Genomic DNA, 72,089 nt, shown 5'->3' on the forward strand with positions numbered 1-72,089 from the left:
TGATCCTCCGTTTACTGCCTAGGGCAGTCAACCAGAGTCTCAAGGGCTACTATCTATATGGAGTACACCTATTGCGTGCCTCACACCCAAAGAAATAGTGCATTCTTCATTACGTACCTCAAAGCCTCTGAGCAGGCTTGTGAATGCTTCATTCAAACCGCTTGTGGCGGATGAAATCTTCGTGAGCACTGCGCTCATTAATGAGCGTTGCTCCTCCGAGAGCGCAGCTCGCTCTAGCAAGCCCGTCAGTACGTTCGGTCGGACATCAAACTCCGCCAGACTCTTTCCACCGCCCCTCGTTGTAGCCAAATGCTCCGGGTGCAGGGCGGCTGACGGATTGACTTCAGGATTCGGCAGATCCGGACTCCTCCGTGACGACACCTCGGCGTCGCCCGCTTCATGAGTCGGAGAAGGGGGTGGGGTCTCGCTCTCCATCATCTCCGGAGGAAGGTCCCCCGAAGACGAACCCCGTTGAGAGGAGCTGCTGGCCGGACTGAACCCTGGTTATTAATCTAGGAGAAACACAGTACCTTCGGATCATAAATTGACTTATAGCTCGGTGGAGGGCTGGCCCGTTGGAGGGCATGGTGCGGTGAGGGTGCCTGTCAAGGCAAGGCCCCTGGGGATGTTTTTTCCCCTAATTTGGGCATCTCCGCCTCCAAATCTTCAGAGGCGGCCCTCTTCTTCCCGCGCAGAGAGGAGGCCTTAGCCTCCCTTCCCCGAATATCCTCCTTGGGGGAGGTAACAATTCCCCCGGTTCAGATGCGTAGCATGTGGGGTTCGGATTCCTCGTCCCTCCCCTTGTCTTTCCCTGAGGGTATTCTGCTAAGTACCCGGTCGAGCATCTTGGCCATAGTTGGGGCGGGCGAGCCTTCGGGAAGCAGTGCCGGACACCTAATTCTCTCTGCCTTGCTGAGCCATTCCTAAATGCGGATGATTGTCAGAACAAACAGTCATGATAAATACAAAACAAGGTGTCCGATATCAAGGCTACTTACTTGGGTATCTAGGCGATTACAGCTTAGGCCCGCATACTCGGTGGTGTCCGGACATACTACTCTCTGTCCGAAGAATAATTTGCACATCTCTTCGGGCTTCAAGCCGAAGAAGTGCTTGATAGTCCGCGGACCCTCCGGATTGAACTCCCACATCCGGAGAGGCCGGCATTGGCACGACAACATCTGTCGGATTAACATCACTTGCATTATGCTGACAAGATTGATATCCCTCTCAAGAAGCTCCCGGATGCGGTTCTGTAGTACTGGTACATCACCTGCGGGCCCCCAATTCCATCCTACGTCTGTCCAGGACGCTAACTATGACAGAGGGCCCGAGCGGAACTCAGGGGCGGCTACCCATCTTGTGCCCCTTGGGGCCGTTGCATAAAACCACCTCCGCTGCCATACATCAGATGCTTCTGGGAAAGAACCCTCTGGCCATGGGGCGTCGGTGTTTCTGCTTATTACGGCACCTCCACACTCCACATGTAGCCCCCCGATCATATTCGGCTTCACATTGAAGGTCTTGAGCCATAAGCCGAAGTGCGAGGTGACGTGGAGAAAAGCCTCGCACACGATAATGAACAACGAGATATAGAGGATAGCGTCTGGAGCCAGAACATGAAAATCCAACCCATAATAGAACATGAGCCCCCTCACGAAAGGATCGAGGGTGAAGCACAAACCGCGGAGGAAGTGTGGGATGAAAACGACACACTCATTGGGCTCCGGCATGGGGATGACCTGGCCTAGAGCAGGAAGCCTGTGCTGGATATCTGCTGTCAGGTATCCGACCTCCCTAAGCTTTGCAATGTCCTTCTCTTCAATCGAGGAGGCCACCCACCGGCCTTGAGGGTCAGATCTGGACATATTGGAGGATTCCGGAGGGGTGGAGCTTAGGTTTTGGGTGCTAGAACTCGAGGTGCGAGAAGGTGCGATGAAGGTGAAAAAAGAGGCGTAGGTCTTGGCCCCTTTATAAAGAAGGTGAATATCAAGAGTCCTGGTGTGACCGTTTGAGGCTTATCTAAAAACACACGGGTTATACCAACAGCCGCCGTGGGGTCACGCGCGCTCATATTGATGGAAAATCCCGTAATAAGAGGAACATGATCTCTGCCTCGACGGGACGTGCCAATAAAACTGCCTCGTAACACGAGTCATTGTGGGGTAGGAAACGTCGGTCCACGTTGGACCAAGCCTTGATGCAAGGGCACGACGCATGAAGATTGCCAGCAAATCAGATCTATACCATGTGAAGATCATCTTGCAGATCCGGACACGATTTAAGTGTTCGATGACTACTTTGGAGTATTCAGAGAAGGAACCCGCCTTGCAATGTCGAAGACAATACTGCGCGCCGGACTCATCGTCATTGAAGCCTGGCTCAGGGGCTACTGAGGGAGTCCTGGATTAGGGGGTATCCGGACAGCCGGACTGTGTACAACGTCCGGACTATTGAAGCATGAAGATACAAGACTCAAGACTTCGGCCTGTGTCCGCATGGGACTCTCCTTTGCGTGGTAGGCAAGCTTGGCGATCCGGATATTGTGTTTCCTTTCTTGTAACCGACTCCATGTAAACCCTAGCCCTCTCTGGTGTCTATATAAACCGGAGAGGTTGGTCCTTAGAAGGCCGGTCACAATTACAATCATACCATCATAGGCTAGCTCTTAGGGTTTAGCCTCTCGATCTCGTGGTAGATTTACTCTTGTACTACCCATATCATCAATATTAATCAAGAAGGAAGTAGGGTTTTACCTCCATCGAGAGGGCCCGAACCTGGGTAAACATCTGTGTCCCTAGCTTCCTGTTAGCATCAGCCTTGACGCACAGATCGGGACCCCCTACCCGAGATCTGCCGGTTTTGACAATGATAGTGGGTCAGCAAACACCTAAACAACGGGTCGTTCTACCTTGGAGGAGGAGACCCGTCAGCCTTGTGATACGTCTTCGTCGTATCTACTTTTCCAAACACTTTTGCCCTTGTTTTGGACTCTAACTTGCATTTTTTGAATGGAACTAACCCAGACTGACGTTGTTTTCAGCAGAACTGCCGTGGTGTTTTTTTGTGCAGAAATAAAAGTTCTCGGAATGACCTGAAAATCCACGGAGCAACTTGTTGGAATTAATAAAAAATATTGGTGAAAGAATCAACGTCATGGGGCCCACACCCTATCCACGAGGGTGGGGGAGCCCCCCCTAGGGCGCGCCCCCTACCTCGTGGGCCCCCTGAAGCTCCACCGACCTCAACAACAACTACATATATTCACGTTCGCAGAGAAAAATCAGAGAGAAGGATTTGCCATGTTTTACGATACGGAGCCGCCGCCAAGCCCTAAACTCTCTCGGGAGGGCTGATCTGGAGTCCGTTCGGGGCTTTGGAGAAGGATTCGTCACTGTCGTCATCATCAACCATCCTCCATCACCAATTTCATGATGCTCACTGCCGTGCGTGAGTAATTCCATCGTAGGCTTGCTGGACGGTGATGGGTTGGATGAGATTTACCATGTAATCGAGTTAGTTTTGTTAGGGTTTGATCCCTAGTATCCAGTATGTTTTGAGATTGATATTGCTATGACTTTGCTATGCTTAATGCTTGTCACTAGGGCCCGAGTGCCATGATTTCAGATCTGGACCTATTAATGTTTTAATGAATATATGTGAGTTCTTGATCCTATCTTGCAATTCTATAGTCTCCTATTATGTGTTATGATCCGTTAACCCCGAAGTTACAATAATCGGGATACTTACTGGTGATGACCATAGTTTGAGGAGTTCATGTATTCACTAAGTGTTAATGCTTTGGTCTGGTACTCTATTAAAAGGAGGCCTTAATATCCCTTAGTTTCCAATAGGGCCCCGCTGCCACGGGAGGGTAGAACAAAAGATTTCATGCAAGTTCTTTTCCATAAGGACGTATAACTATATTCGGAATACATGCCTACATTACATTGATGAATTTGAGTTAGTTCTGTGTCACCCTATGTTATAACTATTACATGAGGAATCGCATCCGACATAATTATCCATCACTGATCCAATGCCTACGAGTTTTTCACATATTGCTCTTTGCTTATTTACTTTACCGCTGATGCTGTTACAATTACTACTAAACTGCTACTGTTACTTTTGCTAATGTTACCGTTACTTCCATACTACTTTGCTACTAAATACTTTGTTGCAGATACTAAGTTATCCAGGTGTGGTTGAATTGACAACTCAACTTCTAATACTTGAGAATATTCTTTGGCTCCCCTTGTGTCGAATCAATAAATTTGGGTTGAATCCTATACCCTTGAAAACTCTTGCGATCCCCTATGCTTGCGGGTTATCAAGACTATTTTCTGGCGCCGTTGCCGGGGAGCATAGCTCTATTCTTTGAGTCACTTGGGATTTATATCTGCTGATCACTATGAGGAACTTGAAAGACGAAAGAACTAAGATTTTTCCCTCAACTATGAGGGGAGGTAAGGAACTGCCATCTAGCTCTGCACTTGATTCTCCTTCTGCTATGAGTAAGCTTGCGACACTTAAACCTGCTTCTGTTATTAATTCTGATATGTCACATGTTATTGATGATGCCACTTCTACTATGCATGATACTTATGATGAAACTACTTCTATGCCCGATACTACTGTGCCATTAGGTGAATTTCTTGATGAACAACTTGCTAGGGCTAGAGAGAATGAAATAACTGAAAATGATATTATTGATGAAAGTGATGATGAAGATTCTCCCCCTAGATATGAATTGCCTGTTTTCCCGAGGGTTATGTTATGGACGAAGAAACTGCTAGAGATTTTCCTGCTTGCAATGATAGATCTGATCTTAAGAAGTTATTAGCTAAGCTGAAACAGAAATCTCTGAATGCTAGAATGAAATATGACCCTACTTTTGCTACTTCACCTATCTGTGTTACTGATAAGGATTATGATTTCTTTGTCGATCCTGAGATAATTACTTTGGTTGAATCTGATCCTTTTTATGGCTATGAATCTGAAACTGTTGTGGAACATCTTACTAAGTTAAATGATATAGCCACCCTATTCACTAATGATGAGAAATCTCGCTACTACTATATCCTTAAGATATTTCCGTTCTCATTAAAGGGTAATGCTAAAACTTGGTTTAATTCTCTTGATCCTGGTTGTGTGCGTAGTCCCCAGGATATGATTTATTACTTCTCTGCTAAGTATTTCCCTGCTCATAAGAAACAAGCTGCTTTAAGGGAAATATATAATTTTGTGCAAATTGAAGAAGAGAGTCTCCCACAAGCTTGGGGGAGGCTTCTCCAATTACTCAATGCTTTGCCTAATCATCCTCTTAAGAAAAATTAAATACTTGATATCTGTTATAATGGACTAACCGATGCTTCCAGAGACCACCTGGATAGTTGTGCCGGTTGTGTTTTCAGGGAAAGAGTTGTCAATCAAGCTGAATTACTATTGAATAATATGTTGACTAATGAAAACAATTGGACACTTCCTAAACCAACTCCTAAGCCAACTCCGAAGAAAAGAGGTGTTCTATTTCTTAGTCTAGAAGATATGCAAGAGGCAAAGAAATCTATGAAAGAGAAAGGTATTAAAGCTGAAGATGTTAAGAATTTACCTCCTATTGAAGAAATACATGGCCTTAATGTACCACCTATCAAAGTAATACATGGTCTTGATAACCCGACACGTGTAGTAAAGGTAAATTCTCTCTACAGATATGATAAAGTTGAAATCCCGTCTACTAAGTTTGCTAGCCAATGCCTGGATGAATTTGATGACTTTATGGCTAGACAAGAAAATTTCAATGCTTATGTTGGTAGACAATTAAAAAGTGATGCTTATATGATTGGACACTTGAGTGATTATATGTCTAGAGTTAAAAGTGAACTTAAACTCATTAGTGAACATGCTTCTATGGTTACCACTCAAGTAGAACAAGTGCTTAAGGCTCAAAATGATTTGCTTAATGAATTAAATAATAATAAACATGAATTTGCTGTTAGAGTAGCAACTAGAACGGGTAAATTGACTCAGGAACCTTTGTATCCTGAGGGCCATCCTAAGAGAACTGAGGAAGATTCTCAAAGAAAGAACGTTGATGCACCTAGTCCTTCTAAAAAGAAGAAAAAGAAAAATGATAAGACTTTGCATGCTTCTAGTGAACCTGTTGTAGACACACCTAAGAATCCCAATGATATTTCTATTTCTGATGTTGAGACACAATATGGTGATGAACATGAACCTGGTGATAATGTTAATGATAATGTTCATGTTGATGCCCAACCTAGCAATAATAATGATGTAGAGGTTCAACCTGTTGTTGATCTTGATAACCCACAATCAAAGAATCAACGTTATAATAAGAGGGACTTCGTTGCTAGGAAGCACGGTAAAGAAAGAGAACCATGGGTTCAGAAACCCATGCCTTTTCCTCCTAAGCCATCCAAGAAAAAGAATGATGAGGATTTTGAGCACTTTGCTGAAATGATTAGACCAATCTTTTTGCGTATGCGTTTAACTGATATGCTTAAAGTTAATCCTTATGCTAACTACATGAAAGATATTATTACAAATAAAAGAAAGATACCGGAAGCTGAAATTTCCACCATGCTTGCTAACTATACTTTTAAAGGTGGAATACCTAAGAAACCAGGAGATCCGGGAGTACCAACTATACCATGCTCCATTAAAAGAAACTATGTTAAAACTGCTTTATGTGATCTTGGAGACGGTGTTAGTGTTATGCCTCTCTCTTTAAATCATAGACTTGAATTGAATAAGTTGACACCTACTAAAATATCTTGGCAAATGGCTGATAAATCAACAACTATACCTGTTGGTATTTGTGAGGATGTGCCTGTTGTGGTTGCAAACGTTACTATCTTAACAGACTTTGTTATTCTTGATATTCCCGAGGACGATAGTATGTCGATTATCCTTGGTAGACCCCTATTGAATACTGCAGGGGCTGTTATTGATTGCAACAAAGGCAATGTCACTTTTCATGTTAATGGTAATGAGCATACGGTACACTTTCCGAGGAAACAACCTCAAGTTCATAGTATCAACTCTATTGGAAAAATTCCATCAATTATTATTGGAGGTTTTGAATTTCCTCTTCCTACTATCAAGAAGAAATATGATATTCTTATTGTTGGGGATATACATATCCCTGTTGAGGTAACCTAGTGTTATTTGAAATTTCTCTGGTTCCATGTTATTCGGAATGAGTTCGTTAACAAGACTTGATCAACCTTGTTAGTGGATTCCTTTTGATGATCATGAGATGGATGAAGTTAGAAGGCACAACCTTTTGCACCCTCTTTTAACTTTCTGTTACTTAGCTTAAATAAAGCAAAAATAGTAATTTTTATATGTTTTCTAAATTATCCATGCAATAAAAAATACCCTGAAAATAAAAGTTCTCCAAATGCCCTGCAAATTAAATATGATTTTTTTCTGGAATATTTTAGAATATCTGGCACTTAGAACACAGTAGGGGGAGCAAGCACCTGGCCACGAGGGTGAGGGGCGCGCCATACCCCCCTGGGCGCACCCCTGCCTCGTGGGCCCACTTATTCCTGCACCCACACTCTTCTTCTTCCTCCCAAAAAAATCACCAGCCAGCTCAAGCACGAGTTCTAGCTCATCTTGCTGCCATTTTCGATCTCCTTGCTCAAATCTCCATTTACAAAACTGCTTTGGGGGATTGTTCTTTGGTATGTGACTCCTCCAATGGTCCAATTAGTTTTTGTTCTAATGCTTTATTTATTGCAAATTTTTGCTGCCTAGGTGACCCTGTTCTTGAGCTTGCATGTCAAATTTATATGGTCCCAAGTAGTTCTAATGCATGATATAGTCTCTAGGCACTTGTGGGAGTAGTTGCTATCAATTTTCTTGAGTTTGATTCACTTTTATTATGAGTTACTAAAAATTTCAGAAAATGATGAAGAGATTTTTGAGGGGCTCTTCTAGCCAAAGCTCGAAGGATAAACAAAGTAAGGAGAATAAAAAGGCCAAGTATAATCTCCCTCACGTCGTGGAAGTTCGGCCGTGTGAATGGCCTTGTGATGATTTCTTGAGAGCGGTCGGGATTCATGATGATTTTTATTCCTTGGCTGATGATGCGGGCCTCAGCGACTTCCTCCACGACTAGCTCGAACAGTATCTCTTACTCACTAATACTTTCATGCAAAAATTTTACTTTCATCCTAAGAAATCACCTCCTTCAGTAGAGTTTCATTTATATGATGAGGATAGGGAGATGTCACTATTGAGTTTTGTGCGGTTTGCAAGATACCCTTCGAGGGCAGCTTAGAGGAACCACATCGTAGAGATGTGGATGGATTTATTGACATGATTACAGTAGGGGAAATGAGGAATGTTTCCGTTGCAAGAATTACTAGCATACATTTTCCTGTTTTACGCTACTTTGCAGTATTTGCTAGTAGATGCTTAATTGGTCATGGGAACTGTGGAAACCTTAGTGTTCCTGATATTATTATTCTGTGCCATGCTTTATTTCGTGATAACACTGTTAGTATGGGTGTCATTGTTGCTAAACGATTAAGTCTGAACTGTACAAAGGGCCCCATCTTTGGAGGTATCTATGCTTCACGCCTTGCTAAACACTTCAGGATACCTATTAGGCATTATGAGAAAGAGGAGAAGCTGCTGCCCCCTACCTTTCTAGATTATAAGAGTATGGTAGCACATGAGTTTATTGTTAAAAATGATGAGAAGATGCTTAAGTATAATTTGAGATTTCATAAAACTCAAAGTGAGACTATTATCTTGCCTGCACCATCTTTGTTTGACTTGACTGCAGGCACGTACCTCATCTTGCCAGAGGCTGTTCACACGCACCGGGGCCAGACGTCAACTTCAGAGCCTGAGCCGGAACCACCACTTGACCCTTATCGGACGTCCTTTTATCAGTGGGATCCGGAGGAGATCGCCAGCCATTGGTACCCGGATGACACTCCTCAGTACACCGGAGAGAGTAGCCGTGATCCATGGGCATAGACCAACTTACGCCAAAAGCCTAAGCTTGGGAGAGTACATGTTTCTCACCGACATTACATTTATGTTCACACACTCACTCTAGTTGTCGGTGCTCACACTTTTTCATTGAATTATCCATGCTAGTTTATGTTCTTTTGCTCGCTTTCTTCTTGTGTGTTTGATAAACCTTAAGAATAAACAAAAATAAATTAGTGATAGCATTTAGTTAGTTTACTTTCTATGTGTGTAGTAGTAATTAAAAGAAAACACAAAAAGATTTCTCGTTCTTCTATTGCTTGTTGGGAGCTTTCCCGTGTAAATAGTTTTATTTCTTTTCTTTTTTCTGCGGGTCGAGAGGAGAAGACCATTATGAAACATGTTGAGTGGCTCTCATATGCATTATTGTTGATTTAACCAAGAGCCCATATTACCTTGTCTTCTCCCTTGAATTGAATGTTTGCAGATTCCAGCTTAGTCCAATGCACGTGCACTATTATTATTATACACACCGTTCGGTCATGCAAGTGAAAGGAAATAATGACGATATATGATGGACTGGTTGAGATGAGGGAAGCTGGTATGAACTCGACCTATCTTGTTTTTGTAAATATGATTAGTTCATCATTCCTGATTCAGCCTATTATGAATAAACATGTTTGCAATGATAATTAGAGATTATAGTTGCTTATGCCATGCTTAAGTAGCTAGGAGTTTATAATGGTTTACCTTGCGTGCCAACATGCTATTAAAATGGTTGTGATGTGGTATGATAGGGTGGTATCCTCCTTTGAATGATTCGAGTGACTTGACTTGGCACATATTCACGCATGTAGTTGAAACAAAATCAACATAGCCTTCACGGTATTTATGTTCATGGTGGATTATATCCTACTCATGCTTGCACTCAGTGTTGATTAATTTTAATGCATGTTCATGACTGTTGTCGCTCTCTAGTTGTTCGCTTCCCAGTCTCTTTCTAGCCTTCACTTGTACTAAGTGGGAATTCTGCTTGTGCATCCAAACTCCATAAACCCCAAAGTTATTCCATATGAGTCCACCATACCTTCCTATATGTGGTATCTACCTGTCGTTCCAAATAAATTTGTATGTGCCAAACTCCAAACCTTCAACTGAAATTCTGTTTTGTATGCTCGAACATCTCATGTATCAACTAGGTTTGTCTGTATCTTCCATGCCAGGTGGGTTATTCTCAAGAGGAGTGGACTCCGCTCCTCAATCACGAGAAAATGGCTGGTCACCAGGATGCCCAGTCCCATGCTTAAATCAAATCAAAATAATTGCAAACAAAACTCCCCCAGGATTATTGTTAGTTGGAGGCACCCGTTGTTTTGGGCAAGCTATGGATTGATGCTTGTTGGTGGAGGGGGAGTATAAACTTTACCATTCTGTTTGTGAACCGCCTACAATGTGTGTAGCATGGAAGATATAGAGATCTCTTGGTTGTTATGTTGACAATGAAAGTATACCGCTCAAAATATTATTTATCTCTATTTCAAAATAGAGCTATGGCACCTCTACAAATCCCTGCTTCCCTCTTTAAAGGGCCTATCTATTTACTTTTATGTTGAGTCATCACCCTCTTATTAAAAAGCACCCGCTGGAGAGCATCGCTGTCATTTGCATGCATAACTATTAATTTATATTGGATATGACTATGACTGGATCTCTTTTACCATGAATTACAATGTTTATTCGGTCCTTGATCTTTCAAGGTGCTCTGCATTTATGTTTTGTGGTCTCAGAAAGGGCTAGCGAGATACCATCTTGTTATATCATATGATGATTGTTTTGAGAAAGTGTTGTCATCCGAGATTTATTATTATTGCTCGCTAGTTGATTATGTCATTGATATGAGTAAACATGAGACCTAAGTGTTATTGTGAATATGGTTAGCTCATAATCTTTGCTGAAAACTTGAATGCTGGCTTTACATATTTGCAACAACAAGAGCAAACAGAGTTTGTATAAGTTTTTCTTTATCACTTTCAGTTTGTCAAATGAATTGCTTGAGGACAAGCAAAGGTTTAAGCTTGCGGGAGTTGATACGTCTCCGTCGTATCTAATTTTCCAAACACTTTTGCCCTTGTTTTGGACTCTAACTTGCATGATTTGAATGGAACTAACCCAACTGGCACTATTTTCAGCAGAACAGCCATGGTGTTATTTTTGTGCAAAAATAAAAGTTCTCAGAATGACCTGAAAATCCACGGAGCAACTTTTTGGAATTAATAAGAAATATTGGCGAAAGAATCAACGTCAGGGGGCCCACACCTGTCCACGAGGGTGGGGGTGCCCCCCTAGGGTGCGCCACCTGCCTCGTAGGGCCCCTGAAGCTCCACCGCCTCAACTCCAACTCCATATATTCACATTCACGGAGAAAAAATCGGAGAGAAGGATTCATCGCGTTTTACAATACGGAGCCACCGCCAAGCCCTAAACTCTCTTGGGAGGGCTGATCTGGATTCCGTTCGGTGCTCTGGAGAAGGATTCGTCACCATCGTCATCATCAACCATCCCCCATCACCAATACCATGATGCTCACCCGCCGTCCGTGAGTAATTTCATCGTAGGCTTGCTGGACGGTGATGGGTTGGATGAGATTTACCATGTAATCGAGTTACTTTTGTTAGGGTTTGATCCCTAGTATCCACTATGTTCTAAGATTGATGTTGCTATGACTTTGCTATGCTTAATGCTTGTCACTAGGGCCCAAGTGCCATGATTTTAGATATGAACCTATTATGTTTTCATGAATATATGTGAGTTTTTGATCCTATCTTGCAAGTCTATAGTCACCTATTATGTGTTATGATTTGTTAACCCCGAAGTGACAATAATCGGGATACTTACCTTTGATGACCATAGTTTGAGGAGTTCATGTATCCATTAAGTGTTAATGCTTTGGTCCGGTACTCTATTAAAAGGAGGCCTTAATATCCCTTAGTTTCCAATAGGACCCCGCTGCCACGGGAGGGTAGGACAAAATATGTCATGCAAGTTCTTTTCCATAAGCACGTATGACTATATTCGGAATACATGCCTACATTACATTGATGAATTGGAGCTAGTTCTGTGTCACCCTATGTTATAATTATTACATGAGGAATCGCATCCGACATAATTATCCATCACTGATCCAATGCCTACGAGCTTTTCACATATTTCTCTTTGCTTATTTACTTTACCGATGCTGTTGTTACAATTACTACAAAACTGCTACTGTTACTTTTGCTACTGTTACCGTTACTTCCATACTACTTTGCTACTAAATACTTTGCTGCAGATACTAAGTTATCCAGGTGTGGTTGAATTGACAACTCAACTGCTAATACTTGAGAATATTCTTTGGCTTCCCTTGTGTCGAATCAATAAATTTGGGTTGAATACTCTACCCTCGAAAACTGTTGTGATCCCCTATACTTGTGGGTTATCACCTTGGAATATTGCTCATCTTTGGCCTTATTACACCTGAGTCACTGGCTCTTGTGTTGTACATATTTTCATCCATGTATATATATTATAATCAAGTATAATAAAGTCGGCATCCCTGATGATTCAGGGCCTCTATCATTTCATTTCAGAGTATCTGAGTCTTTATTGTCAATTCATAAGATCACTTGGGGGCTTCCTGCTCATTGAGCATAGCTGTGACTACCCTATTGATCCGGCTTGCATGCCTTGTTAAAAATTACTTGGGGGCTTCTTGCTCATTGAGCATAGCTATGACTACCGTATTGATCCGACTTATATGCCTTGTTACAAATCACTTGGGGGCTTATTGCCCAAGATCAAGGTTACCAAAGAGAACTTGTTGCAGTGCACAGTTAAACATAGGTTCCTGCCCTGAAGGCTCAATATAAGTAACTTGGGGGCTCCTTGTTCAATGAACATAGCTTTATTAACCCGTTTTCATTGGCTTGTACGCCACGTGTAAACCACTAAATTCCAGTTTATCCTGCCTTGTATGGCTGCCACTCCGCGCAGGTAATCCTGGAATGACCCGTCGTACTTTGGACAGTCAATCTTATAAAGACCCTGAACTTGTCCAAAGTTAAAACGATGGTTGGTCATGTGAGGCCCGTCTTACAGGTTTTGAATGAAGGATTAACTTAGTGGTTGTGCGGCCCATGAACAACACTTGATATTGAGGCTTGGCAGCCTATGAAAGCCTTGTTTTCTCTAATTTATTATTTTCTCTAAATATTGTTTCAAGCATATCTTTGTACCATATTGACATATGGTTTAAAACGATTCAGCCCAAGTATCCTTAATCATTATGGCTCATATTTGAGTATATCTTGTGTTTTGATAACCCGTTCTGGCTTTGGACATTAAGTCGCCAGTATGTTATATGATGATGCGCTCAGAATTATGTGCTCTAAGTCGTTGAACTATCATCCTCACCGGATATGGCGATGTAAGCCGGCAGTGAGAACCAATTTCACAGGTATGTTTTACTTGTTATATGAATATGCGAGGTTTTGATAACCCATCCTGGTTATAAGACTTTTCAGTCACCAGAACATATTATGTTCAATATTATAACCTGTTCTGGTGTGAACCGCTAGGGCACATGTTATTTATTTGTGCGTGTGCAGGCAGCACAACACTATTTGTTATGACCCGTCTGATGAATCAATGTGATCAAGCACAAAACTGTAGATCTTCAAACGTCAGAATGGTGGTTTAACATACTCAAACATAAAAACATGCATGATGGCATGGAAGATCATTGTTCAGCTAGCCTATTACAAGGCTACCATGTAGCCCAAATGATTAAGTGTTTTTCAAACAAATTGTGCCATGAGGTAGTATGTAAGTCGCCACAAGGGATCAGTTGTCTTGATCTAGGCGTGTTGAAGACTCCGGGTAATCTTGCACCGGTTCTTCTTCTTCTTCTTCTTCACCCATTGGCTAGAAGTCATATGTAGCCCAGTTGATCCCAGTGAAAGCTCTGAAGGCACCTTCATCATCTAGAATGCTTGACGGGTCAATATCAGGGGCGAAGGTATGCTTATGTGTTGGAGGGATGAGGTCCATTAAATCATGAACAGGCGCCACTATTCTTGAGTTTTCTTTTGTATAAGCCGCCTGGTATTTTGACAAGTCCATCTCCTCTGCTAGCTGGCTTGCCAAAGGGCGCATTTGGCGGATTTAGGGTTCCGGCAGACCCTTGAGGTTCGAACACTGGGGTGCGCACGAGGTCTCTCCCCTACCAGCTCACGTCTCAAAGTCTCGCAAGGATCTAAGCAAGAAAGATGAACACACAAGGGACACGAGATTTATACTGGTTCAGGCCACCATTATGGTGTAATACCCTACTCTAGTGTGTGGTGTGGTGGATTTCCTCAGGGGCTGATGGTGAACAGTACAAAGGGAGAACAGCCTCGCGAAGGGCTGTTCTAGAGCTGGTGCGATGAACTGCTTGGGTGAGTTCAGTCGCTTCTCTCTCTCTCTCTCTCTCTCTCTCTCTCTCTCTGAGCGATCTGTTTCTCGATGCCTCTACCCTATCATGGCTAGTCCTATTTATAGAGCGAGGCCCTGGGCCTCTTCCCAAATAACGAGCGAGAAGGGTGCCAACAATTGGCCATTTTGAAGGGGAACATCTGGTACACTTATCCTGACTAAAGTTGGTCTTCGGTTGCCAAAGGCTCTGACGATGACGCCACTCTGGGCTCCACGATGATGTCCATCCTGCCGTTCTGCTGGTCTTGGTCTTGTTGCACCGAAACGGTAACCTTTGCCTGATGCCTCGGCCTGTGCTTGCCCCCTTTGCACCGAAAGGGAAACAAGGACACTGCGTAGGCCGGTGCCTGCCTGGCCTCGATCGTCATGGCTTACGTCACGGGCCCCTCGGGAGGTGCCCTGCCTTGATCTCTCCGCCTCCTCGCGAGCCTGCCTGAGGAGGCTGCTCCTGAGGAAGCTTCTTGTCGTCCGCCCCACGAGGCTTGGCCCCTCGCGAGGGTCTTGAGCTTGAGCTGATGAAGCTGGGATGCATTGGGCCCCCACTTGAGCCACGCCGCAGGCCGCAGGCAGGCAAGTCTGCGGACCCCCGTTCCCAGAACACCGACAGTAGCCCGCGGGCCCAATGCGCGCACGGACTTGGCTTAGAAGAGAAGTGAAGGGGCAAGTGCAAAGCGCCATGGGCCCCATCAGCCTGCGGCCTTGGGTGTCGCGCGGCGATTGATTGACGTGGGCGTCTCCGCTTCGCCACGACGCCTCGATAACCGCCCATCTGACAAAAAGAGGTGCGCGGGCCAGACTGACCTGCTTTGTTCTCGCTTGCCTAGCTCCAGATCCCCTTTCTCGCCCTTCTCCTTCCTGCTTTCAAAGTCCACCAGATCTGCCTCAATCCTTCCCATCCGACGAGCCATGGCGCCCCGCAAGACTCCGACAGAGGCCTGGTACTCGCCGGCTCTGGATCCCCCGAATGTGTCGGAGAGGAATCTCGCCCTCATGTGCCTGAGGACCGTGGTCAGGCCAACGTGGGAGAGACCGTGTTCAAGGCTGGCTCCGACCAGCTTGAAGGCAAGGGGAGCACCTTCTACCCGCTCTTTGTGAGCACCATCATCGCCGGTCTGGTGCCTCCTTTTTCCGAGTTCTTCCTTGCTGTTCTTCGCCTGTACAACTTGCAAGCTCTGCACCTCCACCCCAACTTTGTTCTTCTCCTGGCGATTTTCGCCTACTATTGTGAGGCTCACGTTGGGATAAAGCCCTCGGTGGCCTTTCTGCGCCATTACTTTTATCTCCGGGTTTCTTGTGGCCCCATCTCCGCATGCGCGAGTTTTATCGCATACTCCGGCTCCAACGCCATCTCAAAGCCCGGGAAGAGGATCGAAGGCTTCCGGAGCAAGTGGGTCATGGTGGACGCCGGGCACATCCACCCCCGACTGGTGCTGCCTACGGGGCAGCCCAAGGCCGTTGACGCGTGGTCCCGCATGGAGCTTGTCGACCCCCGCGTGAGGGCGGTGCTGGAGAGGATGGATGCGGAACTGAGGCCAGGCAACCTGGGGGCGGCGAAGCTGACCGGGGCCACGCTCCTGAGGGAGTTTCTGGAGCACCGGGTGGCTCCACTCCGGGAGCACTCGCTCCCGTTGTGGAGGCTTGGGGAAGCGGACGCTGCCCTTCGCTTGAGCTCTGCAGCCCTGGCCGATGAAGATCTGGTCGCGGCCCTCCACTCCTTGGTCAGGGGAGATGTGGCGAGGCTGGACGTTGCTCCTGTCCCCTTGTTTCTTTGCGGCGACTGGGAGCAGGTGGTGAACGCCATGCCCACCTTCAACGGTGAGGGGCTGGTGCCCGCAGTGGCTCCCGGGGATCTGATGGTGTTGCCGATGGTGAATGTGTCCTCCAGCGACTCCAGTGGGAGGAAGAAGGAAGAAGAGGAGGAGGAGGAGGAAGAGTTTGACTCTGAGGTGATTGGCAGGGAGTCGGAGGAGTCCTTTCCCCGGCGCAGGTCTTGCACCCTCCGCTCCATGCCGGACGACGACGAGGCCAGCGCCAGGCAAGGAGTGGATTCTCCCCTGGTCCCGAGGAAAGACAGGTCGGGGCTGGTGCCCCCAGGATCCGCTCTGGCTCTGAGGCGGTCTGAGGCCAGCTCCGGCCTTCCCGACGTGTCCTCTGCTTCCGTACCTCCCAAGGCTGACCCCAGCTACAGGCTCTTGGGTTTCAAGTTTGGCCGGAGGCTGCTTGAACCCGCGAGCGATGACCAGTAAGTACCCGATCCGCGCTCTACTCTGTTTCTGCCGCCGAGACTTGACGTCTGCACTCTTTTGACCAGGCCAGCACCTGAAGCGAAGAGGTTGAAGGGGGCTTCTGCGGTCCTGCTTGAGGCGAGTTCGTCTGCCGGGTCAGCGCCTTCCTGTGCGGGGAAAGGAGGCATCGAGGCTCATGCCTCCCCTGCCCGGTCGTCCTCGCGAGACCAACAGGGACACTCTGGCTAGGAGTCAGCCCCCGTGGCCCCGCTGACCCGGGAGGTGCCTAGGCTTCATGCTGCTGCTGAGACGCCCAAGGCCTGGGAAGCTCCTTCTTCCCAAGCCGTGATCACACTGATGTGCTCTCCGCCTGCTCCATTAGCTCCCGTCTCTTCTGATCCCTCTGCTGTCTTGGACCAGGCCGCTAATGAACTGAGCCGGCTGCGGGAGGATCTCCAAAGCGCGGACCCCTGCCCGGTGGTCGGGCGCCTAGAGTTAGCTTCTGGCTGGGCCTACTCTGCCGCCTCTGTCCGAGCGGCGCTGAGGCAGGCTGCGTCTGCCTCCGACGAGGAGAAGCAAGCCGCCCGCCAGGCCAAGGCCGCTCGTGATGCTACCCAGGGCGACGCTGCGGATGCCCGGGGCCGCTACAAGGCGCTGGAGGTCAAGCTACAAGACCTGCGCGAGGAGCTCGCGAAGGAGGTCCATGTCCTCCAGGAGAAGGAGGAGGAGATGAAGGCTCGGGAGGCTGCCGTCAAAGACTGGGACGCCGAGCTTGTTGACCGCCACGGCCGGTTGGAGACGCTAGAGCAGGCGCTGCAGGTGGAGAGGACCGAGCTAGACTGCAAGGCGAAGGTCCTGGACGAGGATCGAGTGGCCTTCGCCAAGCTGGAGGAGAAGGCTCGCACCACGCTGAAGACGCTCTATGAGGGCGGCTTAGAGGACCCGTTGGCTGGCGAAGAAGACGGCCCTGCCTAGCTGCTTTCCTTCCTGGTCCGTGCGCTTGAAGATGCCGCGGACGGCCTTGGCCCTACGGCCGAGGCCGAGGCGCGGGCCCTGTCGTCTGTGGCGCTGACACGCGTCCTCAGCCACATCTACTTTCGCGACCCCAACGTCGACCTCGACATCCTGCTGGACCCTGTGAGCGGCGACCTTGCCGCCGCTGCTACTGAGGTCGTGAAGGGCCGAGCTGAGGATTTGCTGGGGAGGTTCCGTGCCTTCAACATCTTGCCTAGACGCGACGCCGCCAGTTCCGCGGCTTCAAGAGGCGGAGCCGCCCAGCGTGACCGCACCACAGGCGGCGGCGCCACTGGAAAGTGATCCCTTTGCGGCTTCTGTCCTATTTTTAATTCCTGTAACATGCACCATGCCTCGTGGAGGCGGTTAAACTTGTGTATGGTGTTGTGAAACACTCTATGGCTTGTAATATTTGCTTTTGAATTCCTTAGAATTTGCATTTTCCCTCCTATTTGCCTGCATTCTACGTCGGCAGGGCCTGGTGTGACGCACCCGATTCAATTGTACACTAATCATGCACGCAAATGTGTACGATCAAGATCAGGGACTCACGGGAAGATATCACAACACAACTCTAAAACATAAATAAGTCATACGAGCATCATAATACAAGCCAGGGGCCTCGAGGGCTCGAATACAAGTGCTCGATCATAGACGAGTCAGCGGAAGCAACAATATATGAGTACGGACATAAGTTAAACAAGTTTGCCTTAAGAAGGCTAGCACAAACTGGGATACAGTTCGAAAGAGGCGCAGGCCTCCTGCCTGGGATCCTCCTAAACTACTTCTGGTCGTCGTCAGCGGGCTGCACGTAGTAGTAGGCACCTCCGGTGTAGTAGGGGTCATCGTCGATGGTGGCGTCTGGCTCCTGGACTCCAGCATCTGGTTTCGACAACCAGAAAGAAAGGAAAGGGGGAAAAAGGGGGGAGAAAGCAACTGTGAGTACTCATCCAACGTACTCGCAAGCAAGGAACTACACTACATATGCATGGGTATATGTGTAAGGAGGCCATATCGGTGGACTGAACTGCAGAATGCCAGAATAAGAGGGGGATAGCTAGTCCTATCGAAGACTACGCTTCTGGCAGCCTCCGTCTCGCAGCATGTAGAAGAGAGTAGATTGAAGTCCTCCAAGTAGCATCTCTAGGTAGCATCTCCAAGTAGCATCTCCAGTAGCATCGCATAGCATAATCCTACCCGGCGATCCTCCCCTTGTCGCCCTATGGAAAAGCGATCACCGAGTTGTCTGTGGAACTTGGAAGGGTGTGTTTTATTAAGTATCCGGTTCTAGTTGTCATAAAGTCAAGGTACAACTCCAAGTCGTCCTGTTACCGAAGATCACGGCTATTCAAATAGATTAACTTCCCTGCAGGGGTGCACCACATAACCCAACACGCTCGATCCCATTTGGCCGGACACACTTTCCTGGGTCATGCCCGGCCTTGGAAGATCAACACGTCGCAGCCCCACCTAGGCACAACAGAGAGGTCAGCACGCCGGTCTAAATCCTATGCACGCAGGGGTCTGGGCCCATCGCCCATTGCACACCTGCATGTTGCGAGGACGGCCGGAAGCAGACCTAGCCTCCCTTATACAAGAGTAGGCGTTCCAGTCCAATCCGGCGTGCGCCGCTCCGTCGCTGACGTCAAGAAGGCTTCGGCTGATACCCCGATGTCGAGTGCCCATAACTGTTCCCGTGTAGTTGGTTAGTGCGTATAGGCCAGTGGCTAGACTCAGATCAAATACCAAGATCTCGTTAAGCATGTTATTATGAAATAACCACGGACGCCGACCAGGGCCAGGCCCACCTCTCTCCTAGGCGGTCTCAACCTGCCCTGTCGCTCCGCCACAAAGTAATAGTCGGGGGCCGTCGGGAACCCAGGCCCACCTCTACCGGGATGGAGCCACCTGTCCTTCCAGCCCCCACATCGGAATCACTTGCGGGTACTCAACGAGTTGACCCGACTTTAGTCATCATCTGTATAGTATGTATATATGAATAGTATATACCCGTGATCACCTCCCGAGTGATCACGGCCCAATAGTATAGCAAGGCAGACTGACAAGAATGTAGGGCCAATGATGATAAACTAGCATCCTATACTAAGCATTTAGGATTGCGGGTAAGCTATCAATGACTGTAGCAACAATGACAGGCTATGCATCAGAATAGGATTAACGGAAAGCAGTAACATGCTACACTACTCTAATGCAAGCAGTATAGAGGAGAATAGGCGATATCTGGTGATCAGTGGGAGGGGGGGGCTTGCCTGGTTACTCTAGCAAGAGAAGGGTTTGTCGTCGATGTAGTAGATCACAGGGGTACCGGCAGCGGTCTCGGGGTCTATCGGAAAGAAGTAACGGAGAGGGAACACAATAAATAATAGAGCAATCAAAGCATCACAAAGCGTAACATGGAAATACGCGGTGCTAGGTGTGCCCTAACGCGGTAGTAGGTGATACCGACGAAGGGGGGAAACATCCGGGAAAGTATCCCCAGTGTTCCGCGTTTTCGGACAAATGATCTGAAGGGAGAAAGTTGTGTGTTTGCTACGCTAGGGATGTGTGGCGGACGGACGGGTTGTGTATTCGGATTCGTCTCGTCGTTCTGAGCAACTTACATGTACAAAGATTTTTCGTCCAAGCTACAGTTTATTTTCTATTCATTTTTAAAGTTTTAAATCATTTTCTGAATTTCTAGAATTTACTAAATTCGAAATTATATTAAATACTAAATGTTGTGGGTACACAGAAGTGTACCAAGAAATGTGCAACAGAGGCTGACATGTGGACCCAGTTGACTGGGTCAACTTCCCAATCAGCAGAGGCTGACTGGTGGGGCCAGGGAGCTTAGTCAGCAAGCTGACTGGACACATCTTATCGGTTTGAACAGTAACAGGGGGCCCCACATGGCATTGCCTGTAGTTTATAAACCAGTTTTATTTATCTATGAACGTCCAGATTAATTAACCGTGGGCTCCATTAGTCATAGGCACAAGGGGGTAATTAGCAGTGTTATTAGTGGCTAACTAGTGGATTAGCCGGCAGCTAAAACGGCAACGGCCACCATGTGCAGCGGAGGCTCGCCGGAGCAGTGCTGGAGGCAGCAGTGGGACGAGCCAAGGGCACCAGAAGGTTGCCCTTGCTCGCTCGCATCTAGGGAAGCCCTTGGGGTCGTGGGGGGCCGGAGAAGATGGCCAAGACGATTCGTGAGGCGACGGTGAAAGTAGCAGCAGCTGGTGGGAGCCGGCCCAGGCAGCGGGCGCAGAGGGGCGAGGCGCGCGCTGGGCGCACGGGGGCGTGCGGGAGCCGCGACGCGGCGCCGCCACGCAGAGGCGGGCGCGGTGACGGGACGGTGTGGGGGCACAATGTTCGGAGGGGGGAGACGGACGGGGCCCGATGGGGAGCTCACCCCCGTTGACGAGAAGAGGGCGGCGATGCGCGGGGAGGACCGACGAAGGAGAGGCAGGGACGGGGCAGTCCGGCGCGACGGGGGCGAGGATGACGCAATCCGGCGGGGAGGCGGCGCCGGCAAGGTCGTGGGTGATCCGGCAATGGTGTCGGTGGCGAGCGGCGTGCGAGGTGATGGGGTCGGGGCGTCGTTTTCCCCGATCCAGATTGGGAGGGCAGAGAGGTCGTGGGGGGGAGTGGACCGAGAGGGGGGAAGTGGGGAAGGGATCGAGCTAGGGTTTCGGGTGTGTGTGGGGGTTTATACAGCGAGGATGGGCCGACTGGGTCACGTGGGTGGCCAGCTGGGCCTGCTAGCCCAGTTGGCTAGGGGGGTTCTCTTTGTTTTGTTTTTTTGTTTGCTCCTTTTTTTGTGCAATGTTTTCCTTTTCTAAATTTTCTTTTACTTCTGATCTTTTTTATTTTAGTTTCAACAAAATAGAAATGTGGCACCTAAAATAGTGTTACAATCTATGCCACTGCCACAAACAGTTTTAGCACTGAAATAAAATAGTTTTGAAATTGTTTATTATTTTAAAAGCATTTGAATAACTGTTTTGCCACTGTTTATTTATTATAGTGCATTTAAACACTTTCTAAAAGTGTGGTTTCTTCACCAATATTACATATGATTTATTTGTCACTTTTAGAACATTTTAGTTTTGACATATGAGAACTTTTATTGTTTGCTTGATTTTAAATTTGAATTCGAACCGGTTTCGAACTAACGCGAGATTATCAACAGTAACCGAGGTGACATGGCATCATTAGCAGGGAATTACTGTAGTCTAATTATCCGGGCGTCACAGTTCTCCTCCACTACAAGAAATCTCGTCCCGAGATTTAAGAGGTAGAGTAAGGGGGAAAGATCTGGTTACGAAATTCTAATGAATCTTCTCGGTCTTGATTGCTCTTCTCGAAGAGATCGATCCATTATGTTGATGTCTTCATTTCTCTGCTTCAGGTCATCATAATGAAGTCGGCATCCTTTCTTCGGGAACTCCATCGTACTTATGAAAGAATAAAGGGTAGGCATTCCGGGAGAACAGACCTCTGCAAGGTCGACTATCTGGTCGATAACATCGAGGAAGGTGGCGGAAGTAACTCTCGAATTTAAACTTAAGAAAATATCGAGAGCAAAGTAGGTAGGTATTAGGTGAAGTTTCGAGCGGGCAGGCAATCGTTCGATGCCTGAAACAGGGGGTGAAAGGGGTCGAAAGCAACGGGAGTAGTTATTGTGTTTGTTACCAGAATAAATCACTAGGACGGTGGTCCATGAATTACATACGAGGCCACGCGCAAGGAATAATTTTGGGAACAGGGAGTGCACAGGAGAGTCAGGTTTCGATCCTATGGAACTGTGGGTTATGGGCCCACCATGTGGTTAAAAGGAGGAAGGGCGTTGACACGGTCACGATAGCAAGACATGTCAGAGGGTAGCCTATCAGTTTTGTCGGCAACAATGTCGGTACCAAGGGCGAGGGACAAAGAGAACCATTTTCCTGCTCGTTGAACGAGGCGAACCAATAGGCAAAGTTCTCGTCCATCGGTGGTTACTGGAATGTCATCTACAATAGTAACAGGGTCTTACTGACTAGGTTGTACGACGATGTGTTTACATAAGCAGGAGAATATTACTGCTTAGATCATATAGACCACAAGAAAGGTTAAACAAGACAATGGAATGGAAAATGTGATTATCACTTTAAACAGAACAATGGAAAGGAAAATGTGTTTAAACACATATTTCAAGGGCATATCCTTACCAAGGACAAGCAGAGCATGATATCCATGACAGGATATAATGTAGAAAACCCTTTATGTAAGGGGAGAGAAATTCCATGACATTAACCATATAGCAGTGTTTGGATAATTGAGTAGGAAACATTTAGCATTGGGCTTCGAATGTTCTTGTTGAAAATCGGAGTACCACAGACATGTTTCGAGATAGCATTGACATAGTCACTGGGTAAAGATCAAACTTTGGATACACAAAGGATCCATCGGGAACAACTTATAGAATAAGTCTTACAATTTCCTCACGGAAGAATGACTAACCTTGCCAAAAGGAAACTATAACAATAGGTCCTCCGGCCAGGTGTGCTAGGAATGACATCATCTTACCGGGTCATATAAAGACCAATGTTATAACTCTTGGAAATATGTTCCAACCATCATATCTGACCGAGATTCAGATCCGATTGGTGTCAGGATACCTGAAGCTTAGGATTCCTGAGAAGAAGAGGTGCAACACAATTGACGAGACGACATTATATGATCCTCGGAAAATGAACTATGGAAGCGAGTTTCGAACAGGGGTTCACCATTAAATCAAGGAGAGGGTGAGGAGGTGACTGATGGACTCAGCGCCAATCCCTTGAGAATTCCAAAAAGATGGATTTCCACAATCATGTGAACAAGGAGATAGTGTTTGTCAAATCAAATGGTATAATGATGTATGCTCGAGGAAAATATACACAATTAAATAATGATAAAAAGGTGCACCCTGAAATCTGGACTAGGTAGCACGATCAATGTTTGAATGATGATTCGATAAGCAATAGACTTAGAGTGAAACTATAGACCAATAACTTCAAAGCAATAGGGTTGCTAGAAGTTTAGAATTTACACATCACAGACCAATTGTCGTTATTCCAGTTAAAAGCAACACGGGGACCAAGGAATGAACGGAGATGGCGAGAAGTGTTATTATATCAAGAATTCTTAAGAGGTAGTGAAATTCTCACCACATTCTTGACAAAAAGAGATGGTAATACTCCAAGGTAAAATAGAACATGAGCTAGATAGTGAGGCACTCAAGGTATAACACAAAATGCGAACAAGTTTGTGTTGAACGAAAGGCAATCAAGTGGTCGATGATAACACAAATCATCGAGGGCAAGGATGGTATTTCTCATCATGAATTCAATTGATATTCTGGAAGAGCTCATAAGGTTGATGATGATCGCGACAAATTTGTCGAGAGGTTACACGAAGATGTAATTGATCGACGATGACATCAAGTCAAACAAATGATGAAGCGAAAGGTTATTGGAACCACAATTAGGACACAAACTCCAAAGAAAGCTTGTTGTCCAAAGCGAAATGATATGATGAGGAAAGATCGACATAAGCTTAGCTCATCGTCAAAAATTATGCTCTGGGAAGAGGACCAGGTAGCACAGTTAAAATCGGCACGACAAGGATATAGCCAAGCAGGCTAGGAATGACGTGATTGAGTTCAAACTCGTAAGAAATGAAGGTTACCAAGAGTTGCTTAATCGCGATGCGGACTCGGTTCAGTTATCGGTGTCTTTGAGTGTTAAATAACTCAGAGCCTGTGAAAAATTGGAATCAATGAGAATGTAGTACTTGATGAAGAACTCATAAGGAGTTATGCAGTTCCAAGATAATCTCGAGATACCAGGGGGTAATACTCGATGACAGTCCAAAGTAGAGCTTGGACTGGGGTATTGCTATAAACAAGATAAGTGCTTAGACATGCACGAGAAATGGTATTTAAAGGAGATCATGGCCGGAACCACGATCGCAAAAGGCCAGATCCCAGATATAAGATGTACTTATACCAAGGGAATAATTAATTTAAGAGAAGCTTTAATGATAAGATCTACATCGTGTCCATGGGCATGAACACAAAGTTCAAGGTCGACTCCCACTTCCATCATGCATAACCTTCCATTCACTTCTCGTTCTCAAAGAAGTTGTATGGTAGAAAATTATATGCTAAACACTAGAAGGTTTGACTTGTCAAAACCTTCCGGTTCATACGGTTTTTAAGGAAGGTATAGGTTCAACCCATAGGGGCTTCTTAGAAACATATACCACAAGTTTCAAGAGTAAATATCACAAGCTCGAAAGTAGAGCAAGGTTGAGAAAGTAGATGATACAATTTACCAAAGGCATTATGTATCCAAGGGAAGGCTCACAAGGTTATTGAATATGAAGGACAATGTCGGATAAAATCCATTAAAGGATCTGTCGGTCCATAACAGAGCTGATGTGAGCATCGGCACACAATCAGAGGAAGTAACAATGCAAGGGCATTGGATTATAGAAACAACTGACTAATCCAGAGCTCAAACGCAAAGGAATTATGATTTCCAAATTAAGGGAACAGAAGCAATGTTCTGATTAGGGGTGGATAAGTTGAATAGCCGTAGGGGTACTATCGACGGCATTTGGATTGGTTGAGAACCAGCTCATGTTTAAAATGACGTCTGAGCCGGAAAGATAATTTAAAAGGATCAACTGATGATTGCGTGCATTCGCACTCATGTTGAATCAAAAGGATCAAAATGATGATGCCTAAGGATACTAACGAATATTGCCAGACATATGGAAAGCATCCATCATGCAAGTAGACAAGTATGATAGAGCAATAAGCTACTAAGGATTTTTGGAGGATCAAATAGTATTTCGAAGACCATTGTGAAACAAATGAACAACTGGGGGATGAGCGGATACTTGATAAGTGTGAGAATTATCCATAGGGGTATTCAGGTGACAAAGAACAGCAAGGCAGTAAGCTCAAAGGATTCTTGGAACAACAAAGAGAATTTCAAGGTATCTTGTAATAACAAGATCAACTGGGGATGAATGTAAGAATAACAACTGCAAGTAGTTATCCATAAGGGTTGACGGTGGAAGGGGAATTGCAAATGCGATGAACATAAGTTCTCGGGTTAACAGCGGAGAGTATCTTCAGGGTCTTCACGTGCAGCAGACGATCATCAGAAATAAGGGGCTCTCCGGGTGAAAGTGATAAGTAGATCCTAATGTTAGATTTAGCAAAATTCATTTAACCCGAATAGAAGAGAGATCAGAGCCCCAGAGTATAGACAAGGAGTAAAAGATCCTAATACCACCCAATGGCGATGTGGGCCCATGGGCCGCACAGCCATGTTAGTAAAAGTTTTGTAAAGTCTAGACACGACTTCGGCCAAGGAGTTGGAAGGGGGATTCCTACAGGCAGTCGGCTCTGATACCAACTTGTGACGCCCCCGATTCAATCGTACACTAATCATGCACGCAAATGTGTACGATCAAGATCAGGGACTCACGGGAAGATATCACAACACAACTCTAAAACATAAATAAGTCATACAAGCATCATAATACAAGCCAGGGGCCTCGAGGGCTCGAATACAAGTGCTCGATCATAGACGAGTCAGCGGAAGCAACAATATCTGAGTACAGACATAAGTTAAACGAGTTTGCCTTAAGAAGTCTAGCACAAACTGGGATACAGATCGAAAGAGGCGCAGACCTCCTGCCTGGGATCCTCCTAAACTACTCCTGGTCGTCGTCAGCGGGCTGCACGTAGTAGTAGGCACCTCCGGTGTAGTAGGGGTCGTTGTCAACGGTGGCGTCTGGCTCCTGGACTCCAGCATCTGGTTGCGACAACTAGAAAGAAAGGAAAGGGGGGAAAGGGGGAGAAAGCAACCGTGAGTACTCATCCAAAGTACTCGCAAGCAAGGAACTACACTACCTACGCATGGGTATATGTGTAAGGAGGCCATATCGGTGGACTGAACTGCAGAATGCCAGAATAAGAGGGGGATAGCTAGTCCTATCGAAGACTACGCTTTTGGCAGCCTCCGTCTCGCAGCATGTAGAAGAGAGTAGATTGAAGTCCTCCAAGTAGCATCTCTAAGTAGCATCTCCAAGTAGCATCTCCAGTAGCATCGCATAGCACAATCCTACCCGGCGATCCTCCCCTCGTTGCCCTGTGGAAAAGCGATCACCGGGTTGTCTATGGAACTTGGAAGGGTGTGTTTTATTAAGTATCCGGTTCTAGTTGTCATAATTCAAGGTACAACTCCAAGTCGTCCTGTTACCGAAGATCATAGCTATTCGAATAGATTAACTTCCCTGCAGGGGTGCACCACATAACCCAACACGCTCGATCCCATTTGGCCGGACACACTTTCCTGGGTCATGCCCAGCCTCGGAAGATCAACACGTCGCAGCCCCACCTAGGCACAACAGAGAGGTCAGCACGCCGGTCTAAATCCTATGCGCGCAGGGGTCTGGGCCCATCGCCCATTGCACACTTGCATGTTGCGAGGGCGGCCGGAAGCAGACCTAGCCTCCCTTATACAAGAGTAGGTGGTCCAGTCCAATCCGGCGCGCGCCGCTCCATCGCTGACGTCAAGAAGGCTTCGGCTGATACCACGACGTCGAGTGCCCATAACTGTTCCCGTGTAGTTGGTTAGTGCGTATAGGCCAGTGGCTAGACTCAGATCAAATACCAAGATCTCGTTAAGCATGTTATTATGAAATAACCACGGACGCCGACCAGGGCCAGGCCCACCTCTCTCCTAGGCGGTCTCAACCTGCCCTGTCGCTCCGCCATAAAGTAACAGTCGGGGGCCGTCGGGAACCCAGGCCCACCTCTACCGGGATGGAGCCACCTGTCCTTCCAGCCCCCACATCGGAATCACTTGCGGGTACTCAACGAGTTGACCCGACTTTAGTCATCATCTGTATAGTATGTATATATGAATAGTATATACCCGTGATCACCTCCCGAGTGATCACGGCCCAATAGTATAGCAAGGCAGACTGACAAGAATGTAGGGCCAATGATGATAAACTAGCATCGTATACTAAGCATTTAGGATTGCGGGTAAGGTATCAATGACTGTAGCAACAATGACAGGCTATGCATCAGAATAGGATTAACGGAAAGCAGTAATATGATACACTACTCTACTGCAAGCAGTATAGAGGAGAATAGGCGATATCTAGTGATCAAGGGGGGGGGGCTTGCCTGGTTACTCTGGCAAGAGAACGGTTCGTTGTCGATGTAGTCGATCACAGGGGTACCGGCAGCGGTCTCGGGGTCTATCGGAAAGAAGTAACGGAGAGGGAACACAATAAATAACAGAGCAATCAAAGCATCACAAAGCGTAACATGGCAATACACGGTGCTAGGTGTGCCCTAACGCAGTAGTAGGTGATACCGACGAAGGAGGGAAACATCCGGGAAAGTATCCCCGGTGTTTCGCGTTTTCGGACAAATGATCTGAAGGGAGAAAGTTGCATGTTTGCTATGCTAGGGATGTGTGGCGGACAGACGGGTTGTGTATTCGGATTCGTCTCGTCGTTCTGAGCAACTTACATGTACAAAGTTTTTTCATCCGAGCAACGGTTTATTTTCTATTGATTTTTAAAGTTTTAAATCATTTTCTGAATTTTTGGAATTTACTAAATTCGAAATTATATTAAATACTAAATGTTGTGGGTACACAGAAGTGTACCAAGAAATGTGCAACAAAGGCTGACATGTGGACCCAGTTGACTGGGTCAACTTCCCAGTCAGCAGAGGCTGACTGGTGGGGCCAGGGAGCTTAGTCAGCAAGCTGACTGGACCCATCTTATCGGTTTGAACAGTCACAGGGGGCCCCACATGGCATTGACTGTAGTTTATAAACCAGTTTTATTTATCTATGAACGTCCAGATTAATTAACCGTGGGCTCCATTAGTCATAGGCACAAGGGGGTAATTAGCAGTGTTTTTAGTGGCTAATTAGTGGATTAGCCAGCAGCTAAAACGGCAACGGCCACCATGTGCAGCGGAGGCTCGCCGGAGCAGTGCTGGAGGCAGCAGTGGGACGAGCCAAGGGCACCAGAAGGTTGCCCTTGCTCGCTCGCATCTAGGGAATCTCTTGGGGTCGTGAGGGGCCGGAGAAGATGGCCAAGACGATTCGTGAGGCGACGGCGAAAGTAGCAGCAGCTGGTGGGAGCCGGCCCAGGCGGCGGGCGCAGAGGGGCGAGGCGCGCCCTGGGCGCGCGGGGGCGTGTGAGAGCCGCGACGCGGCGCCGCCACATAGAGGCGGGCGCGGTGACGGGACGGTGTGGGGGCGCAACGTTCGGAGGGGGGAGACGGACGGGGCCCGATGGGGAGCTCAGCCCCGTTGACGAGAAGAGGGCGGCGATGCGCGGGGAGGACCGACAAAGGAGAGGCAGGGACGGGGCAGTCCGGCGTGACGGGGGCGAGGATGACGCAGTCCGGCAGGGAGGCGGCACCGGCAAGGTCGTGGGCGATCCGGCAACGGTGTCGGTGGCGAGCAGCGTGCGAGGTGATGGGGTCGGGGCGTCGTTTTCCCCGATCCAGATCGGGAGAGCAGAGAGGTCGTGGGGGGGAGTGGACCGAGAGGGGGGACGTCGGGAAGGGATCGAGCTAGGGTTTCGGGTGTGTGTGGGGGTTTATACAGCCAGGATGGACCGACTGGGTCACGTGGGTGGCCAGCTGGGCCTGCTAGCCCAGTTGGCCAGGGGGGTTCTCTTTGTTTTGTTTTTTTGTTTGCTCCTTTTTTTTGTGTGTAATGTTTTCCTTTTCTAAATTTTCTTTTACTTCTGATCTGTTTTATTTTAGTTTCAACAAAATAGAAATGTGGCACCTAAAATAGTGTTACAATCTATGCCACTGCCACAAACAGTTTTAGCACTGAAATAAAATAGTTTTGAAATTGTTTATTATTTTAAAAGCATTTGAATAACTGTTTTGCCACTGTTTATTTATTATAGTGCATTTAAACACTTTCTAAAAGTGTGGTTTCTTCACCAATATTACATATGATTTATTTGTCACTTATAGAACATTTTAGTTTTGACATATGAGAACTTTTATTGTTTGCTTGATTTTAAATTTAAATTCGAACCGGTTTCGAACTAACGCGAGATTATCAACAGTAACCGAGGTGACATGGCATCATTAGCAGGGAATTACTGTAGTCTAATTATCCGGGCGTCACACCCGGCCCCGCGCATACCTCAGCCGTCGTTAGCCCCGACCGGAAACCAGGACGGGACCAAGGAGTGAGGGGCTACGTGGCAAGTTAGGCTCCTGAGTCGCGATGCTCAAGAGTCCCCCTTGACGCACGAACAACAAGTAGGGAAGGGAGGTGTAAGAGCTGATTTGTTGTTCTATCTCGGTAGGGTCCAGCCCCGTGCATACCTCAGCCGCCTTTAGCCCCGACCGGAAACCAGGACGAGACTAAGGAGTGAGGGGCTACGTGACCAGTTAGGCTCCTGAGTCGCGATGCTCAGGAGTCCCCCTTGACGTGCAAACAAGCTTTCGTACCTTGGCTCCGCTTGGGGAGGGGCGCGCGACGACCAGGTCCGAGGGACCTGGCTGGGTGGCGTGCATTCGGGCGTGGCCCGGGTGCAACCCCCGTGTCCAGCCCCCTCACGCGGCGCTCCCGAGGGGAGGCATTGCGATGGCGCTAGGCACTGGGCTCTAGGCTCCCTGAGGTTGGTACGGCCGTGGGCCGCCCTCGGTTGTTTATCACCAACACGGAGCATAGCGCTTTCGTATGTGTACAGGCATAGCCGCTCCTCGGCAGTGCGTCAGCCAGCGCAGAGCATGGTGCTTCCACTGGTACGTGGGAGGGGGATCCCCTCCGGGAGGAGCCCCCCGGGCATGTATAGCCCCGCCCTGACACATGGCTGGCACGGTAGGGCTGGGAGAGGTGTATCTGGGCACCCGTGAGCCAGCGCGGGACTCACGAGGCCCTACCTCGAGGTGGGTTGCGCCTGGCTCTGGGCCTTTATCAATGGTATGTTCCTGCAAGGTGGTTAGAATGCAAATGCTCTACGCCCTCAGGTCCCGGCCCTTGAGTGAGCTCAGCCGCCGCTGGTATGACAGGTCGCGATGACGTGGGTCAAGGCCAGGGGTGAGGGCTGGAGAGCCAGTAAGAGCCCATGAGTCACGATGCTCAGGTGCCCCCCTTTTAACGTGCAAGCACTTTGCATGCGCGCGGAGAGGTCCGCAATAAGCAGCACATGATAACCATGGGGACCAGGTTAAGCTCGGAGGAGCAAATCCATTTCAAATAGATGCGGAAGAAGTAAATGCCACAGGGTCTGGCCCGAGCAGCCTGGGGATAATGCAGCCCAGGGGGTGCCCCCAACAAGGTAGATAAAGAGCATAAGCAAAACGGATACATGCCGCAGGGACGGACCCACGCAACCTGGGAATGATGCAGCCCTGCGGGCGCTCCCAGCTGAAAATAGAACTTGAAAAGATGTCACCTGATACCACTGCAGAGCGAGTGTCGGAGTAGCTGACGACGCGTGGTGAAGAAGCCATCCCTCACGAGTCTTCGAAGCCCTGAGCCTCGGGAGGCTTTGGGGGTCCGGGCGGCTCCTCAAGGTCCATCTCCATCTCCTCCAGGAACGCGCGGTGCCTGGCCACCTGAGCTTCCAGGATGCTCCTCATCAGGCGCTGGTGGGCAGCAGCAGCGTTCGGCAGGTCGAAGGGCATGTGAGCGTAGCTGTGAGGTGGACCCTCACAACGCCCCACGCGTGAAGGCCAGAGGCGCTCCTGAGACACGGCTCGGTTGAGCCCTTGTACGTCGATGCAGACATGCAGCCCACCATCCTCGCCGGGATGTGGGGCTACGGCGGGTAGGCGGCGACTGCCGCGCATGACTCTTGACTCCTGTAGCTCCTGAATGTTCCTCGCGATGAACTCCTGGGGGTTTTGCCCTCCTTGCCTCATGCCTTCCTCAGGGAAACGTGCCTTGAAGCACGCCTACAAGTGGTGCCCGAGCGCCTCCCTCGTGAACTTGGCCAGGTCGGTGGCCCTCTAAGAGAGAGCCCCCGAGCCCTGCCCGAGGAGGGCGCTGGGCGCGCCTTCCTATGTGACAGAGGGTGGCGCCCCTTGAACGGGCGCGGGTCCTGACCCAACGCCTCCAGAGGCACCTGCCTCGCAAGTGCTTGGGCCAGGTGAAGCCTTCTTCTTCTTAGAGACCTCCTCAGGGAGCCTCCTGTTCCTGTGGTCTGGGTCTTCGATTGCTGCGGCCTAGAAGGCACGCTCAATAGAACACACTGCATCCCTCTCCTCGCAAGGCACTGTGATGATTCCACCGCTTCCTGGCATCTTGAGGACATTGTAGCCATGGTGAGTCACTGCCATGAACTTGGCCAAAGCTGGGTACCCGAAGATGGCATTGTATGGCAGGCGGATGTGGGCGATGTCGAAGTCAATGAGTTCGGTGCGGTAGTTGTTGTGCTGCCCAAAGGTGACAGGAAGGCGAACTTGCCCTATTGGAACAATGGAACCATTAGTGACTCCTGAGAAAGGCTTGGTCGACTGAAGCTGATCATATGGCACTTGGAGATTGTTGAACGTTTCGACGGACAGGACATTGAGTCCGCCTTCGCCATCAATGAGGGTCCTGGTGACTTGCACATTGCTGATGACTGGAGAACAAAGCATCGGGTGGACTCCGGCCATTGCTACGCACTTGAGCTGATCCGCTGAGCTGAACGTGATAGCGCAAGCAAACCACCTGAGAGGGTGCGTGGCCTCAAGCTTGGGGAGGACTGCATTTACCTCGCGAGCAAACTGCTTGAAGATGCACTGAGAGGCTGGGGCCTGAGTGCCGCCCAGGATGCAAGCGATTGCGTGCAGCTCTTGGAAGCCCCCAGCCCCCTCGTCCTGGTGATGGTCTTCATTCCTCCTTGGCGGTGGTGGCAGATGTCGGTGTTCTGGGAACGGGGGTCCCCAGACTTGCCTGCCTGTGACCTGCTGCGTGGCTCAAAGGGGGCCCAGCACGGCCCATCTTCATCAGCACAAGCTCAAGACCCTCGCGAGGGGCCAAGCCTCGCGGGGCGGACGACAAAGAGCTTCCTCAGGCACGGCCTCGTCAGGCTGGCTCACGAGGAGGCGGAGAGTTCAAGGCGGGGTACCTCGCGAGGTGCCCATGACGCAAGCCATGACGACCAAGGGCGCCAGCCGGGCGCCAGCCCGCGCAGTGTCCTTCTTTCCTCTTTGGTGCAAGGGGAGCAAGCGTAGGCGAGAGCATCAAGCAAAGGCATCCATTTCGGTGCAACAAGACCAAGACCAGTCCAACAGCAGGATGGAGGTCACCGTGGAGCCCAAGTCGGCGTCACCACCAGAGCCTTTGACAGGCGAGGACCAACTTTAGTCAGGATAAGTGTACTAGATGTTCCCCTTCAAATTGGCCAATTGTTGGCGCCCTTCCCGCTCAATATTTGGGAAGAGGCCCAGGGCCTTCGCCTATAAATAGGACTAGCCACCCACAGGGTGGAGAGATCGATCCATCCGGCCGGCAAATAGAGAGAGACCACGAGAACAGACCCTCGCGAGGCTGTTCTTCCTTGTATTGCTCGTCATCAGCCCAAGAGGCAATCCACCACACCACACACTGGAGTAGGGTATTACACCACAATGGTGGCCTGAACTAGTATAAATCCTGTGTCTCTTGTGTTGTTCTTCTCGTAGTTTAGATCCTAGCGATTCAGCGAGGAACAGGTAGGTAGAAGGCGAAACCTCCGTGCGCACCCCAGTGTTCGAACCTCAAGGGTCTGCCGGAACCCCAGATCCGACATTTGGCACGCCAGGTAGGGGTGCTCCGGACTTCGTCTTCCGTCGCCCTGTTCTTCTCCGACCATCGCGACCATGTCTGACGCACACCGGGTTCACGCCGAGCGCCGAGCCGCCCTCGCTTCCCTCGTCGCCCAGACGGCTCCCGTCGGCAGGCGCCCTCATCGTTCCCTGTCGCCTGCCGTCAACGCCGCCACCGGCCTGGAGGGGAACGAGCAGCAAGCATCGTCCCAGCACCCGTCCATGAGGCGAGACGGCCGCACCGCTACGCCCTCGCTCACCCCCGCTGGTTCTTCATCCCGCACGCCCCGCGCGGCCATGGAGGCACGATATGCGCTCATCGCGGCAAATGAGCTCCTGCGCTACCGCCCAGTCGACGACGTCTACGAAGAGTGGCTCGACCGAGTCGCCAAACTCGTCCGCGCCGCTGGGGGCTCCCCCGCGCGATCTTTCTCGCTGCACCGCGCCCCGCCATGCGCGGGAAATGAAGCTCTTGGGGCGCCTCAGCCGTCTCCCCCTCAAGAAGGCGCCCTGGCTCCAAGGCGCGCGGCCCCTGGGCGGAACCCACCCTGTCAGGAACCAGCGCGGCAGGAGCCGAGCTGCCAAGAGGTCCCACGCCCTCGAGAAGCTGCCCGAGCGCTCCCTGCTCCGGCTCGTCCCGACCACGCTCCTGCTCCAGCACGTCAAGACCCCGCGCTGCACCCAGCTGCGGTGCACGGGGACCCGCAAGCCCGAGCCCTTCGTCCTCCAAGGCCTCCTGTGGCCACAGCGGGCCGCCGCGCCTTCACCACCGAGCTACGCACCGTCGCGTGGCCCGGCAAGTTCAAGCCAGACCTGCCTCCTCGCTACGACGGCACGGAAGACCCTGCAGAGTTCCTCCAGCTCTACGAGCTGGGCATCGAGGCTGCCAACAGAGACGAGAAGGTCATGGCGAACTGGTTTCCCATGGCTCTCAATGACGGGGCCCGCACCTGGCTTCTGAACCTGGCCCCAGGCACGATCTCCTCCTGGGACGAGATGTGCACCTGCTTCATCGCCAACTTCCAGGGTACTCACGACCGGCCACCCGCCGTGAGCGACATGCGCCGCATCAAGCAACAACCGGGGGAAACCCTGCAGAAGTACATCCAGCGCTTCAACAATGCACGCCTCAAGATTCCCAAGGTGACCGAGGAGGCCATCATCTCAGCCTTCTCTGACGGCGTGCGTGACGTCAAGATGAAGGAGGAGCTTGCAATGCATGAAGATCTGTGCACTTCCTTGGAGCTGTTCAATCTGGCGACCAAGTGCGCCAGGGCTGAGGAAGGGCGTCTCTCCCTCCTCGAATTGCCTGCCGCAGACCCTGAAGAGAAGAAGCCCAAGGCCAAGGACGTGAAGCGCAAGGGGGCTGCCGTACTCGCGACAGAATCAGACACCAAGCGGGGCAGAGATCAGCCCGAATCCTCCAAGGGCAGTCGGTACTGCGTGTACCACGACCTCCACACCCATAACAATAATGAATGCCAAGAGCTCAGGGCCGTGCGTGAAGGACGGACTGGCCGGCATCCCGACCGCAACGACCGGGGCTACATCCGAGGAGGAGGAAGGAACGCAGGACGCTGGGAAGACCGCGGCCCACGTCAAGGGTGGCGCGACCAACCTCGCGAGGATCGCTGGGAGGACCCGCCTCGCGAGGGAGGCTGGAGGGATCAGCCTCGCGAGGATCGCCCGCAAGGTAACGCAGGCCTCCCTCCGCTACCGCCGCAGCCAAGGAGAAATGAGGACCGTCATCAGGACGAAGGGGCTGGGGGCTTCCAGGAACCACGTGCGATCGCCTGCATCCTAGGGGGAGCTCAAGCCCCAGCCTCTCAACGCATCTTCAAGCAGTTCGCCCGCGAAGTGAATGCAGTCCTCCCCAAGCTCGAGGCCACGCGCCCTCTCAGGTGGTCGGCGTGCGCCATCACGTTCAGCTCAGCGGATCAGCTCAAGTGCGCGGCCACAGCCGGAGTCCTCCCGATGCTTTGTTCCCCAATCATCAGCAACGTGCTAGTCACCAAGACCCTCATCGATGGCGGGGCAGGGCTCAACGTCCTGTCCGTGGAAACATTCAACAATCTCCAAGTACCCTACAGTCAGCTTCAGCCCACCAAGCCTTTCTCCGGAGTCACCGACGGCTCCACGGTCCCGATTGGGCAGGTCCGCCTCCCTGTCACCTTCGGGGCACGCGACAACTACCGCACCGAGCTCATCGACTTCGACGTCGCCCACATTCGCGTGCCGTACAACGCCATCCTCGGGTACCCAGCGCTGGCCAAGTTCATGGCCATAACCCACCACGGATACAACGTCCTCAAGATGCCATGAAGTGGCAGAGTCATCACGGTGCCCTGCGAAGAGAGAGACGCAGTTTGCTCCCTGGAGAGAGCCTTTCAGGCCGCATCACTGGAAGACCCGGATCATGGAAGCAGGAGGCTTCCCGAGGCCGCCCCCAAGAAGAAGAAGACATTGACCGGTCTGGCCCCTCAGGAGGCAGGTCCCTCTGGGCCCGCGCCTGCTCAGGGGGAACCTCCAGCCATCGCATAGGGAAGCGCGCCCGGCGCCCTCCTCGGGCAGGGCTCGGGGGCTCTCCCCTGGAGGGTCATCGACCTCGCCAAGGTCACGAGGGAGGCGCTTGGGTAGCACGTGGAGGCGTGCTTCGAAGCATGTTTCCATCAAGAAGGAGCAAGGCAAGGAGGGCCAAACCCTCAGGAGTTCGTCAGCAAGGCCATTCAGGATCTACAGGAGTCAAGGGTCATGAGAGGCAGCCGCCGCTTACCCGCTGTGGCCCCCCATCCAGGCGAGGATGGTGGGCTGTGCGTCTGCATCGACATACCAGGGCTCAACCAAGCCGCATCTCAGGAGCGCCTCTGGCCTTCGTGAGTGGGACGCTGCGAGGGCCCGCCCCACAGTTATGTTTGTATGCCTTACGGCTTGCCGAACGCGGCTGCTACGTACTAGCGCATCATGAGGGCGATCTTGGAGGCTCAAGAGGCCAGGCGTTCTGCAGCCCTGGTGGAGATGGAGACGGTCTGCGAGGAGCCACCAGTGCCTCTGGAGCCTCCCAAGGCCCTAGGGCCTGGGGGCTCGTGAGGATCTGCTCCCGCAGCCCACCGAGTCTGCTGCATCAACATCCCTTCGTCCTCAGCATCATCAGGTGACATCTTTCTAGTTTCATTTCCAGCTGGGAGCGCCCCCAGGGCTGCATTATTCCCAGGCCGCGTGGGTCCGTCCCTGTGGCATGTATCTCTTTTGTTTCACGTTCTTAGCTCACTCTACTGGGGGCGCCCCTTGGGCTGCATTATCCCCAAGCCGCTCGGGTCAGACCAAGTGGCATGTACCCCTCTTGCATTTATCTTAGGGCCGTGTTTTCGACCCGTCATGCTTGTTATTTGGTGCCGGTTCATGGTACCTTTTTTATTCCTGGATGTCGCAAGCTTGCGCGTTAAAGGGGGGGTGCCTGAGCATCGCGACTCAGGGCTCCTACCGGCTCTCCGGCCCTCACCCTCTGGTCTGCCCATGGCATCGTGCCCCGGCACACCAGCGACGGCTGAGACCAGCCCGAGAGCCGGGACCCGAGGACGTAGAGTTTTGTCATCTAACCCAGCTTGCGTGTTAAAGGGGGGTGCCTGAGCATCACGACTCAGGGCTCCTACCGGCTCTCCGGCCCTCACCCTCTGGTCTGCCCACGGCATCGCGCCCCGGCATACCAGTGACGGCTGAGACCAGCCCGAGAGCCGGGACCCGAAGACGTAGAGCATCGGCATCTAGCCAAATTTGTAAGAACACACTCCAAGATAAGGCCCAGAGCCAGGCGCAACCCGCCTTGAGGTAGGGCCCCGTGAGTCCCGCGCTGGCTCACGGGTGCCCAGATACACCTTGTCAAGCCCTACCGTGCCAGCCACGTGTCAGGGTGGGGCTGTACACGCCCCAGGGGCTCCTCCCGGAGGGGAGCCCCCTCCCACGCACCAGTGGAAGCACCATGCTCCGTGCTGGCTGACGACACTGCCGAGGAGCGGCTATGCCCGTACGCATACGGAAGCGCTATGCTCCGCGCTGGTGATAAACAACTGAGGGTGGCCCCCCGGGCCGCATCAACCTCATGGAGCCCAGAGCTCAGTGTCTAGCCTCATCGCAACGCCTCCCCTCGGGAGTGCCGCGCGAGGGGGCTGGGCACGGGGGCTACGCCTGGGTCACGCCCAGGCGCACGCCACCCAGCCAGGCCCCCCGGGGCCTGGTTCGTCGCGCGTCCCTCCCCGAGCGGAGCCAAGGTATGAAGGCCGTTTGAGCGTCAAGGGGGACTCCTGAGCATCGCGACTCAGGAGCCTAACTGGTCACGTAGCCCCTCACTCCTTGGTCCCATCCTGGTTTCCGGTCGAGGTTAACGGCAGTTGAGGTATGCGCGGGGTCGGGCTCTGCAGACGTAGAACGGTAGATCCACCCCCACATCTCACCTCCCTACTTGATGTTCGGGCACCAAGGGGGACTCCTGAGCATCGCGACTCAGGAGCCTAACTTGTCACGTAGCCCCTCACTCCTTGGTCCCGTCCTGGTTTCCGGTCGGGGCTAACGGCGGTTGAGGTATGCGCCGGGCCGGGCTCTGCCGGCATAGGACACAAGCAAGTAGGAAGGAAATAGCACAAATTTCAAGGAATTCAAAAGCAAATATTACAGTCCACACTGTTATAACAGCACCAAATGCAAGTTTTAACACCTCCCCGAGGCCTGATACATGTGCAGAAACTAAAAGCAGGGCAGGAGCAACAACGGAGTCACTTGCCGGCCATGGAGTTGCGCGGAGCGGGTTCGCCTTGTGGAGCTGCCGGGCAAGCAGCGCTCCGCTTCGGCCTGGTGCTAAAGGCCCGGAACTTCCCCAGTAGAGCCTCCGCACAACCCTTCACAGCCTCAGCAGCGGCAGCGGCATACTCGCCACTCGCCGGCTCCAGCAGGCTGTCGAGGTCGAGGTTGGGGTCCCGAAGATAGATGTGGGTGAACACCCGCTGCAGAAGACAAGACGCGTGCCTTGGCCTCAGCCGTAGGGCCGAGGCCAAGGGCGACATCGTCAAGGGCACGAACCAGGAAAGGAAGCAGCTTGGCGGGACCGTCCTCCTCACCGGCCAGCGGGCTCTCCAGGCCGCTCTCATAAAGCGTCTTCAGTGAAGCTTGGGCGTTCTCCTTCATCTCCGCAAAGGCCACACGATCCTCGGCAAGAACCCGTGCCTTGCTGTCCAACTCAACCTTCCTATCCTCCAGCTCTTGCTCCAACGCGCCTAGGCGGTCACGGTGCTTCTTGAGCTTGGCGTCCCAGTCCTTGACGGCCGCCTCACGAGCCTTCATGCTGTCCTCCTGCTCTAGGCGAAGGCGAGTCTCCTCGGTGAGCCGGTCCTGCAGGCCCTTCAGCTCGCCCTCCAGCACCTCGCAACAACCTCGAGCATTAGCCGCCTCCCCCAAGGCGGCATCACGGGCAACCTTCGCCCCAAGGACGGCCTGCTTCTCCTCGTCGCAGGCCGTCGAGGCCTGGACCAGCGCCACCCGAATCGAAGCATCGGAGCGAATCCAGCCAGAGTCTAGCTCCAAGCACCCGGCCACCAAACGAGGGTCGGCGCTCAGAAGATCCCGCCGCAGACGGTCCAGTTCAGCAGTAGCACGATCCAGGACAGTAGGAGGAGACGGGGAAGCAGCAGACGGCGGAGTAGGAGGAGAAGGCAGCAGTGTGACCACGGTGTCTTGAGGCGGAGCCTACTGCGCCCCAGCGGCTATGGCGACGGTGTCAAGCGGGGGCCTCAGCGGTCGCCAGGGCCATAGGAGCCGAGCTCGCCCCAGCCGGCTCGGCAGGGCCTCGCATGGGACGCCTGGGCAGGAGAGGCCCGTGCGTCACGTTCATCTTCTTTCGCGAGCAGTGGTGCTGCCACGGATGGAGTCTCAGGAGCCCCCTTCGGCTTCTTTGCCGTGGGCGCCAGCCTAGCCGGGAGATGCGAACGTCAAGCCTCAGTGACGAAACAAGAAACAAGACAGGGATCAAGCACTTACAAGTCGTCGCCCGCAGACTCGAGCAGCCTCCGGCCGTACTTGAAGCCCGAGAGCCGGTTGCAAGGATCAGCCTCAAGGAGCGCGGGTGCAGTTGGGGCGCCTGCGGATCGCCTCGGGGCTGGGGCGGACCCGCGGGGGATCAGCCCAGTCCGGTCCTTCTTCAGAACCGGAGGCAGGCTCCCGCCGCCCTGCTCGCCATCACCCTTATCGTTGTCACTCAGAGAGAGGCGGAGAGTGTGGGACTTGCGCCGAGGAGGTGGAGCCCTTGACTCTGCCTCGGAGTCAGCCCCCTTTTCCCGCTCCCCTTCCTCCCTCTCTTTGCTAGAGTCGCCGGAGGATACGTCCACCAGGTCCTCGGGAGCCTCTGCGGGCACAGGCCCGTCCCCGTTGAGGACGGGCATGGACCCCACAACCTGCTCCCAGTCCTCACGAAGGAACAGGGGCGTCGGAGCGCCCTCCAACCTTGCCACGTCGCCCCCGACCAAAGACTGGAGGACCGCGGCCAGATCCTCATCGGCCAAGACCGTGGGGCTCGGGTGGGGCCTCCACATCAGAAGCGAGTACTGATGAAGCGGAGCTAGCTGATGCTCCAGGAACTCCCTCAGCAGCGAGGCGCCAGTCAGCTTCGCCGCCGCCATGCTGGCCGGCCTCAGATTCACATCCATCTTCTCCAACACCAGCCTTGCGCGGGGATCCGCAAGCTCCACTCGAGACCAGTCGTCGTAGCTCGAGGGGATCCCCGTGGGCAAGGCCAGCCGAGGGTGGACGTGCCCAGCATCAACCAAGACCCACTTGCTCTTGAAGCCCTCAATCCTTTTCCCGGGATTCGAAATGGCGATGGAGCTGCCGTACGCGACGAAGCTCGCACACGCAAAGACGGAGCCGCGAGAGTGCTGGAGGTAGAAGTAGTGGCGCAGCAGGGCCACTGAGGGCTTCACCCCCACATGAGCCTCGCAATAGTAGGCGAAGATTGCCAGAAGGAGGACAGAATTGGGGTGGAGATGCAGAGCTTGAAGGTTGTAATGGCAGAGGACGGAAAAGAAGAACTCAGAGAAGGGAGGCACCAGACCGGCAACAATGGCGCTCACGAAGAGTGATAGAAGGTGCTGCCTTGGCCCTCCGGGAGGGCAGAGCCGGCCTTGAACACCTTCGCCCCGTCGACGCCCTGCGCCGCTGCCAACTGGCGCACCCGGGCAAGGCTCGTGTCACGCCCAATATGCGACCCTATCCAAAAGGAACTCGAAGGTCCCACCAAGGATAGACCCGCATATTGAAACGCTTTTGCAAGGTGGATATCATTACATCAACATTACATAATAGATGGGGATACATACAAAAGGCATACAATGCCACACGAATACAACATCACAATACATAAGATCATCATCCGACTACAGATGAAACACAAACAGAAACTCAAACGACATCCACCCTCCTAGCCCAGGCTGCCGACCTAGAACCTATCCCCTGATCGAAGAAGCAGAAGAAGAACTCCAATACAAACAAACATCACTCTCGCGTCATGATCATCGCATAAACTGTACCTGCAACTGTTATTGTAGTAATCTGTGAGCCACGAGGACTCAGGAATCCCATTACCATGGGTATCAAGACTAGCAAAGCTTAAAGGGAAAGGAAGGGGTAAAGTGGTGAGGTTGCAGCAGCGACTAAGCATATATGGTGGCTAACCTACGCAAATAAGAGAGAGAAGAGAGCAAAAGGAACGGTCGTGAAGCTAGCAATGATCAAGAAGTTATCCTGAACTCCTACTTACGTCAAACATAACCCAGAAACCGTGTTCACTTCCCGGACTCCGCCGAGAAGAGACCATCACGGCTACACACGCGGTTGATGCATTTTAATTCGGATCTGGTGTCAAGTTATCTACAACCGGACATTAACAAATTCCCATCTGCCTATAACCGCAGGCACGGCTTTCGAAAGATTATACCCTGCAGGGGTGTCCCAACTTAGCCCATGACAAGCTCTCACGATCAACAAAGGAATAGACCTTCTCCCAGGAAGACCCGATCAGACTCGGAATCCTGGTTTACAAGACATTTCGACAATGGTAAAACAAGACCAGCAAAGCCGCCCGATGCACCGACAAATCCCGATAGGAGCTGCACATATCTCGTTCTCAGGGCACACCGGATGAGCGAAGCGTACAGGAACCGACGTAACCCAAGTTGCCAAGGGATGGCCCCACACAGTGCTCTAGTTCGGACCAACACTTAGACAAGCACTGGCCTGGGGGGGCTAAAATAAAGATGACCCTCAGGTTGGCCGACCCAAGGGAAAGGGTAGGTGGTGGTGAGGCAAATGGTAAAACCAAGGTTGGGCCTTGCTGGAGGAGTTTTATTCAAAGCGAACTGTCAAGGGGGTCCCATAAATCACCCGACCGCGTAAGGAACGCAAAATCCGGTAAGATAACACCGGTATGACGGAAACTAGGGCGGCAAGAGTGGAACAAAACACCAGGCAAAAGGCCGAGTCTTCCACCCTTTACAAAGTATATAGATGCATTAATAATATAAGAGATATTGTGATATCCCAAACAAAATCTTGTCCACCATGGAGCAATCTTCAACTTCACCTGCAGCTAACAACGCTATAAGAGGGGCTGAGCAAAGCGGTAACATAGCCAAACAACGGTTTGCATAGGAAAGGTGTCAAAGGTTAGAGGTTCATGACAATTTGGGATGGCTTGATAAACAGGTAATAGGTAGCGCAGCATAGCGATAGAACGAAGCAACTGGCATAGAAATGATAGTAGTGAGATCCAGGGTAGCGGTCATCTTGCCTGAAATCCCGCTAGGAAGAAGAACGAGTCCATGAAGAAGACGAACGGATGAAGCCACGAAGACGAACCAAGCGTAGACGAACGAATCCTCACGATCGCAACGAAACAGGAACTAACAAGAAGAAGCACACAACAAGGTAAACACACCACACATGAACATTACATGATGCACAACAGAGCATGATGCATGACAAAGCTACATGAAACTACTCATGGCAAGAGATGATGCAAACAAGAGCAACACATCAAGGCAAGTTTAAATGAGGCCGGGAACTACATATAACAATTTTGGTAAATCCTCATATGCATATTTCGAAATTGGTCCAGATCTGAATAAACCTTATGTTCAAGTTGTTAAACGCAAGTTAAGATGCACAAAGATGATCTACACGAGATTCTAGTTAAGTTACATAGAAAGTTCATTTAGTTCGGAGCTACGGCCTAGAAGATATGAGGAAAACAAGTTAAACATGGCATTGATGCAAAATGCACCCAAACATCAAGCAAACACCTCAAAAAAAGGATGCAACATGATAATATGAAGCTACATGCAAAATCAAGCAAGTTTCATATAGAGCACACTCAAAACGGAGCAACGGTTCAACAAACACACATGAAACAAGTTTAAAGGACAAGCTGTCCAAAACAGCAACTAGGCATATTTCAAGCATCAAAACAACATGCTACAGTACCACAACAACAAAGAAAAAGACATGGGCATGATGTACAGGTAAAGAATTACAAAACATGAGCACTGAGCTATCTCTAGAAATCACTAGAACATGCTCAAACACACATGGTAAGATTGCAAGTTATAACAATTTCAGACTTTGCAGAAAATAACATCACGATGCAATGTTTAGAGCTATCAAACAACATGTTACAGGAACTTATCATGGCAAAGAAAGGCATGGCATGAATCTACTAAATACATAGATCAGAAGTCCTTTAGTGACCATGAGCCAAAAAGGATCAGAAAATATGATGGCACCCATGTAAACATAGCAAGTTATATTACAGATTCATACATGGAAGGAACGTAATTATGAAGGCATGTAGATGAGCTTGTGCAACTCACTACAGAGCAAAACATGGCATGGCAAGGCACCCAACAGTAAGAAGACAAATTTGTGAAGCTAAGCATGGCAAGAGCAAGTTCATAGGGTGCATGGAACACTATGTAAACGCATGGCAACAACTGAACTTAATGTTAACAGGCTAACAGCAACATTATGAAGCAACTTTGGAGCAAGTTTACAACAAGCTACAGCAAGCTATAATTGCATCCAGGGGCATGTATGGTTAGAGGATGACATGTAGATCAAAACATATTTAGGGGAGATCTCCAGATTATGTATAGAATGATTTGTAGCAACATGTTTATATAGCATCACGAAATAACAGATTCAGCCTAGCAAAACAGCAACATCAATTACACTACTTAACAAGCTCGATTCACTCACCACAAGTCATTGCATGACAAGATAATCATAGCATCATCAAGAAGACATGTTTGTGAAACAAACCAAGTCAAGAACAAGTCCATAGCATGCAAGGATCAACTACAACAAGCTTGGCCAAATTGAATAACATGTAAACAATCTGCCAGGAAACATTTTGAAGCAAAAGTAGAGCACGAAATTGACATGCTAGACTACTCCATAATTACAACCAGAGGCATGAATGGATAGACAATAACCATATGTTCAAAACACCCTTACTGAAGTATCTCTAAATATGCATGGATCTCTCTGTAGCATCAAGTTTACATGGCATCAAAATAACAGCAGAACAGGAACTAAAATCAGCAACATCACGATGCCTAGTTCGCATGCTTGTGCTAGTCACCACATTTATCACAAAAATACATGGTAATCACCTCTGTAAAGAAGACATAGCATAGCTCAAAACACATGAAGACATCAACCTCATAGGATGCACACATCAATCATGGCAAAAATGATAAATGAGCTCGTTCTGTTAACAGACAGCAGAAAACATCATGAAGCACTCTTACAACAATGATTCGGGCATCAAGATGACCTCAAATGAATATGATGCAATGGAATGAAACAATGTACTCGTCGAGACGAACAATTTGACATATTACACGGACGAAACGGAGCTACCTCGGGACTTAGACAAAAACGGGAGCAACCTCAGGATCTGGATCTGGGCGGTTGATGAGGCGGCGGCGTGAGCTCGCCGGAGAGCGGCCGGAGGGAGGTCGGAGGAGGCACCGGGCGGAGGGAAACGCGGCGGCCGGCGGCCAGAGTGGAGGCAGAGGGGCGGTGCGGCGGACGGCGGAGGGCCGGCGGGGTCGGGGCGCCCTGGCCGGCGCGCGGGCGAAGCGGGTCCGGGGGCACGGCGGTGCACCGGGGCGAGGCGGCGGCGAACAGCCGGCGGGACGCCGAGGAGGCCGATGCCGGCGGAGGCGGCAAGGCGCGCCGGCGAGGCGGCGGGCGGTGCCGGCGGTTCTTGGGGCGGCGCCGGAGCTCGGTGGCGACGGGCCGGGCGGCCGGGCGGCGGCGGCGCGAAGCGGGCCCGTGCGGGCCCCGGATGGGTTCCGCGGGCCGCGGTGGTGGGGAGGGCGCGGGAGGCCAGGTGGCGCGGTGGGATTGGGCGAGAGTGGCGGCGGGCGTGACGTGGCGCGTTGTGATTGGTCGGGGGAAGCGGGACGGACGTGTCCGGCGCTGGGCGGACGCGTTCGGCGGCGGCGAGGGGAAATTAGGGTTTCGGGGGGATTTTCATCCGCGAATTTGGACGGGGAGGGCATATATATAGTTTCTGGGAGCTAGGAGAGTCCAAATGAGGAGCGCTTTTCGCCCACACGATCGTGATCGAACGACCGAGAGCATGGAGGGGAGTTAGGTGGGTTTTGGGCCAGTTTGGAAGGGGTGTTGGGCTGAAAAGAGAGAGGGGCTTTACGGTTACCCGGTTAACCGTTGGAGTACCAAACGACCTCCAAATGGCACGAAACATGATAGGCGGTCTACCGGTGCTATACCAAGGCCACTTGGCAAGCCTCGGGCCATTCCGAGAAAGTTTAACACCCGCTCACAACGAGAGACAAAATGGGAACGTCGGAGGACATAGGAGCGCCGGATTGCAAAACGGACAACGGGGAAAAGGCTCGGATGCATGAGACGAACACGTATGCAAAATGAAATGCACATGATGACATGACAAAATGCAACACGCAAGCAAATGACAAGGCAACGATGGTGAATAACTGGCAGACACCTGGCGCAACGAATCCGGGGCGTTACAGCTCGCCCCCAAAATGTTTGGCGAGTCCAGGGCGGACGAGTACCAAGCTCCGGCCAGGACCTGGCGAGGCGCCATGTATGGCTAGGGCGCGCGGGTGGAGTAGATCTGGAGATTTCGAAGGAAGGAAGGAGAGGCGCAAGAAAGGGGATCTGAGCTGCAACTGGAGAGAGCAAAGGAGCCAGAGGGCAGATGCCGCTCCTTATCAACTAGTGCGGTTGCGGATACGCCCACGTCCAATCAACCGCCACGCGGTGCCCAAGGCCGCAGGCTGTTAGGGCCCGCGACGCTTTGCACTTGCCCTTTCGCCTCTCTACTCGGCCAAGCCCGGGCGTGCCTTGGGCCCGGGTGCTACTGTCGGCGTTCTGGGAACAGGGGTCCCCAGACTTGCCTGCCTGCGGCCTGCAGCGTGGCTCAAAGGGGGCCCAGCACGACACATCTTCATCAGCACAAGCTCAAGACCCTCGCGAGGGGCCAAGCCTCGCGGGGCGGACAACAAGGAGCTTCCTCAGGCACGGCCTCGTCAGGCTGGCTCACGAGGAGGCGGAGAGTTCAAGGCGGGGTACCTCACGAGGTGCCCATGACGCAAGCCATGACGACCAAGGGCGCCAGCCGGGCGCCAACCCACGCAGTGTCCTTCTTTCCTCTTTGGTGCAAGGGGAGCAAGCGCAGGCGAGAGCATCAAGCAAAGGCATCCATTTCGGTGCAACAAGACCAAGACCAGTCCAACGGCAGGATGGAGGTCACCGTGGATCCCAAGTCGGCGTCACCACCAGAGCCTTTGACAGGCGAGGACCAACTTTAGTCAGGATAAGTGTACTAGATGTTCCCCTTCAAATTGGCCAATTGTTGGCGCCCTTCCCACTCAATATTTGGGAAGAGGCCCAGGGCCTTCTCCTATAAATAGGACTAGCCACCCACAGGGTGGAGAGATTGATCCATCCGGCCGGCAAAAAGAGAGAGACCACGAGAACAGACCCTCGCGGGGCTGTTCTTCCTTGTATTGCTCATCATCAGCCCAAGAGGCAATCCACCACACCACACACTGGAGTAGGGTATTACACCACATTGGTGGCCTGAACCAGTATAAATCATGTGTCTCTTGTGTTGTTCTTCTCGTAGTTTAGATCCTAGCGATTCGGCGAGGAACACGTATGTAGAAGGCGAAACCTCCGCGCGCACCCCAGTGTTCGAACCTCAAGGGTCTGCCAGAACCCTAGATCCGACAGCAGAGGAGGGAGGCCTGTGTTGCCTTGAGGGCGGTCCTCACGAGGCTGATCCCTCCAACCGCCCTTGCGAGGCTGGTCCAACCAGCGGTCCTCGTGAGGCCGGTCACGCAACCCTTGGCGAGGGCCACGGTCTTCCCATTGTCCTCCACCTCTTGCTCCTCCTCGGCCATAGCCCCGGTCATTGCGATCAGGGCGCCGACCGATACGCCCATCTCGCATGGCCCTGAGCTCTTGACATTCATTGGTGTTGTGGGTGTGGAGGTCGTGGTACACGCAGTACCAGCTGCCCTTGGATGACTCAGGCTGATCCCTGGCTCGCTTAGTGTCTGGCTCTGCTGCGAGCACAGCAGCCCCCTTGTGCTTCACGTCCTTGACCTTGGGCTTCTTTTCTTCTGGGTCGGCAGCCGGGAGCTCGAGGAGGGAGAGGCGCCCTTCCTCAGCCCTGGTGCACTTGGTCGCCAAGTTGAACAGCTCCAGTGATGTGCACAGGTCCTCATGGATTACTAGCTCCTCTTTCATCTTGATGTCACGGATGCCATCAGAGAAGGCTGAGATCATGGCCTCCTCACTCACCCTGGGGATCTTGAGGCGGGCGTTGTTGAAGCGCTGGATGTACTTCTGCAGGGTCTCTCCCGGCTGTTGCTTGATGTGGCAGGTCATTCATGGCCGGGGGCCGGTCACAAGTACCTTGGAAGTTGGCGATGAAGCGGGTGCGCATCTCGTTCCAGGAGGAGATCGTGCCAGGAGCTAGGTTCAGGAGCCAGGTGTGGGCACCGTCCTTGAGCGCCATGGGAAACCAATTCGCCATCACCTTCTCGTCTCCGTTGGCGGTTTTGATGCCCAGATCGTAGAGCTGGAGGAACTCCGCGGGGTCTACAGTGCCGTCGTAGAGAGGAGGCAGGTCCGGCTTAAACGTGCCGGGCCACGTTACGCTACGAAGCTCGGAGGTGAAAGCGCGACAGCCTGCAGTGGCCACCAAAGCTCTCTGCTGATGTGGGGCTTGCTCCTGGAGGTTCCCGTGCACCGCTGCCTGGAGCAGCGCGGGGTCTTGACGTGGCGGTGCAGGGATGCGGTCATGGCGCACCGGTGCTGGGAGCACGTGAGCACCTTCTTGGGGGCGAGGGATCTCTTGGCAGCTCCTTTCTTGCCGCGCAGGCGCCGGACGCGGTGGGTCTCGTCCTGGGGCCGCGCGCCTTGGAGCCAGGGCGCCTTCTTCGGGAGGAGGTGGTGGAGGCGCCTCCTGCTCCTCGCCTCCTGTGCAGGATGGAGGGCGAGGCAGCGAGAGGGACGACATGGGGGAGCCCCCTGCGGCGTTGACGAGCTTGGTGATGCGGGCGAGCCAGTCCTCGTAGAGGTCGTCGACGGGACGGTAGTGCAGGAGCTCACGTGCCAGGAGCAGCACGGCGTGCGCGTCCGTGGGGGCGTGAAGGGCGTGGGACGATGAACCGGCTGGAGTCAGCGATGGGGTGGCGGTGCGGCCATCGCGCCGCACCGAAAGATGCAGGGATGAGGCTTGCTGCTCGTTCCCCGCCGGGCCGGTGGCGACGTTGGCAGTCGGCGATGGGGAATGACGGGGGCGTCCGCCGATGGGCGCCTTATCGGTGACGAGGGTGGCGAGAGCAGCCCGACGCTCGGCGCGAGCTCGGCGAGCGTCAGCCATGGACCCGACGGAAGATCAGACACGGCCAGCGGAAGAAAGATTCCGGCGCACCCCTACCTGGCGCGCCAAATGGCGGATTTCGGGTTCCGGCAGACCCTTGAGGTTTGAACACTGGGGTGCACACGAAGTCTCGCAAGGATCTAAGCAAGCAAGATGACCACACAAGGGACATGAGATTTATACTGGTTCAGGCCACCATTGTGGTGTAATACCCTACTCCAGTGTGTGGTGTGGTGGATTGCCTCAGGGGCTGATGGTGAACAGTACAAAGGGAGAACAGCCTCGCAAAGGGTTGTTCTTGAGCTGGTGCGATGAACTGCTTTGGTGAGTTCAGTCACTTCTCTCTCTCTCTCTGAGCGATCTGTTTCTCGATGCCTCTACCCTATGGTGGCTAGTCCTATTTATAGAGCGAGGCCCTGGGCCTCTTCCCAAATAATGAGCGGGAAGGGCGCCAACAATTGGCCATTTTGAAGGGGATAATCTGGTACACTTATCCTGACTAAAGTTGGTCTTCGGCTGCCAAAGGCTCTGACGATGACGCCGCTCTGTTGCACCGAAACGGTAACCTTTGCCTGATGCCTCGGCCTGTGCTTGCCCCCTTTGCACCGAAAGGGAAACAAGGGCACTGCGCAGGCCGGTGCCCGCCTGGCCTCGATCGTCATGGCTTGTGTCACGGGCCCCTCGGGAGGTGCCCTGCCTTGATCTCTCCGCCTCCTCGTGAGCCTGCCTGAGGAGGCTGCTCCTGAGAAAGCTTCATGTGATCCACCCCGCGAGGCATGGCGCCTCGCGAGGGTCTTGAGCTTGAGCTGATGAAGCTGGGCTGCATTGGGCCCCCACTTGAGCCACGCTGCAGGCAGGCAAGTCTGGGGACCCCCGTTCCTAGAACGCCGACATCATTTCTTTTACGCACTTGGTGAAGTCTGCTGCTTCGAAGGGAGAACCATCTTCTTTCAAGCGCGGGCAACCCATGGCCAATTCTTCCGGGTTAAGTTCTACTTGCCATGCCTTGGTCCTGCTCAGCGCAGTGATGGCACCGGCTTTGGCGCTGATCGCTTCAGTTCTTCAACTCTTTGCGGCAACACATACATTTTTTCCATCACTTCCTTGATGAGTGAAGGTGGTTTCTTATGAGAGACTGCAGAAATAGCCCGTTGAGCGCCGGTGTACAGCTTCTCCACAAGGGTATATGCAGCTTTAAGCTTTACGCGCATGTCTGGACCTAGCTTGGAACTTCTGGAGCCTGCATCAGCAAATATATTGGTAAGCCGGCTAATGAATGATATACATTGCTCGTGAAAGATTGAGGTACAATATTACTTACCAAAGATGGCGGTTGTCATGCTACTAATCTAGTGCTTTAAGCCGGATAACTCATCAGTCACTGGCCTAAGAGCAGCCTCAGCATCTTCAGCTCTTTTCAATAGAGCGCCTTCTCTGTGTCCCAACTGGCTCTCTCAGCGTTGAAATCCCTTTTCAATTTTTTAGTTGCCTCTAAGGCATTTTTGAGCTCTGCCTTGGCATTTGTGGTCTGTGATTGTTGGGATTTGATGTTCTGCCGCAGATCAGTGATTTGGGACTCCTTCATGTTTAATTCAGCCTGCAGTTTACAGAGACAGGTAGCATTATAATCATTTTCTTTGAAGTCCAAAGCATAATACAAGTATTTTACTTGGCACTTGGGGGCTAATGCACATTGCTCTTTTTTAAATTTATCATGACCCGACAAAAATTCTTCAATTACAGCTGGCTCATGGGGGCTACATATTTGGATTTGCTCATAAATATGATTGTAAGTCCCAGCTTAGCTATGCAGCTTAAGCCGGCCCTTGGGGGCTACATATGTGGATTTTAGCACTACAGTTTGAAGTCTCGGATTAATTTTCCAATTTTAAGCCGGCCCTTGGGGGCTACTCGTTGTGATTTAGCAGTTACAAATTGCCAAGGTATAGTTACAAGATCAAAAAGGTTATCTAAGTCTACAGCATATTCAATTCTTTCATATTCAGTAGACTTGGTGGCTAACAGATACATACTTATATGAGAAGATCTTGTTAGTGCTTACCTCAAAGCGCTCCTTCATGAGGTTGACTAAGCCGGCTTCAAAGTCACGGCTAGTATGAAGGCAGTTTAAAGAACCCGGATGAATCTCCTGAGCATTGAACTAGGCATAGCTCTCCCCCAAGCTTGAGAGATCATGATTGGGGCATGATTATAATATTTACTTAAGCCTCCCCCAAGCTTGAGTGATGCTTTCTCCTTCGCGAGGCCAAAAATTATATAATATAACTACGATCATGATAAACCTGATGCATAGGATAAAACTTCTGATGAAATTCCAATTTCAATCGGTTGTAGTTCCATGATCCCATATCATCACATAGCCTAAACCATGCCAATGCCTCTCCCTTCAAAGATAAAGGGAAGACCTTCTTCTTGATACAACCCTCGGGCATACTTGCAAGCTGAAATAATCCACAAACTTCATCCACATAGATTAGGTGCAAATCGGGATGCAATGTTCCATCTCTTGTATAGGGATTAGCTAGCAGTTTCTCTATTATACCCGAAGGAATTTCAAAGTAAACATTTTCAATAGATTCAGTAGGTTGAGGAGCAACTCTTTGCTCTATTGGTCGGGGTGAAGATACCCCAAACAAGCCCCTCAAAGGATTACTTTCCATACTAACAAGTGACAGTAAATTTCAGCATACTATATAAATTTTTGCTTACCAATTTCCACTTACCAAAGGCGCTTCACTCCCCGGCAACGACGCCGAACAAAGAGTTTGTAACAGGTAACAAGCAACAAAAGTAAACAAGGTGCAGCAACGTGGCCCAATCCTTTTTGTAGCAAAGGACAAGCCTGGACAAACTCTTATATAAAGGAAAACGCCCCCGAGGACACATGGGAATTATCGTCAAGCTAGTTTTCATCATGCTCATATGATTCGCGTTCGTTACTTTGATAATTTGATATGTGGGTGTACCGGTGCTTGGGTGCTTCCCTTCCTTGGACAAGCATCCCAATTACGATTAACTACTCTCGCAAGCATCTGCAACTACAAAAGAAGAATTAAGGTAAACCTAACCATAGCATGAAACATATGGATCCAAATCAGCCCCTTACGAAGCAACGCATAAACTAGGGTTTAAGCTTCTGGCACTCTAGCAACCCATCATCTACTTATTACTTCCCAATGCCTTCCCCTAGGTACAAATAATGGTGAAGTGTCATGTAGTCGACGTTCACATAACACCACTAGAGGAAAGACAACATAGATCTTATCAAAATATCGAACGAATACCAAATTCACATGACTACCTATAGCAAGACATCTCCCATGTCCTTAGGAACAAACGTAACTACTCACAAATCATATTCATGTTCATAATCAGAGGGGTATTAATATGCATTAAGGATCTGAACATACAATCTTCCACCGAATAAACCAACTAGCATCAACTACAAGGAATAATCAACACTACTAGCAACCCACAGGTACCAATCTGAGGTTTTGAGACAAAGATCGGATACAAGAGATGAACTAGGGTTTGAGAAGAGATGGTGCTGGTGAAGATGTTGATGGAGATTGACCCCCCTCCCAATGAGAGGATCAATGGTGATGACGATGGTGACGATTTCCCCCTCCCGGAGGGATGTTTCCCCGGCAGAACAGCTCCGCCGGAGCCCTAGATTGGTTCCGCCAAGGTTCCGCCTCGAGACGGCGGCGCTTCATCCCGAAAGCTTCCTTCAGATTTTTTCCAGGGCGAAAGACTTCATATAGCAAAAGATGGGCCCCGGAGGCCTGCCAGGGAACCCACAAGATAGGGGGGCGCGCCTAGGGGGTTAGGGCGCGCCCCCACCCTCGTGGCCAGGGTGTGGGCCCCCTCTGGTTGATTCTTTCGCCAGTGTTTTTTATTAATTCCAAAACATGCCTCCCTGAAGTTTCAGGACTTTTGGAGTTGTGCAGAATAGGTCTCTAATATTTGCTCCTTTTCCAGCCCAGAATTCCAGCTGCCAGCATTCTCCCTCTTCATGTAAACCTTGTAAAATAAGAGAGATATTGTGAAATAATGTGTAATAACAGCCCATAATGCAATAAATATCAATATCAAAGCATGATGCAAAATGGACGTATGAACTACTTAGACGATGAATAAGGTGCGATAGGTCGTTGTTTTACGCTCAGCTATGCCGTTGGAGTTGATGGACTCATTTACCTTTGAAGCTTCTGTAGTTATCTAGTTTAGATGGCCTTCAGCCATGATATTTTTGTGTAACTCTTTATGAGGACTCGATGTAATAAGTGTGTGATTGAAACTCTGTTATAGTTCCTCGAGTACTGTGTGTGTCAGCATTACCGATCCAGGGATGACACTGATACACAGAGACTTGACCGTTTGAGGTCTGGTTGCTACAAGATGGTATAAGATCACACATTGACTGTCGTACGCGACCACTAGAATGAGACACAAGATTTCTCTTCTCTACTCATTTCTAATTCTCCTCTCTTTCTACTCTATAGATGGCGGATCCCAGGAACAAGTTCACTCAGCCGGATGACGACACCCCTTTCGGAAAGCACTTGAAGGAAGTCACTAACTATCTGAACATCGGATTACCAAGCTTCACGGGGACTTTCTCTACATCGGTTCCAGAAGAGGAACGCTGGAAGATCAAAGTCTGGGTACCTGGGAGGACATTTGCGCCAACAACGAAGCCTATTGATTTCTACCAGGATGCACCAAGCTGGAGTATAGGAAAGAGCATGGCCTCACATATCTGTCGGATTTCAGGTTCCGACAGACCCTTGAGGTTCGAACACTCGGGGCGCACGAAGATCTTTCCCCTACCAGCTCATGTCTTGAAGTCTCGCAAAGGATCTAGGCTAGAAAGAAGAACACACAAGGGACACTATCGGCGTTCTGGGAACGGGGGTCCCCAGACTTGCCTGCCTGTGGCCTGCAGCGTGGCTCAAGTGGGGGCCCAATGCAGCCCAGCTTCACCAGCTCAAGCTCAAGACCCTCGCGAGGGGCCAAGCCTCGCGGGGCGGATGACTGGAAGCTTCCTCAGGAGCAGCCTCATCAGGTAGGCTCGCGAGGAGGCGGAGAGATCAAGGTAGCGTACCAAGCGAGGAGCCCGTGACGCAAGCCATGACAATCGAGACCAGGCGGGCGCCAGCCTGCGCAGTGTCCTTGTTTCCCCTTTGATGCAAAGGGGGCAAGCACAGGCCAAGGCATCAGGCAAAGGTTACCGTTTCGGTGCAACAAGACCAAGACCAGCAGAACGGCAGGATGGAGGTCATCGTGGAGCCTAGGACGGCGTCATCGTTAGAGCCTTTGGCAGCCGAAGACCAACTTTAGTCAGGATAAGTTTACTAGATGTGCCCCTTGAATATGGCCAATTGTTTGCGCCCTTCCCGCTCATTATTTGGGAAGAGGCCCAGGGCTTCGCTCTATAAATAGGACTAGCCAGCACAAAGTAGAGGCATGGAGCATCTATCTCAAGAAGACGGATAGACTAGAGAGAGGCGACTGAACTCACCCAAGCAGTTCATCGCACTAGCTCAAGAACAGCCCCTCGCGAGGTTGTTCTCCCTTTGTATTGTTCATCGTCAGCCCCTGAGGCAATCCACCACACCACACACTGGAGTAGGGTATTACACCACAATGGTGTCCTGAACCAGTATAAATCTCGTGTCCCTTGTGTGTTCTTCTTTCTAGCCTAGATCCTTGGCGAGACTTCGAGACGTGAGCTGGTAGGGGAAAGATCTTCATGCGCACCCCAGTGTTCGAACCTCAAGGGTCTGCCGGAACCCAAAATCCGACATTTGGCGTGCCGGGTAGGGGTGCTCCAGAATCTCTCTTCTGCTAGTCGCGTATGATCTTACGCCGTGTCCATGGATGACGCTCGCCGAGCTTGCACCGAGCGTCGGGCTGCTCTCGCCACCCGCGTCGCCCAGACAGCGCCCGTCGATGGTCGCCCTCATTGTTCCCTGTCGCCTTCAGCCAACGCCGCGACCGGCCCGGTGGGGAACGAGCAGCAGGCCTCGTCCCTACATCCTTCGGTGCGACGCGATGGTCGCACCGCCACCCCGTCGCTGACCCCAGCCGGTTCGTTGTCCCACGCCCGTCGCGCCCCCACAGACGCGCACGCCGCGCTGCTCCTGGCGCGTGAGCTCCTGCACTACCGTCCCATCGACGAGCTCTACGAGGACTGGCTCGCCCGCATCACCGAGCTCGTCAGCGTCGCAGGGGGCTCCCCTGCGCTGTCCCTCTCGCTGCCTCGTCCTCTATCCTGCGCAGGAGGCGAGGATCAGGAGATGCCTTCGCCGCCTCCTCCCCAAGAAGGCGCCCTGGTACCCAAGGCGCGCGGCCCCAGGACGAGACCCTCCGCGTCCGGTGCCTGCGTGACAAGAAAGGAGCTGCCAAGAGATCCCTCGTCCCCAAGAAGGTGCTCCCAGCACCAGAGCATCGTGATCGCATCCCTGCACCGCCACGTCAAGACACCGCGCTGCTCTAGGCAGCGTTGTGCGGTAATCCCCAGGAACAAGCCCCGCATCAGCAAAGAGCTCCGGTGGCCACTGTAGGCTGTCGCGCTTTCACCGCCGAGCTGCGTAGCGTCGCATGGCCCGACAAGTTCAAGTCGGACCTGCCTCCTCGCTACGACGGAACTGCCGACCCCGCGGAGTTCCTCCAGCTCTACGAGCTGGGCATCGAAGCCACCAACGGGGACGAAAAGGTCATGGAGAATTGGTTTCCCATGGCGCTCAAGGACGGTGCCCGCACCTGGCTCCTGAACCTGGCTCCTGGCATGATCTCCTCTTGGGACGAGATGCGCACCCGCTTCATCGCCAACTTCCAAGGCACTCGCGACCGGCCCCCAGCTATGAGTGACCTGCGCCGCATCAAGCAACAACCAGGAGAGACCCTGCAGAAGTACATCCAGCGCTTCAACAACACTCGCCTCAAGATCCCCAGGGTGACTGAGGAGGCCATCATCTCAGCCTTCTCCGACGCCGTGTGTGACATCAAGATGAAGGAGGAGCTAGCAATCCATGAAGACCTGTGCACATCACTGGAGCTGTTCAACTTGGCGACCAAGTGCGCAAGGGCTGAGGAAGGGCACCTCTCCCTCCTCGAGCTTCCGGTTGCTGACCCAGAAGAGAAGAAGCGCAAGGTCAAGGACGTGAAGCGCAAGGGGGCTGTTGTGCTCCCAGCAGAGCCAGACAACAAGCAAGGTAGGGATCATCCTGAGTAATCCAAGGGCAGTCGGTACTACGTGTACCACGACCTCCACACCCACAACACCAATGAATGTCAAGATCTCAGGTCCGTGCGAGATGGGGGTACCGGCCGACATCCCGACCGCAACGACCGGGGCTATGGCCGAGGAGGAGGAAGAGGTGGAGGACGATGGGAAGACCGAGGCCCTCGCCAAGGGTGGCGCGAGTGACCTTGCGAGGACCGCTGGCAGGACCAGCCTCGCGAGGGAGGTTGGAGGGATCAGCCTCGTGAGGACTGCCCTCAAGGCAACGCCGGCCTCCCTCCTCTGCCACCGCCGCCAAGAAGGAATGAAGACTGAAAGTGCAACTATCCCTAGGTGGTTTTGGTAATTCATAACAACATATAGCTCATTGAGCTAATGCTATTCCAAGACAAATATTTTAGGAAAGCTCAATGAATGGCATGGCATGGATGATGAAAGTGGATTCCTCAAAATATCAAGGACAAAGGATTGGCTCAAGCTCAAAAGCTCAAGACTCTTCATTTTATATTTTAGTGATCCAAGATCACATTGAGTCTATAGGAAAGGCCAATACTATCAAGGAGGGATGAGGTGTTGCTTAATGAGCCTCTTGCTTCATGTGCTTAGTGATATGCTCCAAAACCCTCAACTACTTTCTCACATCCACATATGACCTAAACCTAAAGCCAAAATCGGTCACACCGATTCTTTCTATCTGGCGCCACCGAGTTCAAATGCCATAGCCACTGCCACAAACCCTAGGCAAATCGGTCTCACCGATAGGGATCTCGGTCTCATCGAGATGGGATTGTAATCTCTCTGTTTCCCTTTGTAACGTTTCGGTCTAACCGAAGTGAGCGATCGGTCCCACCGAGATTGCAATGTAAACTCTCTGTTTCCCTTTTGTAACATTTCAGTCTCACCGAAAAGAACAAATCGGTCCCACCGAGTTTACCTGACCAACTCTCTGGTTAGCTAATTACCAAAATTGGTCCTACCGAGTTTGTGTAATCGGTCTCACCGAGATTACGTTATGCCCTAACCCTAACCATATCGGTCCTACCGAGTTGCATTTCGGTCCCACCGAAATTCCTAACGGTCACTAGGTTTATCAAATCGGTCTGACCGAGTTTGTTGATTCGGTCCCACCGAGATTGGTAAATTGTGTGTAACGGTTAGATTTTGTGTGGAGGCTATATATACCCCTCCACCTCCTCTTCATTTGTGGAGAGAGCCATCAGAACAAACCTACACTTCCAACTTACCAGTTCTGAGAGAGAACTACCTACTCATGTGTTGAGGCCAAGATATTCCATTCCTACCATATGAATCTTGATCTCTAGCCTTCCCCAAGTTGCTTTCCACTCAAATCTTCTTTCCACCAGATCCAAATCCTAAGAGAGAGAGTTGAGTGTTGGGGAGACTATCATTTGAAGCACAAGAGCAAGGAGTTCATCATCAATGCACCATTTGTTACTTCTTGGAGAGTGGTGTCTCCTAGATTGGCTAGGTGTCACTTGGGAGCCTCCGACAAAGATTGTGGAGTTGAACCAAGGAGTTTGTAAGGGCAAGGAGATCGCCTACTTCGTGAAGATCTACCGCTAGTGAGGCAAGTCCTTCGTGGGCGACGACCATGGTGGGATAGACAAGGTTGCTTCTTCGTGGACCCTTCTTGGGTGGAGCCCTCCGTGGACTCGCGCAACCGTTACCCTTCGTGGGTTGAAGTCTCCATCAACGTCGATGTAGGATAGCACCACCTATCGGAACCACGCCAAAAACATCCGTGTCTCCAACTGCGTTTGAATCCTCCAAAGCCTTCCCTTTACTTTCTTGCAAGCTAAATGCTTTAATTTCCGCTGCCTATATACTCTTTGCATGCTTGCTTGATTTGTGTGATGATTGCTTGAGTTGTCCAAAGTTGCTAAAATCTGTCAAACTCTAAAATTGGGAAAAGGTTAAGTTTTTTATTGGTCAAGTAGTCTAATCACCACCCCCCTCTAGACATACTTCAAGGTCCTACAAGTGGTATCAGAGTCTTGGTCTCCATTTGCTTTGATTTACATAGCTTTTGGTGGTCATGGCCTTGGTTTCACAACCTAGGAGAGTACGGCGTCTAGCGAGGGAAATTATCACCGTAGAGGTCCTTACTTTGATGGAATTAATTTTGCTAGTTGGAAGCATAAGATGAAAATGCATATTCTCGGACATAACCCCGCCGTTTGGGCTATTATTTGTATTGGCTTGCAAGGTGACTTCTTTGATGGGAGAGAGCCAAACCGTGAAGCTAATGCGGAAGAATTGAAGATGCTGCAATACAACGCTCAAGCTTGTGATATCATCTTCAACGGATTGTGCCCTGAAGAATTCAAAAAAATCATCCGTCTTGAGAATGCAAAGGAAATTTGGGTCACTTTGATTGATATGCATGAAGGTACCGACTTCGTCAAGGAATCCAAGTTGGATGTGCTCCAAAGTCAGCTTGACAAGTTCAAAATGAAGGATGGTGAAGGTGTCGCTGAAATGTACTCTAGGCTTGCTCTTATCACAAATGAGATTGCCGGCTTAGGGAGTGAAGAGATGACCGACAGATTCATCCTCAAGAAGATCCTAAGAGCATTGGATGGAAAATATGATACCGTGTGCACATTGATTCAAATGATGCCCAATTACAAGAATCTCAAGCCAACGGAGGTCATTGGTAGAATTGTTGCTCATGAGATGTCACTCAAGGATAAGGAGGAACTTCACAACAAGTCAAGTGGTGCTTACAAAGCCTCATGTGAAGCCCCCACATCATCAAGTGAGAAACAAACCTTCAATGAAGAATTGAGCTTAATGGTGAAAAATTTCAACAAATTCTACAAGAGTAGAAGCAAAGAAAGAAGCTCTAAGTCAATGTCCTACAATGACAAAAGATCTTCCAGTCAAGAGCGTAACTGCTACAATTGTGGGAGACCCGGACACTATTCCAATGAGTGTATGACATCCTACAAAAGAAGAGAAGATTCTCCAAAAACAAGAAGTAGAAGAGAAGAATCACCACCAAGAGAGAGAAGGAGTAGAGATGATCGTTATGAACGAAGACCCTCACGGAGAAGCAAAGATTCAGAAAGGAAGGACAAGTCATCAAAGAGCTACACAAAACGAAGACATCAAGATCATGTTGGTGAATGGGTATCTGGTTCCGAATCTAAACATCACTCCGAGAGAAGCTATCACTACGACTCTGAACATACTCAAGATGAAGGTGTTGCCGGTCTAGCACTTGTGTCAACCAACTCCTACGACATATTTGACTCACCAAATGAAGGAATTGGAAGATGCTTCATGGCCAAAGGTCCAAAGGTAACACATCCTGAGTATGTTGATTTCAATAGTGAGGAAGATGACTTGCTAGGTGATGATGATTTACTTATTGACAACTCTAGTGATGAATACTATGATGAAACATCAATTAATCATGCTAAACAAGATAAAACGAATGACAATGATAAGGAGGAGATTGAGCTTCTAACTCAAGAACTAAACACTCTTAAGTTAGCTAATGAAACTATCTTCGAAAATCATCGAGAAATTTTAAGGGCTCATGAGAAGTTACGCTTTGAAGAGCTCAATCTTGAGCAAGAGCATGAGTTCTTAAAGGCAATCAATGATGATCTTCGCAAGAAAAGTTCTTATTATATTGCCAAGCATTTACTCTTATCTACTTACATGCCTCAAGTCAAGTCTATTAACAAGAACAAGAAAGATTCTTCATCTAGTAGTAACAATAACTATGCTAAATCCAATATTGTTGCTTCTAGTAGTTCTCTTGATTCCACTAATGATTCTCTTAGCCAAGTTACACTTGAGCAAGAAAATAGCTTATTGAAGGGAATTATAGAGAAAGGTGTATACAAGAGCCTTGTCAGGAGTAAGCAATTCGAGGAAATTGTACGCAAGCAAGGAAGGCACCGGAAGAATGAAGGTGTTGGTTTTGAACGAAAGTTCAATGCCAATGGAGTTGAGTGGGAAGAAGATCAATACCCCAAGACGAAGTTTGTTCCTCAACAAGAGAAGTATGGTCCTACTTCTTTCAAGGGAACACAAGCTCAAGATGATCTTCCACCACAAGACCATAAAGGCAAAGGCAATCTTCAAGAGGAGATTGATGCATTTGAAGAAGCACCTAAGGCCTTGGTCAAGTGGGTTCCCAAGACTACGTCAAGTTCTACTTCATAAAGTACAACTACAACTCCAAGGATTCCCATCAAGATGACGTGGATCCCGAAGAAGAAGAACTAGAGAGTTCTTGAGGGTGACTCCGCCAACATTCTTCACTCATATCTTTATGGCAAGAACAAGTGCAATCAACTTCCACATTTTGCACTAGTTCAAGGAGTAACAAACCCTCATGTTGGTAAGGCAAGGGACAAGGTAACCAAATGATTTCATGGACATCATCTTGTGTGTGCATCACTCTATGTCTATGGATATTCCTATTTTGTTCCTTGTGGGACTAACCTGTGTAGGTATTGAAAGTACAACTCACTCCAAAGGATTGCTCCAAAAGATCTACATCAACTTTGAGCATCCACATCTTCAACACCTACATGAAGTCGTCATCGACAAAACCCAAGGTTAGTTCATCCCTCTAAGGGGGGATCTCACATCTAGGGGGAGCTTAACTCTTATAATTGAGTCAAAGCAACTCTAATGGTGTGAACACATCAATGCATTATGTAAAAGTGGTAACCCCACTTGAGCTTAAACGATGAGTATGACCTATGATCAAATGTTCTCATTTGACTCCTAAGTCAATATACTCATATATAGATGACCTAGTCATCGCCAATTGTTTGATAGATGCTAGAATTGGTTGTGCATGCTTTGCCACATATTTCATTTGTAACTTTATTGTGTGAGCATGTTGATTGCATATTTTACTCATTCAAGGACATCCACTTGTTGTTTTGATTGATTGGTTTCCTTTTTGTTTGGCCAAGTGGATGGACAAGAATGCCTAAGAACCTTCTCTAGCTATCTATGCTTTTCTCGTCTCAAACTCTATTCATGCTACATCACAAAATTTGATCAAGTCAGATTCGAACCACTCTGTGTGAGGAGCACTTGGAGTCCCCGATTCGTCATAGACTTAAACTTCCAAAACTTCTTTGTGATTCTCGGTCTGACCGATTCCTCCATTTCGGTCCAACCGAGATCATTAAGTCGATCTAGGTTTTCAATCTCGGTGCAACCGATATGAACTTTTCGGTCACACTGAGTTGCTGTAACTGTTAACAGTTATGCATCTCGGTGCCACCGAGTTGTTCAACTCGGTCACACCGACAGTGTCGGGCTATATATAGACACGGGCAAAAATTTGGAAATTCCTCCAAACCCATTCGCCCGCGCGTAGCTCACTCTGCCTACTAGGTCTACGGATCGTCGACTTCGTTGCCAGCCGCCTCCTGTCGCTAGTCTCCGCCGCTGTTAATGGATTTCTTCTCCGCTGTTGCCGCCGTAGCGAGTTCACCGCTGAACTAAGGTATGAACTCAACCATAGTGCTTTCCTCATCTGATTCTTAGCACATTGTGTTCGTAATGCATCTTGCCACGATTGAAACACTCCTATCCAGCCAATGTGATCCTTAGAATAGATGTGATTCGAAAATTTAGGGTTAGGTTTTCGCCGAAACCATCTCGGACCCACAGAGTTGAAAAACTCGGTCCCACCGACTTGGCTAACGCCATTGCACTAGTAAGTCTCGGTCTGACCGAGAATTACAAATCGGTGTGACCAATTTTAGAACTTTGTGAAACCCTAGCAGTCTCGGTGCCACCGAAATGTGACTCGGTCTGACCGAGATCACTAGTTGAGGTTCCAAAACTGCTTCGGTAGCACCGAGTTTGAAAATCGGTAGATCCGAAATGCTTTCTGTGGAAACTAAAACAAAGTTTTTAAATCATTTTTTGCAAAAATCTCTGCATTTTGTGATGCTCATCCACTCTATCTCAACTATAACTATTCACAGGATCAGCAGTCAGTGTTTTGCAGCATGTCAGACCAAAGTGACAGTCAGAACAGGGAAGAAGAGCAGATTCACATGAGTGAGGGCACTAGTCCCTCAAGCACTTCAGATGAAGGGAGCAGAAGAACTCCAAGAAATTTGCCCAAAGCATCCACAAGAGCTAGAAGGAAGAGAACCTCAGACTCAGAGGATGAGGACTATGTGGCAGCAGAAGATGAGGCTTTTTGTCCCTGTTGGCGGCTTCGATGCCGAGCTCGTAGAGCTGGAGGAACTCCGCGGGGTCGGCAGTGCCGTCGTAGCGAGGAGACAGGTCCGGCTTGATCTTGCTGGGCCATGCGACGCTACGCAGCTCGGAGGTGAAGGCGCGGCAGCCTGCAGTGGCCACCAGAGCTCCCTGCTGATGCGGGGCTTGGTCCTCGAGGTTCCCGCACACCGCTTCCTGGAGTAGCGCGGGGTCTTGACGTGGCCATGCAGGGATGCGGTCACGGTGCTCTGGTGCTGGGAGCACGCGAGCACCTTCTTGGGGACGAGGGATCTCTTGGCAGCTCCTTTCTTGTCGCGTAGGCGCCGGACGCCGAGGGTCTCGTCCTGGGGTCGCACGCCTTGGGGCCAGGGTGCCTTCTTGGGGAGGAGGCGGCGGAGGCACCTCCTGATCCTTGCCTCTTGCGCGGGATGGAGGACGAGTTAGCGAGAGGGACGGTGCAGGGGAGCCCCCTGCAGCGCTGACGAGCTCAGGGATGCGGGCAAGCTAGTCCTCGTAGAGGTCGTCGACAGGACGGTAGTGCAGGAGCTCACACACCAGGAGCAGCGCAGCGTGCGCGTCCGTGGGGCGTGATGGGTGTGGGACGACGAACTGGCTGGGGTCAGTGACAGGGTGGCGGTGCGGCCTTCACGCCGCATCGAAGGATGTAGGGATGAGGCCTGCTGCTTGTTCCCCACCGGGCCAGTGGCGGCGTTGGCGGCAGGGAACAGGGAACAACGAGGGCGTTCGCCGACGGGCGCCGGCTGGGCGACGCGGGTGGCGAGAGCAGCCCGACGCTCGGCGCGAGCTCGGCGAGCGTTAGCCATAGACATGGAGGAAGATCACACGCGACTATCGGAAGAAAGATACCGGCGCACCCCTACCTGGCGCGCCAAATTTCGGATTTCGGGTTCCGGCAGACCCTTGAGGTTCGAACACTAGGGTGCGCACGAAGATGTTTCCCCTACCAGCTCATGTCTTGAATTCTCGCAAAGGATCTAGGCCAGAAAGAAGAACACACAAGGGACACCAGATTTATACTGGTTCAGGCCACCATTGTGGTGTAATACCCTACTCCAGTGTGTGGTGTGGTGGATTGCCTCAGGGGATAATGATGAACAATACAAAGGGGGAACAGCCTCGCGAGGGGCTGTTCTTGAGCTGGTGTGATGAACTGCTTGGGTGAGTTCAGTCGCTTCTCTCTCTCTCTCTGACCGATCTGTTCTCTAGATGCCTCTACGCTGTGGTGGCTAGTCCTATTTATAGAGGGAGGCCCTGGGCCTCTTCCCAAATAATGAGCGGGAAGGGCGCCAAAAATTGGCCATTTTGAAGGGGAACATCTAGTACACTTATCCTGACTAAAGTTGGTCTTCGGCTGCCAAAGGCTCTGACGATGATGTCGTCCTGGGCTCCACGATGACCTCCATCCTGCCGTTCTGCTGGTCTTGGTCTTGTTGCACCGAAACGGTAACCTCTGCCTGATGCCTTGGCTTGTGCTTGCCCCCTTTGCACCGAAGGGGAAACAAGGACACTGCATAGGCCAGCGCCCGCCTAGCCTCGATCGTCATGGCTTGCGTCACGGGCTCCTCGTGAGGTACCCTGCCTTGATCTTTCCGCCTCCTCGCGAGCCTGCCTGAGGAGGCTGCTCCTGAGGAAGCTTCCTGTCGTCCGCCCCGCGAGACATGGCCCCTCACGAGGGTCTTGAGCTTGAGCTAATGAAGCTGGGCCGCACTGGGCCCCCACTTGAGCCACGCCGCAGGCCGCAGGCAGGCAAGTCTTTGGACCCCCGTTCCCAGAACGCCGACAATATCACCTTTGGACGCATATGTGAGGTGTATCACAAGGAGCTGGAAAATACCATTTACCAGATATGTGGCCGCCGAGATGACAAATGGGAGATGATTTGTACCAGGAGGGATGGATCAATTGCAGCTTACATTCAAGAGATGGGAGATCATATTCGTCGACATGAGAATCAACAAACTATCCACATGAAGAAGATCAAGAAACTGGTGAGGAGAAACAACGAGCTGGAGGAGGAACTCAAGTCTACATGTGATGGATACGAGGAAGAGATTGTTGTACTACTTGAGAAAAAATTAAGACACGAGGAAGAAACTAGGAATATTCATGGGAGGCCCTGCGCCAAAATAGGACAACCACCCAGAAGACTACATCATCATCGATGACACCGACTCCGACCCTGATAGTGACGATGATTATGAAGACGAAGCTGGAGCAGATGACATGGAGTCTTCATCTGATGAAAATTTCTAGACGACCACCATTGTAATTAGTAGTATTTCCCTCCAAGTAGTTAGCAACGAATCGAGTTGTAATCATAGGTTAGACCGCTTTGTGTGATCTTGTGTGCTATTGATTGAAGTGAAATTCATTGTGTTTGTCTCATGAGCATTATGGGTAGTGAATCTCTCTTAGACCTCATTCTATTCTGTTTTCTCACCCCTTCTAACCCATCAGATGCCTCTGAGACGTGACAATGGATTTGCCTTCCCACTAGAGCTCACTCAGTTGATCCAGCAACAGAATGCCTTGATGCAGATATTAGTTCAGAACCAGAATCAAGGCAATAACAACAACAACCCACCACCTCCCCCTGCTGATCACTTAGCCCGTTTTCTATTGTTGAATCCGCCAGTGTTCTCTAGTAGCACCGAGCCAATTGTTGCAAATGATTGGCTCCGCAAGATTGAAAGAGAGCTAACCACTGCAGGACGCACAGATGCGGAGAGGGTGCGTTTTGCTGCACATCATCTTGATGGACCCTCAGCATCTTGGTGGGAGAATTTCACTGCCACTTACCCCATTGACACTGTTACATGGGATCACTTTCAGCAGGCTTTTCGCACTACCCATGTTTCAGAAGGAGCTATGAGCTTGAAGAAGCACGAGTTTTGCAACTTGCGCCAAGGAGGACGTACAGTGGGCCAGTATGTGGATGAGTTTAGCAAGTTAGCACGCTATGCCCCTGATGACATAGCTATAGATGCCGCTAAGTAGGAGAAGTTTCTGGAAGGACTGAATGATGAGCTGAGCATGCAGTTGATGGTGGCAACATTCAACAATTACCAGGAGTTGGTAGACAGGGCTCTTATGATTGAAGGCAAGCGGCAACAGATTGATAACCGCAAGAGGAAGTATGGACAGGGGAGGTACACTTCAGGAGCTCAGCAGAAGCCCCACTATTCCCCATACTCAGGAGGACATAACCACAACCATGGAGGCCATAACCATGGAGGACACACACACAACGGAGCAAGTTCGCACAACCATAGTGGGCCGAAGAATGGCAATGGGAACGGAGGAAGCAACAGCCAGAACCATTCCAACCCTTCAACACCAGCTAAGAGGAATCTGAGCCACATTACCTGTTTCAAGTGCCAGAAGATCGGACATTATGCCACTGAATGTCCTGAAGCAAAGAATGGAAATGGCGATGGAGGTTCTGCCAAGAAGCCTAACCCCTTCACCAAAGGTCGGGTGAACCATTTCAGTCTGGAGGAGATTGAGGATCAACCTATGGCACCCCATCTCAGAGGAAACCGGAACGCCTCGTATTCTAGCCCAGAGATCGAGATGAAGTCTTTTGGAATACGGCACTGCTTAGCATAGAACAAATCGGCTCTATATCACAATCTATTTGGGTACAAGGGTTACATCGGCATAGCGACACTACGCCTGCCACTGTTGCTCTGTGCAAGCAGCAGAATAACTCGAAGCAGTGGAATAACTCTAGCAGCGGAACAACGACGACGGTGGTGAACTCCACTTCGCAGGGACTCTGGCTGGAACGCTTATCCTAGCTCGCAAACAAAGAATCCACGACAAACAAGCATTCAAATCTGGCATGACCTGCAAACGGGCATGACACACGAGGTCGGTACATTGAATGTACTTGCAAAATAACAATAACCAAAAACATTCAAGACAAACAGCAGTATGGCAATTACAGGTTAAGAAGGAATTAACTTGATATCATCATAGCAACATGGCACCAACATTAACATGATACAACTAGCATAATATGAGCATGGCAAGAACATATGAATCTGACGATACTAGCATGCAACATGATGACACTATATGCACCACTTACCAACCTCGGACATCACACGATCATCTTAGGATCAAATCAAGCTTGGTATAAACAATACCGCAATAATCATTAAATGACCACAAGGAGCTTGATCTTTACCCACGATTCTCGCACAACATCACGAATATCCAACAACTCGATATCCTCGATACCACAGTGATCACTCACGGAACCACACTTGGTTCAACGGGTTACCTCGTAACCAAACGGTGATCATTCATGGATCACAAACGGAACCACTCTTGGTTCAACGGGTTACCTCGTAACCAAACGGTGATCATTCACGGATCCCAAATGGAACCACTCTTGGTTCAACGGGTTACCTCGTAACCAAACGGTGATCATACATGAATCACATAATCAACTTATCGCATCATCGAACCGGGGTTGTTATTAAGCACATTATTATTATTATTACTGTTGACCCATAGTGTGACCGACACGAACTGGACCCTTATCTGCGGGAACGGCTATCGATAGATTTAACACACTCTCTGCAGAGGTTAGCACATTGTACCCACACCACGGAACCCATGGCCTCTCGCTCCCATTTGGGTGGACCAATGGCATTCCGACAAAACCGTCCTACTGCCATGACACTCTCCCGACCACTCCGACTCACTCCCGACAGGGCTAGTCAAGGGTGGCCCCGTGTCTACCCCAGACACCAACGGCCACCATTGTGGCAAAACAGCCACATCGTGGCAAAACGGTCCCAAACGAGGACATGTGCACATAACCAAACTCGGGCTCACAAGGCTTATGTCGTCCTACCTGGGCAAGGTAGCGCCCGCGCATAACCTTCCCTCATTGGAGGCACCAACGAGAGGCACAACAATAGACCTAGTGAGGACCCTCCCATAAAGGCAAGCGTGGTTGCACTAGTCAGCTTGATATGGTGGCACCATGACCCAGCCAACAGTTGTTCAAGTTCAATTTAATCCGGTTAAACTTGAATGCAAATATGTTGATCCATGATAAAATAACATGATGCAATTACAATGCATGAGCATGATATCAACATACGCATGAGGGTACAACAAAACTATCGACCATTCAACAATAAATCATATCCAACTGAGCATGGCATAATGACGTGCATGAATATCACAAGTACAATACTACTCATAGAAATCTAGCATGACCGCTAGCATCACAATAAATATCATGCAAGACATATCAACAATGCTATCATGCAAGCATTTAACCAACTAGATGCAATGGACATGCATACGACGGCAATCGGAACAGACGATAGTCATGCACCAAAAATCCATCACTAACATCAACATGTACTACTAGCAAGCATAAGCATATGAAAGGAATACTAGCAACTAGTACAAGATAACCAAGTGCAAGATAACATAACACGAGAGTGAACATGAAACTCTAAGCAGCACCGGGACAACAATAACCATGTTTTAAACAAGCAAACATTTAATAAATATTCAAGTTGAAAACCATGGCTACTGCATGACTATCATGCAAGTGGGTATTGTGTCTTGCTTGGGGATGAAGAAGGCACCGGGGAGAAGTGCGGTGAAACTGCGGAAAGTTTTGTTGGAAACAGTTCTCTCCAGTTGGGGGCAGTTTACGTGCAAGGGCAAAAAGGTCATTTTCAGAAAGTCAAAACATAATGAAAGTGACACCAACAGAAAGGGCTCGACGAGACGAAGAAGTGAGCGTTGGATTCACCTCAAACGGAGTTACGGTTTGTTGATGGAGACGACACCTATGGGATCACGGGAATCCCTACTACGGTTGCAGGGCGCGGGGTCGTGAGAAGAGCGGGATCAGCAATCAGGACAAGCACAGAGGTTGTTTACCCAGGTTCGGGCCGTGGGGATGCGTAATACCCTAGTCCTGCTTTTGTGTCCATTTGAGTGTTCTTGGAGTTCTTGAGCTAGCTACGATGAGTGTAACTTGTCCAAGGGTTCGAATCCCTCTCCTGGATGCCTCGGGCCTCCTTTTATAGTCAAGGGGATCGCCACAGTGGCACACAGGAGGTGGCATCGGTGTATAGTGGCTAAGCTTATCGCTTAGCCATTATGGGACAAGACGCATTTAATACGCCCCTTAGGTGTCCCTCTCACTTTATCGAGGACGGAAACCAGCCCCCATCCCGTCCGCCGCTGCCCCACCTCGCTCTGACATGCGTCTAGGCCAGCGGTGCGCATGGTGCCATGTAGGCTGGCAAGCTGCTGAGGTGGCGCGGTGGTTGTGCTTTCATGAAGATTTGCATGCCACCATGTAGGCATGCGCTGAGTTGGCCTGGAAGCCTCGTGTCGACACGCAGGTGCCTACCTAGCTAGTGGGCTGGCAGCTGCATGGGAGTGGCAGTGGAAACTTGGCGGGCGTGGGCCTGGCTGTGGCTCCGCGGATGTCCTCAGCAAGGGCCTTGCCAGGGCCCCGGCAAGGGTCTTTCCATCGCGTCGTGGTTGTCCCCGGCAAGGATCTTGCCGGAGGTCTTGTGGGTTTCCTCGGCAAGGATCTCGCCGAGGTTTGTCGTCTTCTAATCATCATCTAACTTGGAGTGTTCATGATCTTCACAAAGATCTGCATGCCATCATGGAGGCGCCACCCGAGCCTTGGTCCCAACGTGGTTGGTGGTGATGGAAAACCTGGGGCTCAAGGGTGGCGCGCTCCGCTGGCGTCGGGCAAGTTGCCCCGGCAAGGTTCTTGCCATGGCTACGGAGGCTGCCCCGGCAAAGGTTTCGCCGGGGGAGCTTGTCCTGCCCTCTTGCTCTATGTCTTTGTGTCTTGGCGTTGCTTTGACCATCTTGCGGCTTTGACTCCTCCCTCTGTCCTGCTAAGCGTGACCTTGGGCGCGGCTCTAACTGCCCATGCACAAGTACGGGGTACAAAGGAGTGCCCCTACTTTAGTACCCCGACAGGAGCCCCCGGGCCTAGCCCACACATAAGCACAACACGTTGTTGGGCTAGGCCCAAAACGGTGCGCGGGCAGGTGGGGCGGTTTTTACCGCGGTAATTTTTTTCGTCTGTTGCGCTTCCCCACGACCCGCGTTGCATGTGTGACGTGGGGGTCGTGTGTGATGTGGGGGGCATGCATGGGGCGGTTGCTGTAGGCATGCGTCATGTCATGATAAATGGTAAAGAGGCGGCCCGCGCCTTCCCCATAAAAAGGAATATCCGCGGGCGCGCGGCTCATTTACCCTCTGTGCTTTCCCCAATCTTTGCATCACTCATCTTCTTCCTCTTCAAGCTTTCGCTCCAGCTCACTGCTGCTGCGCCCCCCACTACTTTTGACCCCTCGCCCTCTTCCCAGCCGCCATGGCGCCTAAATCTGGCAAGGGCAAGGGCGTAGCCAAGGTCACAAAGGAGAAGGAGACGCCGGAGAGCGAGGCGGTGGTGCGGCAGGTGCAGTTCGCCTATTTCACCCCGTCGTCAATTGACATCTTCGACCTCAAGGATTACTTTAGGCCTTTGTGGGGGACGGAGACGACGGGGCACCCTGCCACGCGCGTCATCCCCGCTGATTGCAACAAGGGTGGCCCAAAACGGTAACCATTCTTCATTGACTTCTTCTGCGGGCTCTGCCCCCCTTTTTACGACTTCTTCAATGATGTCATGCGCACTTTTGGCTTCCATATGTTGGATCTCACGCGGAATGCTGTGGCGTGCTTGGCGTGCTTTTACCCACCTCTGTGAGGGCTTCGCCGGGGTGTTTCCCAGCACGGCGCTTTTCCGCCACTACTTCTCCCTGCGCATCCAACCCAGGGGTGCCCTTACTTTGAGCGTCGCCTGGATCCCGAGGGCCTAAGGGAAAAGCGCATACCCAGAGGGTGCCGTGAAGGAGAGGTGGGAGGACTGGCGGGGTCGGTGGTGCTGGGTCGTGGAGGAGAACCCACCGGAGTTCTGCCGGGGTGTTCGTTAGGAGCCGCCGGCCTGTGGCGCGGACTGGAGCAACCTCGATGCCGACGACAAGAAGTTTTCAATCGCCACCACCAGGATTCGCCGCCTCACCGTGGTCGGGCCTACCCTCGAGATGATTGCGGCAGATTTCATCCGCCGCCGAATCGCTCCACTTCACAATAAGGGGAGGTCGGCCTGGGATTTCAGGAACGCGGCCGACATCATGAGGCTTCGCACCAGCCTTAAGCACAACCTCACGGTGATGGGGCACTCCTAGTATTGCCGGAGGCTCTTCCAGCTTGACGTGTTCGCCAACGGCAGGGTGGAGAGGACCGACAAGGTCGCGAAGTCTGGCAAGGCCATCAAGGGGCCCTTGTTAGGGCTGCCGCTGGGAGTGGTCCCGCTGAGCACCAACTCCCGGCAGGCCGACATCCTCGCCATGATGCCGGTCTTCAACACGCCGGTCTAGACCCAGCCTGGGTCGAGCCCCCAGCACGCGAGGTACAGGAGTTCTTCGACAACTTTGTCGAAGTTCTCGATCATGACGAGTCGTTGCTCGTCTAGGACACCACCCAGGAGGAGCTGAACTACATTGCCGCCAGAGTGGCGGAGGCGGAGCTTGCCAGGGCGGCCGGCGACGCTGGCGGCATGGAGAACAAGGCCGTCATGGCCGCAGAAGAGAAGGAGCTCACGCAGTGGGCGAAGTCTGCCAGGGAGGCGGGCACCGTCAGTACCGAGGCCCCCTTGTCGAGGGCGTGGTCGAGGAATCATCCGAGGAGGAGGCCGAGGCCGGCAACCCCTCAGACATGAAGAAAGGACGCACCCTGCGTCGGGCCAACTCTGGCGAGCCGGTCCGACGCGGCAGGGCCAAGCCGCGGTAAGGGGTTTAGGTGGAAGCCGCGCGCGTGACAAGGGCCGCAGTGGTGAAGAAGAAGGCCGCGGTGGCGAAGAAGAAAGCCGCGATGGCGAAGAAGAAGACGACCGACTCTTCTTCATCCAAACGCTACCGGACTCCATCGCCTTCTCCTCCTCTCGCAAACGCCGGCATGGAGGTCACCTTCGACTTTTCGTCCCTCGGCCCGAGGAGGAAGAGGAAGGCAGCAAAAGAAGAGGTGGAGGACGAGTAAGCATTCCGCCCCTTGTCGTTCCCGTCCTCTCCAATCGTGTCGCCTTCCTTGATTCGTTTTTGTCTTTGCAGGGAGATGGAGAAGCTGGCCCAGCGGGCGGCGAAGAAGGCCAAGGCCTCGACGGGCAGCCAGCCCCCGGCGGGTACCTCAAAGGCGCCGCTGGTGGTAGTGAGGAGCCCGGACAGCAGCCCCCGGCTCAGCCCCTAGCGTGCGTCCACCACCTACTCCCCATCAACGTGCAACGGGGTGTGACTTTTTGGTACTGACCTTGCCGTGGCCGCAGGAGTAGGACGGTAGCAGGAGGAACCACCAAGGGCCATCCCCACCATGCTGCCCCCATCAACCACACCGCCCAGAGGGGTGTCCCCTGCAAGGGCGCCAAACACCGAACCCATGCAAACGGAGGAGGAGGAGGTAGACTTGGGCACTGGTGGCCCCGTCCCGGCAACAGATGTTGGCGGGAAGGGGGCCACTTCTTCTCAACCCGGCACGGGTGAGTCACCTGTTTTTCCTTACTCTTCTTCTTTTTTGAACCTTGATCTTGGCCTCGCCTCATCCTCCCTTCTGGCAACTAGATCCCCCTTGGCGGACCAAGGGGGCATCGACACCATGATCACGGAGGTTGCCAAGGACGCCGAGGTTGAGGATGACAAGATCGCCGCCGAGGAGGCCGCCAAGACCATGGCCGAAGATGCCGCCAAGGGGCTTGCCGGAGAGACCGGCGAGGATGCCGCCGAGGAGGTTAGCAAGGGTGCTGCCAGGGAGGCTGGCAAGGCCGTTGCCGAGGAGGCCGGCAAGGCCGCTGCCGGGGAGGCCGGCAAGGCCGCTGCCAAGGAGGAGGCTTGTCCGCTGCCTCCGGCTCAGGCAAGTATCTGAAGGTGGGCGACGACTTGTTCGTCCACCTCCCAGGGACGG

This window comes from Triticum aestivum, chromosome 3B, assembly GCF_018294505.1.
Source record: "Triticum aestivum cultivar Chinese Spring chromosome 3B, IWGSC CS RefSeq v2.1, whole genome shotgun sequence".
Classification (NCBI taxonomy): domain Eukaryota; kingdom Viridiplantae; phylum Streptophyta; class Magnoliopsida; order Poales; family Poaceae; genus Triticum; species Triticum aestivum.